Consider the following 72,089-nt stretch of genomic DNA (forward strand, 5'->3'; position numbering starts at 1 on the left):
AGATTTCATTTATCCAGGTTAAGAGAAACAGACTTTCTTACATTTAAACTAGTAAACAAACATAAGCCTTTATATCAATATGAAAAGTGGTTCAATATATTAAAGTTTGTTTTTTGTTTGCTTGTCTTATATGTAAAAAATATATATATATGAAATATTTTTAGAATTTTCAAGTAAAAGTGTTTTTCCATTATACTCAAATTCACTTCATTCTATCTCAAATTTAGTGTGGTTAATTTCAGATATGCATGATTGTATTTGATTCTGAAATAATAAAGTGGATTCTATTTCTAACATTAGTTATTTTCACTGGTTTCTTGTGTAGATTAAAAGTACACCACAAAAATGTAATTTAAGTTCTACTGCCAATTACCCTTCATACTCTCACAGACCCAAATTATTTTTTTCAATTTTAAGTCTTGTTTTGAAAATCACATTTCTCAAATGATAATTTAGTTATTGAAAAAGTTATACATTATGATGCCAGGAATACATGTTGGTTCCTCCTTTCTGCTTTTCGGATACTTTCCACTTATGAGCAGATAAACAGGGGCACATGAGGACATGGGACCCTTGAATGTGTTGGGTTCCTCCCCATACCTTGTGGGAGAAAAACTTATAGATTGTATACTTGAGAATTCTATGATGCCAGAAATCCCCTTCCAACACCTCCAAAAATTCTTGTATTGTGTTACCTGCCTGGCTTATCTATGTCTAGCCATTATTTTTCTTTCTAAAGCTCTGGATAGGGAAGGGGATGGGGAAGATTGTAGAGAGAACAGGGAAAGCATGTCTTTACATCTATGTAATTATTTTTTCTATGTAAGGGGAAAACATCATTTAAAATGTTTATCTGTAGAGCCATGGCTTATATAGTCTCTTAATACTATCCTCATTTTTGTATATTTTAGTTTCCTATGATAGGAAATTACTTAAAATCAGTTTGATTATGACTTTTTAAAATGAGAATTTCAGAGGAAGGAATGCAGAAATAAGGCGGTAGGCGGGGAGAGAGGGAGAATGGAGACACTGGACCAATAAAAAAAACAAAAACAAAAACTTTAATGCACACATCTCATGTCCAAGCCTCTGAAATCAATGTAAGAGGGAAGATTCTATGAGTTAGCAAAGGCAGGGAGGGAGGGCCTGAGAAGACAGGGAAATAATCAGTTTCCCTGGTTATCCTGTGGCCATTATAGACCTGAGGCCATCAGAGAGTATAGGAATCTGGGTGACAGCAAATGGTTTCAGCAGTGATTTAAGGAGGCCAGGGTTGAAGAGACATATTCTCAACCTGACAAAGGCTTCCTTTGCTACCAATTTGCATTTTTCTCTCATTTTGCAATAATTCCTTTTCTGTTTGTCAAGAGCCGAGGTTATCCTGTTTTCAGGAATGGGTTGAGGGGCTGGAAAAGATGAATTGGAGAATAGCTGTATTAGTCAATGAACTTCAGGTTAACTAAAACTCTTGAGCAAAATTGGGAATTGAAATAAAGCTCAAGGGGGAAATGATCAAAAGGTGTAGGGTGCAGAGGGGATGGGCAGAGAAACCCTGAGGGAGATGGATCTGCACCTGAAGCTCTACCCTGGGTAATGGTTTGACAGGTGGGACTGAGGCCAGGTTCCAGGTCGCAGCCTGCAAGTCATATTCGATCCACTCCCCAAGCACCCTAGGACCAGAGTGGTGCAGCCCCCAAATGGTGCATTCCATGAATTTTACAAGATCATGACTGCTTAGGGCTTTCAACGTTCTAAGGAGGCCTTAGCAGATTGCTCAACATTTTAATCTGTACAACAGATTTGCAAGTTACACACTATTGTGCACATTTAATGCAAATTTAATGGTCCCAAAGAAGTCCATTATGAGCCATGATCGATATGAGTCCATGGCTGACACTTTACCCACCCTGTATAGCAGCTGAACAATGCTGCTGGTGCATCTAAAGCTGGAGGCAAGGACTCTTTGACGCATTTTTATCTTAAAAAGGAATTCATGGGATCCCTGGGTGGCGCAGCGGTTTAGCGCCTGCCTTTGGCCCAGGGCGCGATCCTGGAGACCCGGGAGGGAATCCCACATCAGGCTCCCGGTGCATGGAGCCTGCTTCTCCCTCTCCCTGTGTCTCTGCCTCTCTCTCTCTCTCTCTCTGTGTGTGTGTGTGACTATCATAAAAAAAAAAAAAAAGAATTCATTTTTAATGAGAAAGACATTCTGTGAACATACTTATTCACCTTATGTCAATTCTATAAAATGCATATATACACTGATTTATAAAAAAATACAAGCTACTCACCCCTACACACTACTTTATTACAGCAGTTGATGTAACTATACAGAAACATATATAATTAAATAAAAAGTGGAAAATTCATGCCAGATACAAGCTAATACTAAATGTCAAGTAGAAGATACAATATTGGCATAAATATACATGCTATTTTGAGGTAGTTTTTTATATTGAAAGAGGTTTGTGTGTGTATAATAAGTAAAATTGCAGCAGATACTGGGGCATGGGTAGATGTCCTTGATAATTGAGAAAAAACTTAAGAATAGGTAACTACATCTATAGTGTTCAAAATATGATAAAAGTGATCATCACATTCAATACCTTAAACATCTTATCATGTTATTTGTCAATTATACCTTAATAAAGCTGAAAACTGTAGCAAAATTAAAGTGACATGAAATGTGAAGAAAATAGGTTTTAGCAAAATAAAAAACAGTCAGTAAAGTAAAAAACCTTTACCCTAGCTCAGTGACTGACATAAAAGGACACACAGTACGTGTTTAATAAGTATGTGATTGATTGATATGAACTAAATGATTTAGATTTATCAACATAAAGTTGAGGATAGGTTATGTCAAACTTCCACTAACTCCAAATACATGATCAGAGACAAAAGATGGCTATCAGATAGAAGAGAATATCATTAGTCACTGCTTTATCAATATATTCAATGATGCCCAAGACATATTTGAAGTTTTAGAACATCTGAAATATCAGAGAATGTAGGAAGATACTTATACATAAATACATGTTTACAAAAGACAATTGGAATAGGAAGTTTTTATACCATTAAGTATTTAAACTAGTCAAAACAGTAAGATTAATGTTAGAAAGAACACTTTAGTGAAGGTTAATATGGAGAAAAATGGTTAATGGCATTTTTACCTTTTTTGAACCAAATACGAAAAAAAGAAAAATTATTTTTTCCACAGAGTAATTTTTAAATTTTTTTTTATTATTTATGTTTAAAGATGTTATTTATTTATCCATGAGAGACCCAGAAAGAGAGGCAGAGACATAGGCAGAGGGAGAAGAAGGCTCCCCATGGGAAGCCCGATGTGGGACTCAATCCTAGGACTCCCGGATCATGCCCCACATCAGGGTCCTTGCAGGAAGGAGGACTAGGACTCGATCCTAGGACCCTGGGATCACGCCTTGAGCTGAAGGCAGATGATCAACCACTGAGCCACTCAGGTCTCGGGTAATTTTTTTAAAGCTAAAAAGTAGTTTCAGACTTTATCAGTATTGTCATCATGTTCCCTTGCAAATTCAGAGCTGTTAGCTGGGCAAATTCTTAGTGGCCTCAGGGACCTCTCTCAAACATGGATGCTAATCCTCCAACTTCAGATGGCATTAACTTTCAGCTAAGACTTTATTTCCTATGGAATAGTTCTCCCACTGTTGTGGTAAAAAAAAAAAAAGAAATGTGCAACACCAAGAAAAGCTGCTGAGGGCATTGCTTGGCTTGCTGCTCCCTGATGTTTTCTCAGTCTATTACTGTCTGATTCTTTCTTTCTTTCTTTCTTTCTTTCTTTCTTTCTTTCTTTCTTTCTTTCTTTCTTTCTTTCTTCTTTCTTTCTTTCTTTCTTTCTTCTTCTTCTTTCTTTCTTTCTTTTTCTCTTTCTTTCTCTCTCTCTTTCTTTCTTTCTTTCTTTCTCTTTCTTTCTTTCTTTCTTTCTTTCTTTTTCTTTTTCTTTCTTTCTTCTTCTTTCTAGATTTTATTATTGGATAGAGAGAGAGAGCAGGAGCAGACAGGAGGGACAGAGGGAGAAGGAGAAGCAGGCTTCCTGCTCAACCTGGGGCTCAATCCCAGGGGCTCAATTTCAGGTCATGAGATCATAACCTAAGCTGAAGTCAGAGGCTTAACCAATTGAGCGACCCAGGTGCCCTGATGCTTCCCTTTTAGTGGAAAAAGAATGTCAGTGTAAAACATAAAGCCAACAAATTGTCTAACTTTCTTTTATAGTGTCTGGGAAAGCAAGCAATACTGTGTTCCATATCTGTAGATTTGCAGGACCCTGATGGTCTGAAGGCCTTAAACATTCCTTGACTTGTGGCCCCACAGGGCGGTCAATCTATCAATACACTTTTTTGCAACCCTAGGGAGATTATTTGGCTTTACTAGTGAAAATAACAATTTCTTTCCCCTGAGTGCAGGTGGGTGAGGCAATTAGAGAAAAGCCTCACTATAGTTTTCACAAATGAAGGAGCATATGAAAAGGGAACTCCCAGTTCTAGTCACCAATCTTATCACAGGTGGCAGCCTGCTCCCATGAGAGTATGGTAGTTTGGAGGAGGCTTTTGGCAGGAAGAAAGGGATAAATAAAGTAACTTTTGTCCCTGTCTTGCAGTATTATGAAAACAATAAGAGCAATGCCTATTCCTGCTAGATATAGCAGGCATCTTGGAACAATGATAAAGCAGTGCATTCATTGATACCTAGGTTGGTCATTGTCCTCAACTACACATTTCCAAGAATTGGGAGGGTGGAGGCATCTGAGATAGGCATTAGATATTAAGCTGAAGGAGGCAATCTGACAATCTAATATGTTACTGTTACTAGTCTGGCCCATGGAAAGTGGCACAGTTACTAACTGAGTGCATTTTAGACATGCAGAATCATGGTCCCCGTCCTCACACAGGCTTTGGACACACATAATTCCCTCCTGTGTGACTTGTATGCACACTATAGTTCGAGATGCACTAACTCATGTTATTCAAAGGAGCGGGCAAGCTCAGGTGTGGCTTGAGCATTACCTTGTAGAAACATGAGATCCAGTAAGCAGAGTCCAGCAAGGGAAGAGGTGTAAAGGGCGGCAATGATTCTGGAAGTCAGACGGCCATTCTGATTCCACAGCCACATTGGCTGGTAACAGTTGGAAGCCCACATCCTAAGGACTTGTAGGATCAGAGTTGGGGTGAGGTGGAGCAGAAAGAGGAGGCTAGTAAGGACACAACTCAACCCTATTTTCTTAGTAGGTTGTCAAGTTTTTGGCAGAAGGATGGGGTTCTCATGAAGGCTGGATTTCAAGTTAAGGTTCTTTTAGTAAACAGGGACTTACAATGCTAGTTAGAAGAAATGCGGCTTTATTGCAAACCTGTCGATGTCAATACTTGAGCTTTAGATGATTTTGAATTTGAGAATCTTGAAACTCAGAGTTTATTCAAACACCTCAAAAAGCACATCTTTGTTATCACACCTAACCTACTCACTGCAACTCTTCTTCCGCTACTGGTCAAAAGGTGTTGCTGAATCTCCTGATTTCATTTTTTGCTCTAATGAAAACTTCCTCTCCAACCTGAAGGCAGGGGCCATCAGATTTGTGGAGGAAAAGGGAAAAAGAAGCAAGGAGAGCAGGGGTTAATAAATGTTTTCCATTACCCCGTAATCCTTCCAGATGGATTGTAGCCCATCATTTCTCCTGGGATGTACTTGTATCTGTTACCATGAGTCCTGGTTTGTGAGATCTTCTTCGTTATGTTCTTATTTTCTAACAAGGAACATACTGAAGGAACATTCAAATTTAATTCTTGAAGTCAAGGATAAAAGAGTGGGAAAATCCAATTTGATTTAATTTTTTACTACTTAGATTTGTTTATTGTCAGAAAACTATATACATAATATGTTTGGTTAAAAACACATATAGACACACAGCTCAAAAACAAAGGACATTTCATGCCCTAAAATTTGGCCATGGAACCTAAATACAAGTGAATATGCATAACTGTATCTGTTTATACCTCTGGGACAATTTATTTTGTTTAATACTATAAGACAGGGCAATTCCTCATTCCTTGTGTATTTATTTGTTTGTTTTATAATCTCTCTTAAATGATTCCACTGAGAAAATTCCAATTCCATGGGAACATGACCAAAGAAAATTATTCTTCATTCTAGGTCAGAGATGGGGTTCTGAATTCAATTTGCTCTAAAGGGTATTTCATTTCAAAAGTTACTAAAAAATAAACAAATAAATAAATAAAACATTTCCAATTGCTATTTTAAATGTTGCAATTGACTCTTTGAAAAACATATTTTCTTTTGGGACTACATTCTAGTAAATGATATGTCTTATAAACCTCAGAAGTTAGAACTTAGAACCTATAATATGCTGGCTCATACAAAGGAAGAAGTTTTAAAGACAGTTTTAAATGAGAACATTTGAATTTTGGATGATAGAGTCATTGGATATAGTTGGCAGAAATCTGCACAACCTCTAACACTCAGTAGATACCTACTGAAGACACACACATACACATAAACACATACACCAGCTTTTCATTTCCCTTGACAAACTTCTATTATTATAAATAATATTTAGATTCAAGTAATGGACTTGGTTCTTGCCTATATATGTATTGGAGGATGTCACAAAAAAGGCAAAGGACAGGAATGTGTTGTAGACCAAGATACCCTTTGTGTTCATATGAGCCAATGATTTTGGAAGATGACTTTGCTTTCTAGAAACATACTTCTCACTTGTTCACCTGTCTTAGTGGCCATATTAGTGTGTCTTTTTTTTTTTTTTTTTTTTTTTTAGATTTTATTAATTCATAAGAGACACAGAGAGAGAGAGGCAGAGACATAGGCAGAGGTAGAAGCCTGATATGGGACTCCATGCAGGAAGCCTGATGTGCAACTAGATCCCAGGACTCCAGGATCACACCCTGAGCCAAAGACAGACACTCAAATGCTGAGTCACCCAGACATCCCAATTAGTGTGTCTTTTAGATTTTGCCAATCAGTTATGTTTTTCAAATTAAAAAAAAAATCAGTTACTAAATCTCAGTGGTACTATCAATGTGGACAAGAACAAAATGTCTTAACTATTATATTGAAAGGGAATATTAAGCCCAACTCCTTTATTAGTGTGGAACATGAATTTGAAAAATGTATCACTAGCATAATGAAGACAATTCAGTATATTAAGTGCATTAACTCCAGAATCAGACTAGTGAGGTTTGGTTCTACTTCTGCTTTTCCCATTATGTGTGTGTCCTTTGTAATTTCTTAGTTTCTGTCAACATTAATTCCCTCAAAAAAAAAAAAAAAACATTAATTCTTTCATCTACGAAATAGAGGTAATAATAGTGCCTATCTCACAGGTACATAGTAAAGATTAAACAAAATAACACATGTAAAGTATCTAACACAGCAAATATACTGGAAATGTTTGCTATTATCATATAAAGTACATTATGTTTAAGACTTACTACTTAGGTCACATATGCTCTATGTGGCTTTTATATTTATAAAAAGTAAACATTTATTTGGTAAGTAGGGATTGATTGGTAAAATATGGGTATTTTTAATATATTAAAGTTTAGTACAGAGGAATGATGAAGAAAATTTTATTAACAATCATTGAAAATTATCTTTCAGTATTTCTGTAATTGAAGTGTTTCCTTGCTTAAATTATCAGTAAAACTGTTTTTTTCTTGAACAAATGAAACTTCCATGATGTAAAGAAGCCTATCATACATGTTATTATCATGCACAGTTTAATCTAAAATTTATTGTGGACTTACTTTCCAAGAGATTTATACATGATTCCTTCCTCTTTATTTCAAATAGTATCGGTTACACCATATGTGATATGTCAAAACTGTTTCTCAAAAGAGGCAACTCAATCAACACCAAAATGTTCAACTTTTAAAAACTGAACATGCTTATTTTCCAATTCCCTAAGAAAGACAATGTTTTCTAGCATACTCGTGTATACTGTTCATACGACGTATGTACTTTAGAAAATTTATCCTCCACTCATAGTCCTGGAAATATCGTTGATAGGACATGATGTTTTAAAATAAATCTTGGGATCGAAATAAAATGACTGCCATTTAAAGCCTCATTTGAGGCTTCATCACTTATTTATGTGTGATTAAATGAGCCACACTGCCCCTACCACCGTAGTTCCCAACCTGGCTGAGTTGCAGCTGAGTATAATCCACTTAAATAGAGCTTTTACCAAAGATCAGAAATCATTTCGCATATTAATTAGAATACAAGTGGCTTATTTGAAGACAGTGTCAAGACTGTCTCCAGAACGGATAATTAATGATTCTTTAAGACCAGAGTATATGTCACTTGAACAGTAATGTTAAGAATCATCCGTGTGATTCGCTGCCTTATTGTACTGGCTGGAAGAGACACTTCGAATAAAATGTTCAGTTTAAAGTGAGAAGAAGGAGGTTAATCATAGTAGAGTTTACCAATTCCTATTCACTGCATTAAGAAGCAAGGGTCAGAGAAAGCTAATGTAAAGAAAATAGAAAGGAGTTAAAGAGATGTTAATTAACATCCTTCTTGTCCCATGATATTCTTCTTATTATTACATTTTTAAAATCCTTTTAAAAAAGGAATGATTTGCTGAAGTTTTTCTATTTCTCTTTGTTGATCAAGTAAACTTACTGAATACGTTCAGTTGACTAGTCATCTTTTACCAAATTAGCACATCAGTTTGTTTACCTCTTAATGCCTCTCAAACCCATATGTTATGTCTACTCACACTACCATTTCCCTAGATTTATTACCTCCAACCCACACTTTAGTGTAGCTCTACACTAATTTATCTTACAGACTTGATATCACTTTCATTCAATAGTTATTATTCTGTTTTCAACATCTTTCACCAGTGGTCTAGTGTTTATGGTATAAGTTCAATAGCCCCTATAGATTGATGTCTACAATTTATGCTCCAGTCCCTGGCACTGTATCATATGCCAGACCATTCTTCTAGTTGTTCTTGAACAAACATTATGTATCCTCATTCTTTCTACTAATTTGATTGTCCTCAAAGATTTAACTGTTTGTTCATTATTTGAATATAGTCAACACACAATGTTACATTAATTTCAAGTGTGCAATATAGTGATTCAACAAGTTTATATCTTATGCTATGTTCATCACTAGTGTAACTGCCATCTGTCCCCATACATCACTATTACAAAATCATTGATTATATTCCTATGCTATGCCTTTTATTCCCATGACTTATTCATTCCATACCTGGAAGCCTGTACCTTCTACTGTCCTTCATCCTTTTGCCCAACCTCTCTCTTCCTCCCCTCTAGTAATCATGGGTTTGTTCTCTGTAGTTATAGGTCTGATTCTGCATTTTGATTGTTTATTCATTTGTAGGTTTGTTTCTTGTTTTTTGTTTGCTTTATTTTTCAAATATTTTTTAATTTATTTATTTGAGAGAGAGAACATAAGCAGAGGGACAGAGGCAGAGGGAGTCAGATAAGCAGACTCCATGCTGAGCAGGGAGCCCAATGCAGGACTCGATCCTAGGACCCCAGGATAATGACCTGAGCCAAAGGCAGATGCTTAACTGATTGAGCCATCCAGGCACCCCTTGTTTTGTTTTAGATTCCACTTATGAGTGAAATAATATGGCACCTGTCAAAACCAATACCATATGATTTCACTCATAAAGATCTACCAGTTTCTTTTTTTTTAAAAAAAAATTTATTTATTTATTCATGAGAGACACAAAGAGAGAGGAAGAGATAGTCAGAGGGAGAAGCAGGCTCCCCCAGGGAGCGTGATGTGGGACTGATCGATCCCAGGATTCCAGAATCATGCCCTGAGCTGAAGGCAGATGCTCAACTGCTGAGCCACCCAGGCGTCCCTACCACTTTAATTCTTATGTAGCCCATAAGGGTCAGGTTACATTTCATGTCTTCAGTAAGGTGTAACCGACCATAATAACCCTATGTAATTGGCACTACAGTCACAAAACATCTGGGATCTTATACCTCTATAGCATACATATCTCAGTTCTCTAAATAGATTCAAAATTTCTTGAGGACAGGTATTTCTTTTGACATTCTATGAATAACAGAAGCAAATATCATGGGACTAATGGATAACTGTGTGGTGCCATTATCATTTTCTTTATTTATTAGCTTATTTGTCTATAAATCCCTTAATAGTTCCCACAGTAGCAGGAGTATTGTTCAAAAAGTAGACTCCAAAAACAGTTCAAAAAAAGGAAAAGTAATGAATCTTTCATCACAGGAGGTACTACTTCAAAACTGAACCTAAACACAAATTTATCGGAAATCCCTTACTGGTGTTTAGATCAGATCTCAAAGTTTCCTTTTAGATAAAAAAAAATCTTATCCTGAAGAATTAGAAAAGGGGAGGGTCTTTTTTTCTCATAAAAGTTTTCACAGTAGCCTTGGTTATCAGAAATTTAAAGCAGAAGCCAAAGAAAACACACTTAGCATACTTTAATGTTAAGTTCAATGTAAGTATGACTAGGCATTTCTTATTCCTTCATCTTTGCATATTTTTTCTCATATCTTAGATCCAGAAGAAATACTCTGGAGAACAATACAAAAGTAAACCCCTTTTGGTGTGGAAGAGGGATTAAAGAGATCATTGAAAAATTCATAGATAGGTAAAGTGGAAGTAGGCCAATATTCCCTTTAAATCTTAGACTCCGGGCATCTTTAGACATGTCAACAACTATGGAAACCTAAATGCTGACAAAAGCATGGAAATCAATATGTAATTCAAAAGAGCAATACTCTAAGTTCTATAAGGCAGGGACTTTGTCCATCTTGCTCAGCAGTTTAAACTCAATATCTAAGACAGTTTCTGACACATAATAGACATTCTAGGGCATTTGGTGAGGGAATGAATGGATTTTACTTCTTTGGCTGCAATTATTTTTATATTTTATTAAAATTTATCAAGGGTCTCTGGGTGACTCAGTTGGTTAAGCATCCAACTCTTGGTTTCACCTTAGCTCATGATCTCAGTGTCCTGTAATAGAGCCCTGTGTTGGGCTTCACATTCAGTGGAGAGTTTGCTTGAGGATCCTCTCTCTCTCTCTCCCCTCCCCCCACCCCTCCTCCCATTCTTTCTTTCTCAAAGAGATTTATTTATTTAAATAAATCTTTAAAAAAAACTATCAAGATTTCAGTGATATGTGTGATTTTAGTGACATATATAGTACTCTCTTAAATTTTAAAAAAATTCTATAGTTGAAAACTACCATGAGAAAACTTCTATTTTTTTCTTTTCTTCCCCCAATTATACTGAGTGTTTATCAGTCACAGTGAGATGATGCCGGACCTTGAGTATCTTCTGTATGTAACTGTCATATGTTTTCCCCACTTTGGCTTATGTAATTAATAATAATTTTTTCACAAATTCTCCCTTCTTCCTAAAATATATCTATTCTTGCTTGGCAATCATTTTAGAAAATGGATGAAAAGAGAAAAGAGAATACTCCTTTGTTTAAGTCATTAAATTCTTAATACCACCTTAGGTCAACAGTAGGATGGCATATGTTAAGAATTACATAATTGAAAGAAGTGGAACAAAAGCATTAAGAGAAAGGGCTCCATAATGAATTTTCTGGCAGGTTTGAGAGAAAGAAGCAGCTGGGTACTCAATGGCAGTAAAACATAGTGGAACCTACTGGTAAAATATGGTGATGAAGTGTTTTCAATATGTTCAAAAATATGGTCATTCATCAAACATATGTTTCAAAATGTTTGAAGATATTTAACAGGATGATAAAATGATCTGAAAGACTATAATTATGAGTCACCAATAATAGCTATATTTTAATTGCTATCTTTCTAGGATTTAAGAAATGCAACACGACATGAGGAACATCATTTCTTGTAAATTTTGCTGAAATGTGGGGTTTTTTGGGGGGGGAATGACTTTAGGATTTTTTTTAAGTAAAAAACACTTTAGAAGCTTGATACCATTTTACTTAAGGCAAAGGTCTGAATATTTTAACAGTATTATGGAAAATGACCCAAACAAAGTAGGTTTACAAATGTAAATGCCAGAGCTAATGATTGTGACACAATATACTATGGAAACCGCCTGGTGTTGTAACTAAGCAACAGATTAGCAACTGAGGTTTAGAATCTAATTCTGATTTTTTTTTTTCTTCTGAGTGCTAGCTTTGTTTCTCATAAGCAAGCTATATAATATCATGTTAACTTCTCCAGGTAAAGGTCAAAAATGGTGCAAATAAGCGAAAATAGCAAGTAAATTCCTGTTATATTTAATTTTGAAATTGCTTAAATTTTACATTAGAATATGTTTGACTATAGTTGCTATGTTAGAATATCCCAACACCCCACAGATGCATGATGAAATTACATATACCACATTTTGAAAAGCTATGTTTTTTTTTTCTACTACCCTGTTTAACCCATCCTTGCAATGGCATCACCTAAGTGCCAGACCACATGAAGGAAGCTGCATTTTTCTGTGTTGTCTAGCTATTTGGTTCAGATATTCTCAAGTTGAAAGAAATAAAATTTCAAACTGAGAAAAAGATTTCAAACTTTTTATCTTCTCTGTTCTAATCAGAATGAAATGTTGATAAAGGAAGTGAAATCAAGATCTCAAAGAGATACTTTCACTCTTGTGTTCATTGCAGCATTATTCGCATTCGTCAAGATATGGAAACAATTTAAAAGTCCAGGGACAGATGAATGGATCTTTTTTAAATGTGGTATATACATACAATATAATTTCAACCTTACAAAAAGAAGAAAATACTGCCTTTGTGACAACATGAATGAGCCTGGAGACATTATTCTAAATGAAATAAGCCAAACACAGAAAGAAATACTGCATGATCTCACTTGTATCTAGAATATGAAATCATTAAACTCATAGAAGGAGAGAGCAGAATGAGATTGCCAGGGGTTAGGGAAGCAGGTAATGAGGAAGTTATGGTCAAAGGGTACAAAGCTTTAGTCATGCAAAATAAGTTGTGGAGATCTATTATACAGCATAGTGCCTACAGCTAACAATACTGTATTGTATACTTAAATTTTTCTAACAGGGTAGATCTCATGTGCTCTTACCACATAAATAATAAGAAGAAGAAAGATTGAGAAAAAACTTCAACAGGTGATGAATATGTTTATGACCTTGTGGGTGGTGATAGTTTCATGGGTATATACTTATCCCCATACTCATCAACTTGTATACATTAAATATATATAGCTCTTTACATGTCAATATTACCTCAATAAAGGTAGGTATTTTTAATGAAATGATAATGATACCAACAAATACTTATAGCAGAGAATATGATAATGTCATTAAGATGTTAGTACGTTTCCACAGATGAACAGATCTACATTCCTATTTCTTCAACTTCCCCATTTGAAAAATGAAAAAGATAAGTAAGTTAAAAAAACAAAAACCTACCTATAAGCTTATTGTGAAGACTAACTAAGGATGTAGTTATTCAGATGCTAGCAGAAAGCCTCAAAACATTAACTATTCTACTCCACTGCCAACCCTTTATTTCTCTCTAAAAACTAAAATGCAGCATTATATTTGTCAAGCTTTCCAGATGCAACCGTGGTATTTCACAACTTCTACAAATGTCACTATCAGCTCCTGAGAATAGGAGGCACTGAACCATTTGGTGGATCCAGGCATTATTGAGTGTTTAACAATTTTAACTCAACATTAGAAACTGATTTAATATAAACTAATATAAATTAACATCAGTTCAGCATGTATCATATGCTGACATATGAAGTCAACAAGAGTGACTCCTCTGTCAGGCTGTAGATGTAAGGCAGTGCATTACTCTGAGGGATCAAAACAGTGAGGATTCAGAGAATGGTTTTGTTTTCTTTATTAAACCTTATATTTTATTCTTGATTCATTTCAATAAACAAATCTATATTGATGCCAATTGCTGAGTGTAAGCAGAAGATGCCAAGATAAATGAGATGTAGCCACTTTCATTAAGGAGCTCTCAGGGAAATGCAGAGACAGATATTTAAATGAATAAGTACAATATAATAAATTAAACGCTGTAACTGAATTTTTTTTAAGTGTAGTGGAAACAGGGAGGAAGTACATAACTAGACACAGGAAATGGAATAAAGTTCCACCAAGGAGGAGGCGTTTTAAGTCATAAAAGAGTTAGTCCTTAGAACCCAGGATGTAATGTTAGTTGAGGGAAGATAATTCTAGACTATAGGGGCAGTATATGGGAATGGCATGATACTGGGCTTTGAAACTGTTTTAATTTTTGCTTAGTCATAGGAGAAGAAACAGAAAAAGCAATAGAGTCAAGAGATGTGAACTACAAGAGCTAATCTATAAGTTCAGAGAGGGATGAACTTAAGGAAAGATGTTAGCCACACATCTGAGGCTTCCTAGAGATGCTTTGATCAAGCAAACTGCATGTACAGAAATAGCGGATGAAGAGGTAAGAAAACAGCTTAAGACAAAGGTAGAATAATTCAGACATGAATCTCAACAGAATGATTTGATGGAGAAACTTTACCCTGACTCCTAGATGCTTCTAGCTGAATGGTTTTGTAAAATACTTGGTAGATAACGAAGACTGAAGAAAGGATATTCATAGAATAAGAATCTCAAATATCAAGCAACAGAAAAGAATATAAGGAACATTAAGAAAAATGAATCTGTCAAACATGTGTATTCTAAAAGTACATAATTCCAGTGTTACCATTTCTGACAGAACCTAAATTCCTTCAGTTCACACCTTGACATTTAACGTGTTCTTAAATTTTCACCAGGACCCAAGTGATTCAGTCACTAAAGTTCTAATTCTACAGGATTTATAACCTTAATTCTTGGCTATATTCTGGAGCTGCTTTGTTTCACCTGTCTGACCTCCTGTGTCTCAGTTCAACCACATGCTAGCTGGGGGCAAATCTCAGTGCAAGCTCCTAATGTGGCTCAAGACCGGCTGCTGGAGTTCAATAAATATTGATTGATGGTAATAGAGACAGTATCATTCTTCTTAGAAATGTTGTCACTCCGCCTGCAGGAAATCACTGAGAGTTGGTGCTGACAGTTTCCATGACAGCAGAAATTAAACCCTTGCAAACCTGAAGCTCCCAAAAGTCATGGGACAGACTCATTTTGAACTTTCCATCATTCATGACTTTTTGTATTGTCTCAGCACAAAGAACAGACTAAGAATTTTCAATATATTTACACTGTGAACAGTAAAACTTTGTGGTGGCTATGCCATGGCTTTTATGGGATTATAATATGTCAAATCTAAATTATAAATTCTTGGAGTATGGAAAGTGGAGACACATAGTCCTTTGCCATGTTTTAGCCTCAGGCCACAGAAGGGAGAATTTTTCTGGATCTCCTGAGGCCACATTGGAGAAAGTATGTCTAGTCTCCCTCAGCACATTATCTGCACCTTCCCAGGGCTATGGTGGCCAATCTTATTGGTCAGAATCTGACATATTCCTCAGGCTACATCACTAGTGGTTGAGGTACCATTCTCTAAAAGGCATCTCTCATGTTCAGTTTCTTCTAGAACTTTTCATATCTATCATCCTGGATGATCTGTGATTGCATGAGTGCCATGCTTGCTACTATTATTGATGGTACTAAATCTGCTCTGCAAAGGACCAGTTCTCATCTTTTCTCTCTCATCTCTTTATACACTCCTAGGAATATAATGACAAAGACAAATCTATTCCAAGCTTTACTTCATCTTTAAACCTGAGCCAAGATATTTTTAGTCAGCTTTTGCCAGTACTTTCCATCGTTGTGTATGATACTTAAACCAGTAAAATGAGCAGTTTGTGATTCTTGTACATGTTCATTATCAGAACTCTAGAGTGAGAGGCATCAGTAAAGTATCTGGATTTTCCATTTAAAATTAAAATTATTGATCCAATAATATAGTAGCAATAATAACTAACATGCCACGTATTCCTTTCAGTATATTATACTTATCAGCTAATCCACTTATTCAAACAATTGCATGTGGTAAATTACTATTATTATCCATTCTAAATACACAGACATTGAGGCAGAAATGTATAATAACTTGCTCAAGGTTTATAATCACTAAGTGTTGGAGACAGAAGTAGAAGGTCAAGTTAGTCTCAAGAATCTTTTTCGTGTGTCTATTGTGTGTTCTTTGTGTCTACTATGATATCATTGAATGCTACCTCATGAGTAAACTAAAATGTACTGAGATGGTAAAACTTCTATTAAAAAAAAAATCAGAGTATCTACCAACAATTTTGAGCTTTTCCAGTTGCTGATATCTAGGTAAATGGATAGAACAAATAAGGGCTCTATACTGATGATTGAATACATTTAAAAAATACACACAAGAAACATAAAGAGGTTTAGAGAGAAGAAAATAAGCTCTATACTTTTCAAGTGCTATTTACCTTTAAAAAGGGATGTGCTTCATAAAGAGTTCTCTGAACCTATGAAGGTGATAAGAAATACGTTTTAAACTAGTGCCAGTTTCTTGTTTTGGCAAATTACTAAAATAACGTACCTCAGTAATAATACCCATGGTTGGCTTACTGAGAAAATTTTAATCTTAATTAAAGGTTAGTATTCCTATATTAGTATTGGAGGAAACGTAAATTCTCCCTTACTTCTGGAGAATATTAACAGATAAAATGACATTTCAAAAACCTTGAAATTCTCTTTGACCCAGGAATTCTACTTCTACATATTTACTCTAAGAAAATAGAGATATATACATTATTTAAGTACAAAAGTAACTATTGTATCAGTGATGTCTAAAATACTAAATAATTAGAAACTATATAAATCTCCAATAAGAGGAATTTGGTTAAAATATCTAAGTATTAAAAAAACGAAGTATTACATACTTTAACAGGAGACTATGCAACCATTAAACCAGAAACATAAAGAATATTAAATAGCTCTATATAAAGATAGGCAAAAAACATTATACACAAAATGATCTCAACTTTTAGAATGAAAATTTGCTTAAAAATAAGAAACATATGAAACAAAAAAATCATTAATACTCTAGGCTTTTCTTCATATGGGATATTATTATTCCTTCTTAAATGTTTACTCCAATTCTTTAAATTTGTTTCAATGTACATGTGTTTTCCTCAGAAAAAATAAAAATTTATATAATTTGGTTATGAGCTGCCTCTAAACATAACATTAGAATATATTTCAAAGCAAAAAATATGGCTATAATATTTGTTACATACTATTTGCTATTTTAGCTATTCATAAACTCTGACATAAGCCATTTGAAATGTGAATTAAAATGGTGTGTTATTATGGATATAATGCTAAAAAATAAGTCAAGAATAATAGATAAAGTAGCAAGACTGTGAGACAATAATAATCCTTAAACATTCTAAAACATAACATTCTTCAAAAGTAGAAGAATATAGTATGTATTAAAACTCAATCTTTAGGGAAAGACAAGAACGAGAGAGAAAGAGAGAGGGAGAGAAAGGTTATAGTGATACAGAAAGGGTAAAGGATTCTCATTGAATTGAATTAGTTGTTTTTTTCCCAAGATATGCATCTGTAAAATCTTGTCTATGAATAAATGCAAGGGTCATCAAAAATTAAGAAGCAAAATTTCTATTTTCAACAATCTGGAGAGCACAAATCCAGACATCCCTTTTTCCAACAAAAAACGGGGAAAAACAGTACATGTGTGCAATACTAGAGAAATATTTGTAAAAGAAAAACTCTTGCATGCATTTGTGAGCTGAATAAAACCTAAAGGAACTTAAACTAAGAACAAGTATATAATAGTGGGAACCAAGAACTAAGGGTTGTAATAGAGTCGATGTATGCTTGAAGCCATTTGTTGAACCAAATAAAGTCAAGTTTATTTTTTCCTCATCTTGAGGGTCTTGAAAGTACAGAAGACTAAACAGACATCCTACATTTAGGAAATTTTAATAGAAACGATTCCTTTCTCCTGGCCCCTCCTCCATCTTAGATGTATGTTTGTAGGGGAGAGGGAAGAAAGCACCTCCCACCATCTAGGGGAACTCAAGTCTTGGTGTTGATTACAGGGTGAAAGAAAATCTCTGAGAATTGAAATCTTCATTAGATCTCACATGGATTTGCCACCAAACTTTAAATTTGAATTTTCTGAAGAATCTCAGATCAAAAATTAAGTTTAAAGTGGCCTCAAAATATGCAAGTAACATTGCTCTCAAGTAACATTGATCTCAAGGATTGGAGAATTTCCATGGTCCCTTTGTACCATTTGAATTTTGAAATATCTGCATTATAATTTCTTTCAAAGATTATTTACTTATCTGCGAGAGAAAGAGAACAGGAGTGGGGAGAGAGGCAAACAAAGGGAGAGGGAGAGGGACCTGCAGATTCCCTACTGAGTGGAGAGCCTAATGTGGGGCTCAATTCCAGGATGCCAAGATCATGATCTGAGCTGAAGTCAGATGCTTAACCAACTGAGCCAGTCAGATGATGCTATAATTTTTTTAATCTAAAAAAATAAAGTTATCTTAGACCGAGAATGTCTCTAGTATGTTCCTTGTTAAGGACTGCTTATGGAAATATTCCTAGAATCTATGGATTTATAAAGAATGGCTCTTTGGAAATTATCACACAAACTAGAATATAAAATGGAGATGTCCCATAAACTAAATGCTCCCTACTTCCTGAAATAATCACACAAAACCTCACTTAAAGATCTCATCTATGGGACACCTGGGTAGCTCAGTGGTTGAGCACCTGACTTCAGCTCAGGGCATGATCCTGGAGTCCCAGGATTGAGTCCTGCATCAGGCTCCCTGCATGGTGCTTGCTTCTCCTCCCTCTGCCTATGTCTCTGCCTCTCTCTTTGTGTCTCTCATGAATAAATAAATAAAATATTTTAAAAAAACTCATCTATTCTGAATCAGAATGGCTGTTTTATAATATATATAGTGATACAACTTTTTTCTGAAGTTATTCTTAATTTCTTTGGTATCTGAAAGATATCTTGGAATTAGAACTTAGAGCACCTAGGTGGCTCAGTCCATTGAGTGGCCAACACTTAGTTTTGGCTCAGGTCATGTTTTCAGGGTCCTGAGATCCAGGAGTAGGTTCCATGCTCAGTGGGGAGTTTGCTTGTGGATTCTCTCTGTGCTCTCCCCCTGTTCCTCCCTCAGCTCGCATGCACTTTCTCTCTAAAAGGATACATAAATAAATCTTTAAAAAAATGTCTCTCAAATTAGGAATAAATAACCTAAACTGATTCAGTGGCACGTCTTTATTTCTTTGTTTAAAAACTTGTTAGTTGCAAAAGAAAGCCTCCCCCCACCTCCCAAAAAAACCCAAACAACTAAGAATGGAAAGAAAACTTTCCACAAAAATTGATAATGTTTCTAGTTGCAAGAAGGATGTTGATACTTTTGCTCCAACTTTAAAAGAAAATCACATAGAGGATACCTTATAATAATGAAATTTAATTTCAAGCTATTTTAATGGCTTTACACACACGCACACACACACAAATAACTGATTCACAGAAAGTGTCAGAATATATATAAGACAGAAGACAGTATTTAAGACTATAAATTCTGAGTGAGGGTTCTTAGGTCACTGGACACAGAAGAAATCAGGATATATGAAGCAAAGTGTCTAAAAAGAAAAAGAGAACATTCCTATGGGATGTCCTAGATAGAAGCCTAAAATCCTTGCTAATGTAAAGAGCAATAATAGACTGGGACTCTGTGTCCAGTCTTCTGTCACTCTGTAAATTATATTTATTACCAGAATCCCTGAGTAAAAAGCTTCTTAAACATTTTTAATGACTATTTTGTTTGTCCTTGCTTTGGGTAATAGAGATCAAGTTGATATCTGAAATTTCTAGGAAAATATCACCCACACTACCCCAATACATACACATATGTGAGGTTATCAGAAGACTCAGAAACACTTTTCTGGAAAAAAAAAAAAAGGAAACACTTTTCTGGTGGACACTATGTCAGGAGGGGTTGCACCCATATATGACTCTCAGCTATAGGAATAGCTCCTTCCCCAGAAGATGGCCAGAGGCATACGGTGTAAAGAGGAACAGGGAAAACAGACCTACTTACGTAACACACAGACACATATTAACTGATATATTATCTTCTTCCAGTTGTATGGTTCAATTACCATATTTCTCAAAGCATAACTAGAAAACAAGTGTAGGGAGAAATAGAAAACTAATATTAATAGGATGCATATTGCTCACTGAATACTATACATATATATCTATTACATTATCACACTCAATAACACAACTGTGTCAGATTTGTACTCTTATCCACATTTTGCACGTAAGGCAAAGTGAAATAGAATGAATTGTCTAAGACTTTTTAAGCTATATATAGAAATGTAGGTGTTGACTCTACGTGAAATACACTATACCAAAGGATAACACCTATCACTCACTGAGAGTGTATCATGTTTCAAGCTTATGGTAAATAAATTACATTTTATCCTTATAAAATTATTATTTTATAAGTGTTATTATTTCCCAATTCACAGAGTTGAAAAACAGTTTAATAGATAAAATAACAACCAAGGGCACATAGTTTTGATGGCTAGAGTCAAAATAGAAATCCATAACTGTGTAACTCCAAACTCTACTTACCACTGCTCTCTTTTGTATTTACAATTCTCTCTCCTTCCTCTGTATTTACAATTCTTACATGGAAAATTTCACTCACACTGGGACTTGCCAGATTATTAGTTTTGACACTTTGAGTTTTAGGCTAACTAAGCAGAATTAGTTTACAACCTCGGTGACATCTTATTGCCCTCAGGATTTCAATACCACGATGGAGTTTATGATAACCTGTCTGGTAATGACTCTGGGGACCAACCTATAGTTAAAAACTTTAGGGTTTATTGTCTTGTTACAATAAAGGAAGACACTATAAAAAACTTGAAATGCCTCTCCCCAAACAAAGAAATAGGTTATTATAGAAATTGGGGATGGCTTGAAGTGAGTAGTTCAAATAATTGTATTAAGTAGTGATGGCTCAGAGAAAAGCTGGTCTATGTATAAAATGGTTAGTATTAGTCTTGGGCTGCAAAGTAGATTTAGAGTTACATCTTCTTGGAAAATACAATGTGAAGGTAAATATGGAATGTTGTATCTGGAAATTCGTTATGTGGAACTCAACAAGACTGCATGTATGCATCAGAGACTCAGATCACTCAAGCATGAGTAGGCTGTTCTGTTTTTAGTGAAATGATATAAAACTGCCATGTACTACATGTCTATAGTTCTAGGAGTTGCAGAAATAAGTTCTGTCCTTTTGTTAATGAACAAATGTGGTTTTCATAGGTTTACAGGGTAGAGTATGCAATTCTTATAGGTTTACTGGGTAGAGTATCCAACTTTTCAAACCTACTTCAAAAAAATAAATAGTTATCAAGACTTAAAATGTCATCTTTCTTCTCCAAACTGCATCAGTTCCCAACACCTCCTTAGTTTAGCACCATTTCCATGTCCCCAGAGTCTGAAATCCCATGACAAGCAAGGAGGCACTCTGCAGGCATGATCAGGAGAGGAGGAGAGGGCAGGAGAATGAGTCACTGCAGGATAATGTCACAGAGGAAGGTGGAGGCTCTCTGGCAGGTGAGTGGGAAACAATGGGCTTGTGTTCCCTGGGAGGTATAGTCATCTGGCAGTACAAAGGAAAGAATGCGAAAAACATGACCATCTTGCCTTTTCTATGAGTCAGTGGGAAGAGGAGGAGCGGTCGTTCTCTGGAAAGTTCTACAAGGGATGTTTTGTTGTCAAGGAATTGTTATCTTCATAAGAGGAGGCAAAAAGCTCTGAAAAGGAATGTAAAAGTTTCCCTCAGAAGCACAGTGGAAAAGACTGGCAGGGGAAATGACAGGAGACTAGTAGTCTTTGGAAAGTAGAATAATAGTAACCATGATTTTTCAGCTGCACAGGGGTTAAGAAGTAAGATGTTGGAGATATAACCAAAGGAATTGATTGAGGGTAAGAGAAAAGAATGCTAAGGTAAATAAATGTTGTATATCAATACGAGGCTTTTTTAAAGTACAACAAAATGTAGTTATTGGGAATGTCTGAACTTATGGAATTTATAGAATTTATCATTCCCAAGTAACAAACTCGAATTATACCCTAGATGCAGCAGAAACTATTAGATGGCAGTTAACACATGCTTTCCACTCACCCTTTCTCTCCTATAATAGAAGCTCCAGTTCCAGCTGGGAACATGACTGTGTAGATAAATACCACATTGCCAGTCTCCCTTGCTCTGGATGTGTCTCTGTGATTAATCTATGACCAGGAATACATAAGAAGAAGTGAAGTTAAAGCTTTCAGGAAATGCCCTATATTGTTCTTATTTTTCAATTTTTTGGCCTATGATGGCTAGAACTTGACCAACATCCTGGATCACAACATAAAAGTCACATGCTGAGGAAGACTGACCAACAACTTACAAGGCTCCCTGATGATCTTGTGAAGCCATGATACCGTAGCTGAACTGCCAACCTCCAGTCAACTTCTTCATGAATGAGAGCAACCGATTTGTTTAATCCACTGTTATTTGTGATTTTGTCACTCATAGTCACACACAAACACAGATGAAACATAGGTCCTTTGCTTTAATAACAAAGCCCCTGTAGTGGAGATTGACTTTACTACATTGTGCCTCCCACTAATGCAAAGTAGGGTGGTACAAAACTGTGCATTGGTTTAGAGACAAGTTAAGATTAACATATAATAAAAATAATATTGTTAGAAAAAAACATGGCACCATATTTGAACCACATGAAAATTGAAAATAACACTCATGAGGGTAATTTTAAAAACTGGAAGCAATACTATATCATGGTCAAGAGTATGTATTCTAGAGGGGCGCCTGGGTGGGGCAGTTGGTTAAATGTTTGATTCTTAGTTTCAGCTGAGGTTGTGATCTCAGGATTGTGGTATCAGGGTAGTGAGATCAAGCCTCGCATTTGGCTCCACACTCAGCATTGAGTCTGCTTAAGTTTTTCTCTCCTTCACCCTCTGCCCCTCCCAAATATATAAATCTTTTTTTGTTGTTGTTTTTAAAAGAGTACATATTCTGGAAATCAAATATTTTCTCTGCCACCTACTGTGTAAATTTGGTCAAATTATTTTGCTTCTCTTTGCTTCAATCTCCACATCTGTAAAAGGAGAATAATTACGGAATCTATTCTCTAGGATTGTGAGGAGCAAATGAGTTAATATATGTGAAAAAAAGCCTAGCACAATCCCTGGCAAACAGCAAGTGCTATTAACCAACTTATCTAATAAACATTTAATTTCCAAAAATAGCTTAATTTAAGGTTAAACAACAGAATGAACTCTTAGACTATGAAAACAAAGTTAATAGGACATGGCTTTTGATGTTACTCCATATGGTACTGGAAAGAGAATTTATCACCCATAAGTTACCTTTCCCATGGATCATTTCAAATGTGTAGGCAGAACTGACATAATTCAGTTTTAGGGTCCGCAAATGTCACTACTACTGTCAATGAAATGGAAAACTCTAAAATATATTTAAAGAAATAACCTGAAGTATCTTTTTCCATTAAATTGGTTGCTCCTTAATGTTAACTGCTCTAGTTAATAATGAATAACTTTAGTAATTACCTGATATATTTTCCTATCTGTTTTATTGATATACAACTAGGTCATAAAAATAAGTCTGGAAGTAAAAGACTAAATATTTTTAAAAAGTTCTTCACACATTATTTTTAAATTTCCTGCAAGAGGAAAAATTATAATTTTCTGAAGAACTTTCCAGATAATGTTAAAGATATGGAAACTTTTTAGCAGTTCTTTTAACCTATAGACTTTGGTATAAACCAACCAGGGATATGAGAATATCTTTTTAGTAACGTGAATAGGTTATAACTTTGTGACTGGCAGTACCACAGTCAAGGATACTCCTTTCCCTTCATGTTCCCTTATTGTCAGGTTTTATTTTTTGTTGTTGTTGATATGTTACCTCAGTCTTTAAATGGCTTCTCTCCACATTGAGTGAAAATATGCTGGCCAATTGGAGTCTTTGTCACCAGTCAGTATACTGAAGATACATTTATAAATAGGAAGCTTGAAATGTCTAGCTGGGAAAATACAAAAGCTCAAGGAGGAATCATGCAGGATGAGCAGCTGGCCTTTCTCCTTCCTGTAGAATTGCAGTTTATAAACTTCCTCTCTCCGTGAGGCTTCTGCACCACACTGGGAAACTTCCAAATATAACTCCATTACAGAACCATCTAAAGAAGCTAAGAAACATCCATGCTGATCCACAGTATAAAATGTATGATGTTCAATATTTGTCAAAACATTTCACCTTTGCAGCTGCTGAACCTATAATGACAAGGACTAAGAACTGGTTGACAACAAGAACGCAATTAGTAACTATTGCAGAAAGTTGAAGGGAAGTTTGAGATGAATCTTTACAGTGGAAGATGTATTTCTAAAAAACAAAACAAAACAGTGCCTTTTGGATACTTAAAATATATTACAATAGTTTCTCAGTATTAAATGCTTTAAGTATTCTAAAGTTTTGATTTTTTTTCCTTCAGTCCACAGATCTTGACAGTAACATTTATTAAGTTCCTCGTGTACCTGGAACTTTACTGGGTATCTTGTACTCTATTTTTGCTCAGAGATATATATATTCTATATATTCTAATAGAGAATATTAGAGATATATTCTAACATTTCTAATATAGAATATTAGAGATATAATCTAATACCTTTAATAGAGGTATGTTCTATATATTCAAATAAAATATGTTCTATATTTTCTACCAGAGATATATTCTGTAAGTTCTGCCCATTCCAAGCCCATAAAAACAGACTTGTAGATGCTGAATCACACCATAGCTTCCAGTCTGGGCAGGCAAGACTATTGGAAAGATTTAATATTATGCCATTCAAGCTTCACAATAAGTATGGGAGCAATTAACTGAAGGAATCCTTTAAAAAATCAAATGGGGTAACTCAGTTAGAAGCATGATCAAGACACACCTGAACTTTTTTTCTCCATTTGCCTTAGAAATTTTATTGAGTGAGATTTTGTTTTTAAATTCTGCTCCCATCTGTTCTAGTCAGAGTTCTGTTTAAGTTACTTAACTAAAGAATACCAGAAATCCGTCAGACTCAATGCAAAGGCTGAAGAAGCAATTCTGAAAATGGACCAAAAGCAGTGGAAGTCAAGTAACTGAAACTTCAGCTGAAAGCATGCCATCAGATGAATCTAGTGAAAATGCCTCTACCATTACAATTGGAACAGCTGTCACTAATGACACTGGGTACCACCACTGCTACCAGGGTGACCACCAATGTGTGTGTAAGACATGAAGCTCACCACTGCCAACATTTCCATTATACTTCCTATGCCACCATCAGTGAAACACTGATGTTAGTATATATCAAGTGGTACTGTTAGTATTCCTTCCTCTATACACAACATGTTACACCAACTCAGACAGAATTCTGAGCTCTTTTTTTTTTATTCCTCTGGACAGCAAGATTATAGGTATGTGGATGTGACTGGCTTAAATTAATAACTCAAGTGTTACCTGAAAGAAAATTTGGAGAGGAAAAATACACTTCCTGTTCATCCCAGCTAGCTTGGAATTTTCATAAATGCCAATTGCAACTACTAAAAAAAATGTTTCTAAATAAAGATAATTCCTATACTAAGAAATGAGATTAAAAGGAATCATACAGGGATCCCTGGGTGGCGCAGCGGTTTGGCGCCTGCCTTTGGCCCAGGGCGCGATCCTGGAAACCCGGGATCGAATCCCGCGTCGGGCTCCCTGCATGGAGCCTGCTTCTCCCTCTGCCTGTGTCTCTGCCTCTCTCTCTCTCTGTGACTATCATAAATAAATAAAAATTAAAAAAAATAAATAAAAGGAATCATACAGTACTCAATATGAGAAAGCAAAAGAAAGAGAGAGAGAGAGAGAGACCAAGAATTGTGTCTTGAATTGGGAATCTCAATATTAAGATGCTGATCCTTCTCAAGTTGTTCTATAGATTCAACACAATCCCAATCAAAATCCTAGCAGCCAATTTTGTGGATATCGATGAACTGGTTCTACACTTTATATGTAAAAGCAAAATACCTAGAATAGCTATCAAAACACTGAAAAAGAAGAGCAAAGTTGTAGGACTCACACTGTCCTATTTCAGATTTTACTATAAAGCTACAGTAATCAAGTCAGTATGGTACTGGCTAAAGAAAAGATATATAGACCAATGGAACAAAATTGAGAGGCCAGAAATAGAATCAACTGACCTTTGAAAAAGGAGCAAAGGAGATTCAAGGGACCAAGTATTATCAGCAAATGGTTGCTGGAACAATTGGATTTCCATATGCAAAAATTGAATCTAGATTGAGGCTTTACAGCTTTTACAAAAACCAAGTCAAGATACATCACAGAATTTAATGTAAAATGCAAAAATAATAAAACATCTAGAGGAAAGTTTTCCAGGGGCTCAGCATTAGGGTGAGAGTTATTTGTATAAAGCACAGCAAATTTTTAAAAACATTGAAACCACTCTGCAGAAAAATATAATGGTAGATATATGAAACTGCATTTGTCAAAATCCATGGAACTCTACACTACATATAATGAACCTTAGTGAATGCAAATTTTAAAAGTAATTTAGGAGTCTGAGGAATCTCACAATAGAATGTAGAATGTGATGAAATAATTTAACTGTTTTATAAATGTATAAAACAACCTGACTGATAGGTTTGAGGGAGAAAGTGCTGACCTAACATAACTTTGGGATTCAGCTCAATCTGTAAGTATAAAGCCAAAAGAATTTGTACCCTACTTGATAAAATGTTTCCCATGGGAATATAGATTAACAATTCTGATATGGTTTTACAGGTATACTGGAATTGAATAATTTAGTAAGTTGATGGCAGATGATGGTAGCCAAGTTTCTTGCTTTTTTGAGTTGGAACTTAGAAGTAAGCAATGGGGGAAGGCTTGAATGACAGTCTAGAATAATCTACGTAGTAATGGATTACAGTTGTACATGTTAGCATGAACTCATATTAGGTTAATATACACACAGATGGCTATATATAGTAATATTTTACAGATTTGTGCAAACACATAGGCTAGTATATATATTTTCCCTTGCTCTAATCTGTGGAGGGGTTAGAAGCAATAATATCCCAGTAACACTGAGAATATCCAATGCCCGGATCTTGGTTTCTAATTCCATTTCCCAATAAAAGGAACCAGAGGTTCTTGGAGAAATGGCTGAATCTAGGATCAGGGCAAGAAATATAAATGACAAGCCTAAAGCATCTTGTAGTACCAAAGATGTAGGAAAATGCTTTAAATTATTCACAAAATGGAATATATCAAAGGGTCCCAGATGTCAACTAAAAGGCCTCTGAATGGCCAACATCGGAAAAATTTCAGCAACAAAATAAAGTATTATTGGATTATGACCCAAAGTATAAAATAAAATATTCATGAGTCCATAGTGTTTTAAATAAATGATAGAATAAATAAATAAATGGAGGGAAAGAAACAAATCTCCAGTGCAGAAGAATTTCAAATAATGTATGCTGATACTTTGCCCTCAAGTATACATTCTCCTTTCTTAAGTGTAGGGGGCACATAGCAATCTCCTTCCAGGAGTACAGAATGGAAAGGGGGAGAGTAAAAAATAACTTTATTTTTTTTTTAAGATTTTATTTATTTATTCATGAAAGACAGAGAGAGAGAGAGAGAGAGGCAGAGACATAGGTAGAGGGAGAAGCAGGCTCCATGCAGAGAACCCCATGTGGGACTCCATCCCAGGACTCCAGGGTCACACTCTGAGCCAAAGGCAGACACTTAACTGCTGAGTCACCCAAGCGTCCCTCAAAAATAACTTTAAAGTGAGGAAATTAGACAAACACTATCAGTCTGGTGATCAAAATTAACTTCAATAGCAAAGTCATGTTGTTAAGTATGTACACTTGATATGATGAGATGAAAAGGGGACTTCAACTCTGTGGTCTTCCTCACAAACACGAATGACTCTATTATAATCATACAAAAAACATTAGACAAGTTCCAAATTAAGGACAGCCTAAAGAAAATCTGACCAGTACTCTTCAAAACTTTCAAGATCATCTAAAACTGGGCAACTGTCACATTGAAAAGAAAACTAGGTAGACACGACAACTAAATATAATGAGGCGTCCTGGAAAGGACATTATGTAAAAACTGAGGAAATCTGCATGAAGTTTGGACTTTAGTTAATAATAATATATTGAGGGTAGCCTGGGTGGCTCAGCGGTTTAGCACCACCTCCAGCCCAGAGCCTGATCCTGAAGACCCAGGATCCAGTCCCACATGGGGCTCCCTGCGTGGAGTCTGCTTCTCTCTCTGCCTATGTCTCTGCCTCTCTGTCTCTCTGTTTCTCATGAATAAATAAATAAAATCTTTAAAAAATAATATATTGATATATTGGTTTAATAATTATACTAAATTTACCACACTCATGCAAAATGTTAATAACTGAATATGAGATATATGAGAATTACCTAGAATCTGTGAGTTATCTTGTAATTTTTCTCTAAATATAAAAATGTGTTAAAATACACCCTGAGATTTGGAGTAGTTAATATGTTGTCAATAATCTTCCTACTTTAGAGAGCTAAATACTGAAAGCAATAAGACAGAACAAATTCATAATACCAAATATAGCTACAATAAATAATGATGAAGAAAACAGCCAGTAAAAAAAAATAAAATAAATAAAAAATAAAAAAAATAAAAAAGAAATAAAAAAGAAAACAGCCAGTAGCAGGAGCAGAGGTAAAAGATGAACTGAAAGAGTTCAGAGCATACAATGAAAGACCAGAGATGACTTTAGTCAATCCAGCTGCCACATTGCCATGCAACATATAAATCACGTAGCAAAAGAGATTCCCCAAACATGAAAAGGATGAAAATGAAGTTCTAAAATTTCTGCAAAGATAAAGTTCCCAGGTTACCTGTGTTTAAGTTTTAACCATGCTTCTCTCAATTTATAGAACTAACAGATTGGCAGGAATTCAGATAGACCTAAGGTTAAATTCCGAATTTACCACTTAGGAGTTATGTGACTTTTACACAGTTACACAAAATCCATTTTCAGTTTCTTAATCTACAATTGAATACAATTCCTTTTTTGGAGAATTCTTATTTAAAGATTAAAAGAGTAAATGAAAGTTAAGTGCCTGACATAAGTCCTGTAAAATAGCAACTCTTTCATTTCATAGTTATGAGGCAAAAATTATCCTAAAATACATTCTTATCTGTTCCAGAAACAAAGAATGAAGCTCATCTAAAAGAAGCTAAAGCCAACTTGAAAGAGCTCCCAGTGGCAAAAGCTAGAACAATTTCAGCAACACATTATTTTAATGTATTGGCTCTCCATCCCAAATTATAAATATATGTTAGTTGACATTGATATTAACAAAAGATGATTAAATAAAATTATTATTATTATTTTAAATCACAGTGGTTTTTTAAATATTTTATTTATTCATGAGAGACAGAGAAAGAGAGAGGCAGAGACACAGGCAGAGGAAGAAGCAGGCTCCATGCAGAGAGCCCGATGTGGGACTTGATCCTGGTACCCCAGGATCACACCCTGAGCCGAAGGCAGACGCTCAACTGCTGAGCCACCCAGGCATCCCTAAATAAAAGTATTAAAAAAATAAAAATAAAAAAATAAAAGTATTAAATAAATGAATGGGAGAGAAGAGATAGTCATCATTATAGAAAATTTTCAAATATTATGTAGATACTACCCCCCTTCAGGAGGTGATGCGTAAGTCTTTTCTCCTGAACTGTGGCCTAGACCTAGTGACTCATTTCCAAAGGAAAAGTATGATTTCAACTATATGGCATTATGGAAAAGGCAAAATAATGGAGACAGTAAAAAGAGTAGTGGTTGCCAGGGGCTGGGATTGCGAGTGTAAGCGGGAGAAAGCAGGGATCAATAGGCAGAGCAGAGGAATTTTAACTCAGCGAAAATATTCTATGATAACATAATGGTACATACATGTCATTATACATTTGTGCAAACCCATAGAACATACACCACCAAAAGTGAACCCTAATATAAAGTATGGACTCTAGATGATAACCCTGAACCAATAAAAGTTCATCGATGGTAACAAATGTACCACACTGGTGTGGCATGTTGATAATAGAGGAGGCTGTTCATGTGTGGGAGTTTATGGGAAAATCTCTGTACCTTCTGCTCAATACTGCTGTTGGTCATCCAACTTACGGAACACATATTTCTTATAAATCATAGTATCACAGTGGCTATCTGCTGTTTCACTTTCTCGGTGTGACTTCACTTTTTCTCTGATAACAAAAGATTTTTTTGTAACCTGGAAATGCTCTTCTCCCATTTTGTGAGACTGTCAATTATATGCTGGCTTTTCATGCCTTATAAAACCAACGAGGCAGGTTCATGTGATATCCCACACGATATCCAGCGATGGTCAATACCCCAGAGCAAAAGTCCTGTTTTCAGGCACAATATAGAATCTGGAAAGAATCTCTTTCTGAGATCATGGGTTGCCAGGAATCATTAGCCAGGCAGTAGTTATACACTCATAATTTATCTCATAATCACAATGACAAGTGAGTTCCTGTTCACAGATGAGAAGACTGAAACTCAAAGAGATTAACCCCATCTTCAAAGTCAATCAGGAATTAAGCAGAATTTTGGGAACTCTCAAAAGGTATCATTAACTTTATTATTAAGAAAATGACAAAAAATTCTTTATTTTCATTTCTTTGACCTACTGTTAACTTTTGAGGAACTTACACTACACAATAAATTATCATAGAAAGGATAGAGAGGTAACTATTCCTCCAAAGTCAGTTAATCTTGCTTAGACTCACTTCTATAACTAGAAAAAAACTAGTGAGAACATGAAATAATACCCAATTATCATATATAATCTTGAGTAAGCTCAAGGATGTGTATGCCTTAGATTTAAATAGTGCTTCTCGGGATTCATGGGTGGCGCAGCGGTTTAGCGGCTGCCTTTGGCCCAGGGCGCGATCCTGGAGACCCGGAATCGAATCCCACGTCGGGCTCCCGGTGTATGGAGCCTGCTTCTCCCTCTGCCTGTGTCTCTGCCTCTCTCTCTCTCTCTGTGACTATCATAAATAAATAAAAATAATTTAAAAAAAATAAATAGTGCTTCTCTATTAACCACATTGTCTCACACTTTCCAAAAGAAAACAGATGTCTTCATTTCAAGCCTGTCAGAGATCTTGCTTGCACAGTGTTGTTACTACTGCCGGGCACTCTGTCACAGCAAATGTCAGCAGCTGAGTAGTTACCTAAGTAATATCTGCCCTTGAATGTGAGCAAGAGTATTGGAAAATCCCTCAACTGCTTTTGCCTTGATTGACTCTGCCAATTTATTCTGTGTTCACTATCCAGGTAGGGATGATATATGAAAATGTATCCTCTGACCATACCTTACGCAGTCCATGTCAATGGTATGCCAGCCCCCAAATAAGCTGAGTTCAGATCTGAATTCAGAGAATTCAGATTCTTTGCCCAGGCCAACAATATTAGCCATGAAAACAAAGCTGTCTTCAGCAGCCCACCTGGCATTAAAATGTATGTGACAGACTCTTACTGATTTAGCACCTGTCAATGAATCATTTGGCAGGGAATTTTCTCCAATGTTATAATTTAATTTTCACATACGCCCACAACACCTAGGCTAAAAGCAAAACAAAGATCTGTATTAAGAACTGATATGTTCCAGAAATATTCATTAAAATGACCCCCCAAAGGCAAAGTTTGGGAAACTTTATTGCTGTCTTTCCATATTGCAGGGATCATCATGTGAGCTAAGTACTAACTTTATTCAGTGTGACCTGCGACTAAAAAAGCTAGACATTTAACAGAGGGAGATTTTTATTCAATGTGAATAAAAAACTTTCCTACATTTGGAAATTTCCCAACATTGAATGGGCTGGTTTATAACACAGTGCGTTCTTTTTCATTGCACCCCCAGGAGTGTTCAGAGATTGAGCAATCACCTGCTAGGTCATCACAGAAGAGTTTATTACTTGAGAAGCAGGAGGAAAAGATGAGCTCTAAGGTCTAATATGTTGTGAGAGCCTGTAAATTTTCATAGTCCTACAGACATTGCATATTTTTTCCTTCAACTTATTTTGTATATTAGCAAAAAAAAAAAAAAAAAAGATGTATTAGGATATATGTCATATATCTCTAAGAAATAGTTGTGGTACACAAAGAGTTTTACCCTGGGCTCATAAGGCTTGGATTTGATTCCCTGCTCTGACCTTGGGTCAATTTACTGCCTCTGAATAGTTTCTTATTTGAAAATGAGGAAATTGATAGGGGATTAACGCTGCATCTTTAAATGACTCCCCATGACATGGTTTTCAGACACACTTCTCTGGCACCCATAAAGGAACATAATACACCAGCTGTAGTCTGACTAATATAATGGGGCAGGGGGTAATTTCTCACAAATTGTTCTAGATGCTATATTTCTGTTTATATAGGCTAAAATTAAGTTCACTGTTTTTCTATATGTCAATCTTGCTACACTGTTGACTTGTTTATAAGTCTGGACTCAATTAAAACCCCTGATCTCATATAAATAGCTAATAACTCAGAGCAGTGCATGACAGTTAATATTTAAATTAAGACATGGGAGTTAACAATTATCCTGTTTAAATTATCTATTGTTAGTTTTAGTACTAGCTGAGCATTTTTTAAAGATTATGATTCTTTAAAATCATAATCCTTAATAATAACTAAGGGATACATTTTAATGAGTCTACAATTTCTCAGGCTTTATAAGTCTTATCTAATAAGTGCTCATGAAAGCCCTACAAATTAGGTATTATTCCTTTTTAACATAGGAGGAAAGCTAGAGTCAGTTAGATTAAGGTCCCACAAAGCAAGTATATGTTGTAATGGGATTTAAATCTAGGTGTATGTCTGATTCTAAAATCTTAGTTCTTTTCAGTATTGTACAGTCTTTTATAGCTTTATGTCACTCCACAATTTAACATATTTGTCTTCTATGACTTTATTCATTAATGATAAAATATGAAACAAAAAAATCAGAATAAAATGCAAGTAAAAACCCTCTATAAGGCTGAAAAAAATGCAGAAACTAAAATCTTCACAAGATGGACAATTGAATCAGCTATGAATCCACTTAGCATTATTATTTTGTTCAACTTTCTCAGTCTAACTTGTAAAGATATAATAGTATAAGGCCAAATGCCTTATAGAATCTCAATTTATTTTTACTTATTTTGTAGCTCTGTGAAACTATTAATCTTATTTATAAAGTAAAAGTCATTATTCATTATTCTGATTTATTTTAATAGTCATGTTGTATTTTTTAATTTTTTAAATTAAATTTTTTTTTCAGATTTTATTTATTCATGAGACACAGAGGAGACAAAGAGAAGGGGGGGGGGGCAGAGACACCAGCAGAGGGAGAAGCAGGCTTCCTGTGGGAAGCCTGATATGGGACTTGATCCTGAGACCCTGGGATCATGACCTGAGCTGAAGGCAGATGCTCAACCAATGAGCCACCCAGGAGTCCCTATTTTTTAGTTTTATTATTATTATTTTTTATTTATTTGAGAGAGAAAGAGAGAGAGAGAGACAGTCAGACAAACTCCCCACTGAGCAGGTCTCCAATATGGGGCTCAACCCCAGGATTCTCAGTTCATAACTTGAGCTGAAGGCAGATTCTTAAGTGACTGATCCACCCAGGTGCCCTAGTCATGTTATATTTTACTTATTATTATTTCTAAATAATATTTACATGTATTTAAATATTGTATTTAATAACATGTATTTAATACCTGCTCTAAAACTTTGCTATATTCGATATTAAAGATGTTGATTTATATTTCCAGCATTCAGTTCATTTGCTTATATTTGTTTGTTCATTCTTTCTTCCTTCCATACATAAAAAGCACTTTAAATACTTACTGTATTCTGGTAAATATGGCTGGCACTTAAAAAAAATCAGGGCTTAAGAGATTAGTGTAAGAGATACATGTTACCCAGTAAGCATAGCAGTTCAGCATACATCGTAAAAAAATATGTACAATATATTATGAGAATTTAAAGAAGAGATGCATAATCTAGTATGGAGGTCATGAGGTTTATATTTGAGTAACGACTTTGAATTTAAGGAGATACTTTCTAGGTAGACACAGGGGTAGGACAACTCAGCAGCAACAAGAGAAGTAAAATTACAGAAGTGAGGCTCAGTGAGTCATCACCTAAAGATAAGATGTGATAGCCACTGGTACATTTTGAAGCATCTTGCAATCTATATTAAATACCTGGTATTTTGGGGGCACCTGGGTGGTTCAGTTTGTTAAGTTTTCAACTTACTTTCAGCTCAAGTCATGATCCCAGGTTACTGGGACAGGGCTGAGTGGTGCTCTGAGCTCTGCTGGGAGTCTGCTTGGAATTCTCTTCCTCTCCCTCTGCCCCTCTCCAACATGCAAGCACATTCTCTTTCTCTCTCAAATGAATAAATAAATATTTATATATATATATGTAATATATATATATATATTACATATATATATATATAGTACTTTGTTATGGATCACAGGAAGCCATTGAAAATTTTTAATGAAATCATATTTATCTTCTTGAAAGATAACTCTGTCAGCCATTTGGAGAATACATTTGAGGGAGATGAAACTAGAGTTAAGACAACCAATTAGAAGGATACTGGATTAGATCAGATAAGAAATAATAAAAATTTAGTCAATGAAATTGGCCAAGAGGGATTTGTAAACTGTAGCGTGCCATGGGTGTCATGCTTAACAGGAGTTATACATTCACTTACTAGACACATAATCTTGGATAAACTAATGCTTTTCTGTCTCATTGTGCTCATCAGAAAATGGAGCTAAAAGTGATAATGTATATTAATAATTTAGAATAGTCTTCAAGAGATCTGAGTCATTAATATTAGTAATATTATTTTTAAGAAGAAGGATCAGTTTTGAGTCTCAGATGCAAGAAAATGAATTCACAGAGTGGATTTGAAAAGTTTACAGAATCTTCACTGGAGTGCCCTGGAAGGCTGGATACATTTAAGTCTCAAGAAGGTGCAGAGTTCTATATCTGTGATTCTCAATGCCATCAGGGTAGAAGAGATAATCCAATAAAGATTAAGAGGAGAATAAAGTTAAGATTGGCCCTTGGAGGAACACTTGCAGATGCAAGAAAAATCTGCTCAGGAGACTTACACAGAGAAGTGGGAGAAGAAACTGGGACAAACACTCTGTAGATTCAAGGGAGTAGAAAGGTTGTAGCATAGGGGTTAAATGTAGCTCAGTGGGTTAAATGTCTGCCTTCAGCTCAGGTCATGATCCCAGGTTCCTGGGATCAAGCCCCACATTGGGCTCCTTGCTTAGGGCAAGGCTGCTTCTCCCTATCCCTCTGCCTGCCACTCCTCCTGCTTGTGTTCTCTCTGTCAAATAAATAAATAAAATCTTAAAAAAAAAGAAAGAAAAAGAAGATTGTAGCATAAAGAATTGCTCAATAAGATCAAAGGGAAGAAAGGCAATAGATGAAATGAACACTGACAGGGATGGTGTGGGTAGACTGGTGTTAGCAGACTGCAGAATATATTGGGTTAAATAATCAATGGGCTGAAGGAACTGAAGAAAGTAGACATTGGTGATGCTTTTAGGAAGCATGGCCATGAAATCAGTGATGGCCAGCAGAAGAGTACTCTTTTTTTTAAGTAGGCTCCACACCCAGAATGGAGCCCAAGGTGGGGCTTGAACAAATGACTCTGGGATCAAGACCCAAGCTGAGATCAAGAGTCAGATACTTAAACGACTCAGTACTCAGGTGCCCCAGGATAATTCTCTTAAAATATAAAAATGAAAGAAGACAGTGTAGAAGAGGTTAATGGCTTAGGAAAGAGATCATTTTAAGTTGTATAGGAACTTACAGGGGTGAGGATATAAGACACGAGAAGAAGAAAAGCCAGCGTATCCATTGAAAAGGAAGGAAATGATGTAAGGACAAATAATACTGTAATTTGGTAATGTGGATAGACCCTCTATTTTCTCCATGAAAGAGAAGGCATAATCACCTCCTGAGAGAAAGAAGAGTAGGGGTAGTGTTGGGACCATGTAAAGGATTGTTACATATTAGGACTTGCCTATGTGGGAAAAACAAAGCAAGTGAAATAGAAATCTATAAAAGATTGCCATGTTTCCCTGAGGACCAGAATGACATTAAAAACCATAAATTTGTACACGTTTGTACTATTGTATAATTTTCTTAGGCAAGAGTTGTTTACCAGAGTACAGTAACATGTGCTATGCATTTAAATTTTCTCTAAGATGCTTAGAAATGTGTTCAGCATGTATTTGTTCATTTTATTTAAGTTGTGGTCTTAGATGACTCTACAGCCTTCATGCTTAGATACCTAGTATCAAAAACAGAATCTAATAGAACTTGTTTCTCTAAATCCTGGCTCTTAGATATGCCTTAAATACCCCATAAGATTTTAATTTTTTGCATACTTGTAAATATTTTTGTTACCACCCAAAGAAACAAATATTGTATTTCTTTTTACTCAGATATTATTTACTTATTTGAGGGAGAGAGAGAGAGAAAGAGAGAGAAAACACAAGCTGGGGGAGAGGCAGAGGGAGAAGCAGACTCCCCGTTGAGCAGGGAGCCAGACTTGGGGTTTGATCCCAGGACCCCGAGATCCTGACTTGAACTGAAGGCAGACACTTAACTGACTAAGCTACCCAGTCACCCCACAAATATTCTATTTCTAATAGTGTACTTATTACTAGCTTTGCTGTGTCTATTCTTTGTTCTGTTCACACATGTAATTAGGAGTCTAAGAGTAATTGGGAGCCTTCTATTTTTTCAGTCAGGATATCTTACTCTTTTTGTCCATCAGGGATTAAGTGTTGACTATTTTTTTCTCCAAAGGGAGGAAGTTTTGCCAAGTCAATTTTATAATATATGAATATTTTCTTTTTATCATGGATGTAAACTTCAGCCTGCAATCTTTCTATGACTTGAAGTAAACATAAAGTCAATAAGACTGCTTCTCTTTGGAAAGAATGGGAGATAACCTGTAACGAGTGTTTCCTTCATGGTTAGGTGCTCAATACATCTGAATGAGTGATTAAAACCTTCATCATAAAACAATATGCAATCATGAAAAGATTAAATACTTAAGATACTTTCCATAAGAAAAAGAAAATTATAGTTGGGATAAAAATTTACCTACAATTTAATATGCAAGCCTGTATTTACAACTCAATATATTACCCAGTTGCAATTCAAAGCTCTTTCTCTCTCTCTCTTTTTTTACGATTACTCTGATTTTTCTAGATTAAGAGAAAACATAAAAGTGGTTCATTCAATAAGTAGATAAGGCATCCTTTTAAACTAAAACTTTCTTTCTTTCTTTCTTTCTTTCTTTCTTTCTTTCTTTCTTTCTTTCTTTCTTCTAAAATATTTTATTAAATAAATCCATAAGCATAGAAGGGAATTTTGACACAGATTTCTCAGTAACTGATAAAAAGACACAAAATTTTTAAACATGAAATGATTTATATTTAAAACATAGAATCTAACAACTACACAGTACATATTATTACTATCAAGTACACATGGAACATTTGCTAAAATTGTCCATATACTAAGACAAAAAGCAAGTATCAATAAATTTCAAAGTGGAACAAAAGTGATATCTCAGAAGTCATCGGATTTAAACTAGAAATTAATAACAGAAAGAGAACTAGAACACCCACAAATGTATGCAAATTATGTAATATATTCAAAATAACCCAAGGGTCAGTGAAAAAATCAGAACAAAATTTAAAATGTTTGAACTTACAGATAATTCATATATAACAAGTCAAAATCTGTGGAATGAAGCTAAAGTTGTCTTCAGAGAAAAGTTTATAGTATTAAATAAGAAAAACTGAAAATCAATTATATGAAGATTAATTTCGAGGGGCTAGAAAGAGAATGAAAAGTTCTATCCAAGGAAAGTTTTGAAAGAAAATAAATCAATAAAATGAAAATCAACAAAAAATAAATCAGCAGAGCCAATAGTTGACTTCTTGATAAACCCCTTACATAGCTGGTCAAGGGAAAAAAATGAGAAGTCACTAATAACACAAAAGTTTAAAAAGGGACTACCACTAAAGACTGGACAGCCATTTTAAAGAATTGTGTGTGTGTGTGTATAATATATATATAATTATATATATTATGTCAATTTTAAAATTTAGATAAAATATGAAAAATCCTAGTAAAACACATTTTCAACTGACTCTAGGTAAAAATAAAAGAGTATTATATCTAATAAAGAATCTGTAATCAATCTTTTCTTTTTTAAAGATTTTATTTATTTATTCATGAGAGACAGAGAGGGGAGAAAGAGAGAGAGAGACAGAGACAGAGACAGAGACCTAGGCAGAGGGAGAAACAGGTTCCATGCAAGGAGCCTGATGTGGGACTCAATCCCAGATCCTGGGATCAGGCCCTGAGCCAAAGGCAGATGTTCAACTGCTGAGCCACCCAGTTGTCCCAGTAATCATCCTTTTCAAAGGAAAACTTCAGGACTAGACACTGGCAAATTCTCCCAAATATATAGAGATGAAAAAACACAATCTAATACAAGATCTCTTGGGCTACAGAAGTAGGGAGAATATCTCCTAGCTCGTGTTATGAAGCTAGTATTATCTTGATGCTGAACATTCGACAAGGGCGTTACAAGAAAGTAAAGGTACATGCCAAACTCTCTCATAAACATGGAATCAAAAACCTCTACATAAAATATTAGCAAGCCAAATATAGTTAAGTATATAAAAATGTTAACACATCATGAGCAACTTTGGTTTTAATTTGTATTTGTTCCTTGTTTATCTTCTTGGCCAGGTCTGAAAACTTCCTTAACATTTAGAAACCATTGTGACACATTCCATTAACAAAATAAAAGATAAATATCTATGAAAATCTCAAATGCACGTAGAAAACATGTCACAAAATTTGATACCCGCTGATGATGGATCTTTTTTAGAGATGTTTTTAAATCTCTTCCCAAACTAGGAATAGAAGAACACATTCCTAATCTGATAGTAAATGTCTTCCAAAAACCCTATGGAAAACATATTTACTGATGAAATACTGCAACTATTCCCTTGTGAGACCTGTAGGACGTCTGTAAAACCATTGGATGTCTGCTACCATGTCTTCTATTCAAACTGTTTGAATTAATGAATAAATTTAGGAAGATGCTTGGAATTAGTTCAGCATACAAAAATAAACAGAACTCTAACAGCCACAAAGAAGTAGAAAAATAAATATTAAAATTATACCAATTACAATTAACCCAAAAAGTAAAATACCTTGGAATAAATCAAACAAAATACATATATTACTCTAAACAGAAAACTATATGTTACAAAAAAAAATAGGTTAATGGATAAATATACTTTGTTCATGAATTATAAAGATATTAATTCTCTCCAAATTGTTCTGTAGATTAATGCAGTCAAAACCAATACCCCTAGAGGCTTTTTTAAAATGGAAATTTATCATCTGATTCAAGAAGTTACTTTAATTAAAAGAATCAAAGACTTAAATAAAATTTGTGGTCTTTTGCAGAAAAAACAGAACTACTGAATTTGTGCTATCTAGAGTTACTTTTTAATTTTTTTATTTATATACTTTTAAAGATTTTATTTATTTAATCATCACACACACACACACACACACACACATAGAGGCAGAGACACAGCAGAGGGAGAAGCAGGCCTCATGCAGTGAGCCCGATGTGGGACTCAATCCCAGGTCTCCAGGATCACACCCTGGGCTGAAGCCAGTGCTAAACCATTGAGCCACCCGGGCTGCCCTAGAGTTACTTTTTAAAAAAGATTTTATTTGTTGTATTTAGAAAGTACGAGTATGAATGGAGGAAGGGGCAGAGGGAGAGGGTGAGAGAGAATCTCAAGCAGACTTTGTGCTGAGTATGGAGCCCAACACAGGGATTGATCTCATGTCCCTGAGACAAAATCAAGAATCAGACACTCAACCAACTGAACCACTGAGGTACCATCAGGGTTGTTTTTATAAAACATTTCTTGTTACTATTATGTTTATAAAGCATACCAAAACAGTAAAACAGATTCAAGGTTTACTCTTTAACTTTTAATATGACTTTTAAAATGCTATTTAAAAGTTTTGACACAAAATTTTTCTAAATGAAAAATGCTATATATCAGCAATGCAACAAAAGACATCCCAAATATACATAAATTAGAAAAATGGAGCAAAATTATTTCCTAACTATTTAGAAGATTTATGTGCACATAACCTAGAATCTATAAAGGTTATTTTCTGGCTAGTATAGACAAATATGTTTCAACTTTTAAAGAGATTTAAATTGAAAAAAATTCAAGCTACAAAAAGCTATTTTTGTTGTACTTTTAATATCTTAGCATTGTAATATTTTAAAGAATAAAAACTTAACTTTTTATTTTAAACTTTGTGACTATTATTTTAATAAATAGTAAAAATTACCACATAAGTCTAAAAATTTATATAATAAAATTAAAATAATGTGAAGTAATTTCTTTGGTTATGATATTTTTTACCCTGTCACAGTGTTTTGAATGTGACATGAAAAATAAAAGCTTATTTCCAAATATAAATATTGCCTCAGGATTCTTATTGTCAATTCCAATTGCTAATTTCTTAGTAGATCAAAGTTCCTGCAAATTGAAATTAATGGAAAATTATCTAAGAATAATAACTTCAAGAAGATTGCATAGCATGCAATGTCCATCAATAGACTACAAACTGTATGAAACTTTTTTATCTTGACTCTGTAAGTCATGGTTTTACTGAAATATAGTCAAAGAAACACACTTCAGAAAATTAATGTATAATAATTCATGAGTTATGTATGCCTTTATTTTATTACTCATCCCATATCACTTTTCTGTAGAGATAACTTTCAGGCATGGGCAAGAATAAACATACTCACTGGTTTTTTATATTTTACTGATTTTTAATCATATTATAACCATGGATTTTCACAAATATTTTTATGAATTCATAATGAAGGTATATTTGTCAACTTATGAGAATAGAACATATTTTATTTAGCAGTTTGCTAATATGATTGATATTTTTGAAGTTATAAATACCAGAAATGTGGGCCTCTATTTGTACTTTTAACTTGATGGGCTCAAAAACGTTAGCAGTGATTCTGACTCAGTTTCAAACTAGAGCTCTCCACAAAGGGGTCCAGCCACTTTCCATCCTTGAACATTAGTACTGCTGGGAGCCTACTTTGCACTTGTTTACAATGATTTAAAAACCTTTGATATTCTGAGAATATAAATACGAAAAACTTCTAGATAATAAATAAACTAAGATGATACAGTAAACATTTTGAAAAGCAAAACAATTATTTAAATACAATATAATCCAGCATTCCCTGTTCCTGGGCTAGGTTGTACAAATTAAGAATTTCTCAAGTTCCCACTTTGTTTATTACATATAATACTTTGTAGTAATCATTCCTCTCAATCAGCCAGTGATCTTACTCAACATACCAGCATATTTACTTTGCTTAGCACTATGTACACAGAAGACTGTTAACAAGTTTGCTTAACAAGAAAACTTAAAAAAAATATTTTTAACTCACATTGGCAAAAAAACGGTAACTGGTGAGCATAGCATAATGATAGGTTTGTTAAATCACTATGTTGTACACTAGAATCTAATGTAATATTGTCAATTATACTGAAATTTTAAAAAGATTGTCAGTGGTTGATAGAAGCAGCAGACAATTGTCCTATGCTTAGTTTCATTGCCACCACATTTCCAGCTGTCAATATCAGTTCCTCACCTGGCAAGTGGAGGGTTGTGCTTGAATTCTTCTGCCATGGCTTCTCCAAGCTGTGCATGTGAGCTGTTCTTTACCTTATTTTCTGCCTTCCCACAATCTGTAAGCATCAAAGTTGCTTTAAGATTTTTATTTAAATGCCAGGATCCCTGCAGAACACTTATTCAAATCATAAGAAGTCATTATTTAATATTTCTTTGGCTCTCACCATACTTGCTCTGTTGATTCTTTTTATTTTTGAGTTGTTTTTTAATCCCCCAAACCATCACTAACTGTGTTCCAAACCAGTCCTCTGATTTTAAGCTCTATCATAATAATAATCACATTTTTAAATAAACTACAGATAAAGCCAATAGGCTAGATTATAATGTCTTGATATTTTCTTTGAATCATATTTTCTTTGAACCATATTTACTTTGATGCAGAAACATTTCAACACCTACCATGTGCAACATATTACAGTAGACATAGTGAAAGATATGAAGAAGTATGAATTACTCTTAAAATCCTCCTCTCTTCTTGCCTCCCTTCCTTTTCTCTTTCCTTCCTCTCTTCTTTTCTAAGACAGCACACTTTTAGTAACTCAGGCCTCTGCTTCATATTAATAAGTTACTTCATTTAAGATGACTGAGTAAGAGAGATAGACATTTTAGTCCTAAGTAGTGCCTTTTACAGTATATTTTTCTCTATATTTAATTTATTTAATAATCCTTTAAAACATTAATCTGGAAAAATGATTCCATCAACAATGTTCTGTCAAATGCATGTAAATGAATTACCAACAAAACTAAAACAATATCAGGAAACAACTTTTCTTTAGGATCAATTCTGTTTTTCTCCTTAATTATCTTCAGTTGTGATCTTAGAACAACAGCTACTCAGCATTCATGATACCTACAAAAACCCAATGGGATTTTATTGTTTTTGATAGTTATTTATTTTTCCAAGCAAACACCATTAAAAATTTCTATATGCATCATTAAATTATTTTATTACCAACAGTAAATGTCTTCTGACATATGTGGATATAGATAGATACAAAGTAATTGAATTTCGCAATTACATTCTGTTAGGGCACAGGCCTAGTAAATCTAATGTGTGAGTCAGTCTGAAAACCATTTTCATCCACTTTGGAATGTAAATGTTTTTATTAAAATATTCATTAAGTGTTTTCACAGTAATTGTAACTTGCTTCTTTGAGTTAAATGTTAATGCTGAAAAATTGTGAATACTGCTAATTATTCAGATATGAAAAGTAATAAGCTAAAACATTTTAAAAATTTTTTATATTCAAGCCCAGGAATTGGGTTTCTCAAAACACTTTTTCTCTTTTTATTGAGAACATAATTCAAAATATACATTGGCTCATGTTCATCAATAATAGAAGACTGCTACACTAAGAAAATTTATACTATGTTGGTCCTATCTTTTTTGTGATCTTGTCTAGCCAGGACAGTTTGTAGGAAAGTAAATGTTTCATTTAACCACCTGTGATAGCCAGGGTTGCCAGTTGAGTCCTGCAACTCTCCTATCCTGCCGATATTGACTTTTGAGAGGTGCGTCCCCAAGTCTTCTAGGACTATAGTGCCCCATGGAGTTAGATGGTGACTTCTAGGACTATAGTGCCCCATGGAGTTAGATGGTGACTTTTCTACCTGTTCACAATGTATATCCATTCTTGGATATTGAGGAAATAAGTTAGAAACTTGATCAATGTGTTTTACATATTACAAAACTACTCATAGAATAATAAGTTACATAAAAGGTTACATGAATACATCTTGAGGACCTTCAAATCATCTAGCTCAGTGGCTCATGAGATAGAAACTATCTTTACAACAATAATAAGACTTTGTTTGCTTCTTCCCTGGGTCAACATTTGCAATAGTAGGGACCACCAACAGGCTGCCCCAAGATGGACCATTTTGGCATGAAGATTAATTTGAGTTAAAAAGTGATCAAAATCCAGCAGATTCAGGAAATGCTCTTTACCTCCCCTGTAACTGCATAAAAATAATTTAGAGGATATGCTCTAGGAAAAGAGCTATCCCCATAGATCACTACAGTATGATATGAACTAAGTATGGTAGACAAGTAAGAACCAAGCAAGGACACTTTGGTCAAAGCTGTCTCTTTCTCCTATTGTGCCTTTATTCTTTTTTTTTTTTTTTTTTTTTTGTGCCTTTATTCTTAAAGATTTTCTTTATTTATCTGACAGAGAGAGATAAAGCACAAAGAGAGGGAGCAGAGAGGGAGAGGGAGAAACAGACTCCCTGTTAAACAGGGAATCAGACTAGGGGCCTAATCCCAGGACCCTAGGATCCTGACCTAAACTGAAGGCAGATGCTTAACTAATTGAGCCACTCAGGCACCCTTGTCCTATTGTTTCTGAGTGGCCCAGTAAACATTTATTTATCAAACACTTACTGTTCTTCATTTTCCTGTAAATGATACTCTTTTCCTCTGAAGTCCCAGATCCTACCACCTTTTCCTTAGTTCAGGATGACATATATACTGCATTTTGCTTGACTGTCTTTGGAATTCCTATATCTGTTGTGGGTTTCCTGTACGTATGCTATTAAATTTTATTTTCTCTTGTTATTCTGTCTTATGTCAATTTGATTCTCAGTCTGTCTAGAAGGACCTTGAAAGGGACAGGAAATCCTACTTCCTGACATACTAGTGATGAAAAAAACAATGGTGGGTAAAACTACTGGCTAGGGCATATCAAAGTTCCAAACTGTACTCATGAATATATATATATATATTCACTTAAGAATGTCCTTGATGAAACAGTGAAAACCATTAATTTTATCAAATGTCTACACCAAAATCCATGTATTTTTAATCTTCAGTGTGAGGAAATGGGAGATACATATAAAGCCCTTCTAGAGCATGTCAAAGTACAAAGGCTATCTGGTGGAAAATGAATTGCACCACTGTTCAAATTGAGAACCAACATAGCTTTTCTTTTCTTCCCCATGAAACAGCATTTTTACTGTTGGAAATCAATTTGAACAAACAAATGATAGGCAAAATTTGATTTTTCAGACTTGGGAATTTAAGTTACTTTCTCAAAAATGAACAAAGTAAGTTTGTCACTTTAAGACTTTAAGACCAACAATTGATGTTACTTTTGATATCAATAAAATTTAAACTTTCAAGCAAAGATTAGAACTTTGGAAAACTTACATCTGCAACCATGAGTTTTAATAACCTATTTCCAAATGTGATGTTTTGATATTAAGTAGTGAACTGTGTAAATGTTTGGAACATCTGCATAAGTCAGTGAATCAATCAATATTCTCCAAATGACCAAAAAAGCATCATGACACAAAATCTTGCAATGAGTAAGAGAGTCATTCAACATATAAATACATCGAGATTTTAATGTAACAGAGGGAACAAAATGTCATTGGTAAGGTTTCAAATTCCATAGTGCACAAAGATGAGTTTTTGGATAAAATCAAAGAATATCCACACCCTTTCAAAAAAGGGATTAAAATACTCTTCACTTTTCCAACTCAAAATATATGTGAGTCTGGATTTTCCTTGTATACTTAAATGATAACAGCATATTGTTAATGGTCAAATGCAGAAACAGATGTAAGAACCCAACACTATTTAAGAGCCCAGCTACACTATAAGCTCGACAATTAAGACATTTACAAAAATGTAAAAGAATGTTACTCTTCTAAGTTTGGTTCATTAAAGTATAGTTGTCATAAGAATGTGTAAAAATACTCTTTTTACATGAGTTTATTTTAAAATAATTCAGAAATAAATATTTTATAGAATTCCTAAGTTTAATTTTCAATATAACTAAATACACATCCATATAGCCACAGAAACACAAGCTTTTTGGGTTTCTCAATATTTTTTAATATAAAGGAGTACCTATATTACAAAATAAAAACAGAAATGCTCATTTGGTACATTCTTTCACTTTTTTAAGCTAAGGAAACCAAGACACAAAGATGTTGATCAGCATTGCCCATCATAGAGTTAATAGAAATGATAGTTCAAAAGTCAAGGTTTTTTGAATTCTGGTTTTATTAGTTTTCCCAAGGCTGCCTTAACAAAGTGCTGCAAACTGGTGGCTTAAACAACAGAAATTTATTGTCTCACAATTCTGGAGGCTGAAAGTCAGAGATCAAGGTGTCAGCAGGATTGGTTCCTTCTGAGGGCTATAGGGAGAATCTGTTCGTGCCTCTTACCTAGCTTCTGGGATTTGAACAGGAATCTTTGACATTCCTTAGCTTCTACATGTGTCATCTTCATCCCTGCCTTCATGGTTATGTAGTGTTCTCCCTGTGAGTATATCTGTGTCCAAATTTCCCCCTCTTATAAAAGGACACTAGTCATACCTTACTCTGGTCTAATTACATATCCTCTGGGACCCCATGTCCAAATAACATTACATTCTAGGGTAGTGGAGTTAGGACTTTAGGATATGACTTTCAGGAGACACAGTTCAAACCATAAAACTAGTCCAATGTATTCTTCCTTCATCATCATATGTATCCTCTTTTCTAATTTCCTTTCTTTTCTCTCTGCTGTGTTTCACTCCCATATTTTCTCTACTTATGACAGAAGTACTCTCACAAAATTCATATAGGGAAAACTGATTCCTCAGGAAAGTAATTGTAATGGAAACAGAGGTTCAAAGCAAAGTTTGGCTACAAAGAGGAAGTACAATTTAAGATTTGTCTCAGATGATTTTAATAAACACAAGGGGAGACAAGTAACATTTCAGGAAATTAAAGTGATGTCTCAGAAAATGAACACATTTGCAAACGAAGATCAGAAAATGTTATCTCATATATTTACAAAATGTATTTTGTACATGCAAGGAAAATGTGGTCTGTCAAAAATTCTGAAAACTCCAGTTTGGGAAATTATTTTCTCGATTAAGTTGCCATAATGAAGTTTGATTTCTAATCATGTGAGCTTTTTTCCATTGACTATGACTTTGGGTATTGTTGAATAACAGTTTTTACCCAAAGTGTTGCGTATACTGTTGGAAAATGGGAAATGTTCTATTCCCAATTTTGATAGCACTTGGTCCTTATCTGTATGACATTGTGTAAGCCTGGATCTCCTCCTTTCCTAACTGCCTTCTCTTTTCCCCCAAATTCCCAAAAGCAGTTCCACTGTGAAATGAAGGAATCAGAGCACTCTCTTAAAGACTGGAAATTACTAAGAATATACCAAAGTCAGTTGGCCAAAACAAAACAACAACAACAACAGACACCTTTTTGGAATTGAAATCACTGTAAGATACTGTATTAGTCCAGGTTCTCCAGAGAAACAGTGCCAATAGAAATAAGAGATTTTACATATTTTTACTTACATCTGATATTTCTTATAAGGAATTGACTTACACGATTATGGACATTGAGAGTCCAAATATCTGCAGTTAGCAAGCTGGAGACCCAGGAGAACCAATGATACAGATTCAATCTGAGTACAAGGGCTGGAGATGACCGATGTGCCAACTCCAAGACAGTTAAGCAGAGAGAGAATAAATTCTCTCTTACTCGGTCTTTTTGTTCTATTCAGGCCTTCAATTAATAGTATAAGGTGCACCATAGTGAAGAGGGCAATTTGCTTTATTCAGTCTACTGAATCAAATGTTAATCTCATCCAGAAACACCCAGAATAATGTTTAATCAAATATCTCGGTACTTTCTGGCCCAGTCAAGTTGACACATAAGATTAATAATCATAGACACATCATATTCAACAATCTTCTGTGCCCAAACAAAAGAGAGAGAAAGATAGAAAAGAAAAGGCAGAAAAGAGATATATTAAAATACTAATGCTGCAATTACAAATGATTTTTAGCCTGAATAGTTATTTAAAATCTCAATTTATGTTTTCCTCTCTTCATATGGCTCTCTTTGCCAACACACACACATGTACACACATACAGGCACACACACATTTTGAAAGATCTGCACTCAGCAATATTTTGGACAGATAACGAAAACACTTTGAAATAATTTTTGGCTCTCTTTCCTCCATAAAACACTAGACACACTGAAGAGACTATATTAGCTGGCCCATGATTTGAGGAGAGAGGAACAAGCAAAACGGAGCAAGAGGAAAGACTGCCCTAAGCCAGAAGCAGCAGCAAGAAGAGCAGAAAAGTATGAGGCAGGAGTGGAATGGCATAGAGATAAGCCCACTCACGGTAAACTGCTAGTAAACAGGATAAGATATATCTTCTTATATAAAAATGAATATATAATATAAAATAAAAATAAAAAAATAAAATATAAAACCCAACTGTTTTTAGATATTTTACCACAGGTAACACAGGATTGTATTCCCTAAGAGCTATTGTATAGCTGAGCCAACAATAGCTTTCAGTTTTGAGACATTTTCCAGCAAGGAGCATAAGGACAGCCAGCCCAAGCAGAAGTGGCTGTCGCCATGAGCTGCAGAAAGAGAGGTCAGTCACTGTTAGCAGAGGCTGAAGCAGTCAGGTTTGCATAACAACACACCAGAGAGGAGGCAGCTGCACCAGAAGAAAGCTCTAGAAATCTTGACAGGGATACTTATTGTATGCTGTGCTTACATCACTCAAGCTACTCCAGAAATGCTTCCACAAGCTAAAAAGCAAGCCTGAAGACTTGAAGAAAGTGACAAAAAAATCAAAATAGATTTGAGGCTAAAAATAAAAAATAAAATACTAATTATCAGCATGACTTCTCTTCTTTTAAAGATCTTATTTATTTATTCCTGAAAGACACAGAGAGAGGCAGAGACATAGGCAAAAGGAGAAGCAGGCTCCCTGTGAAGAGCCTGATGAACGACTCAATTCCAGGACCCCAGGATCAACCAGTGAGCCACCCAGGTGCCCATGACTTCTTCGATCAGCTATTTAAATGCCTATTTATATAGATTTCCAAACATATAGGCTTTTTTGTTATCTTTGCATTATTGATTTATAACTTAATTTCATTGTGTTGAGATAAGATGGTCTGTGTGGTATTCAATTAAATATGTGGAAATATGTGGAATATGAAATATTGAAATTGAAATTGTGGAAACTTGTCCTATGGCTTAATAAGTTACAAATCTTGGCAACTGATTAATGTGTGTTTGGGAAGAATGTAGACTCTCTAATTAGAGTTTGTTAAACTCTACATTTGCCAGTATTCTCAAACTTAATTACATTGTCCAAGTCATAGATATCCTTACTAATTTTTTGTATGATTCATTACCAATTATAGAAAAAGATATCCTAAATTCTCTCAGGTTTTGGAGGTGGATATTTGTTCTCAAAATCTGTCAATTTAAGTTTTGCATACTTGAATATACTTTATTGCTAATGTACAAGTGTTGATTTTGAATAAATGCCTGCTGAATTTTTCTAATTTTCATTTGTTACATCCATCCTTATATATGCTTTTTTGCCTCAAAATCTATATTTTGAATAATTTTCTTTACACTTGAAACTAATATAACACTGTATATTAACCATATTGGAATCAAAATAAAATTTTAAAAATTGAATCAATTTCAATAAAATTTTGACTGTTACGAGTAGTAGCGAATAATAACATAGATAAGGAAACCTTCAAGAAGGAGTTAGAACTTAATCTAAATATTAAGACTATGAAGAATATATGTAAATAGAGGGTAAAAGATGCTCAGGAAGACTGAGAAAATGTCTGAACATTTGAGAAAAATTAGTAAGCCATTTTTTAGCTCTGTCCACTGAGGCAGCACAAAAACAATGATACCCCTTTAGCAAAGAGTGTATCTAGCTCTCTATTCAATATTTTTAATAACATTCTCTAATAAAAGAAACCAAAGGTCTTTGGAGATATGACTGATTCTAGGAATGGGCAGAGCATCCTATAGTTTCAGAAAGTAAGGAAGTATATATATTTACATGTATATATGAGATCATAGATAGATGCCAAAAAAATCCAGAGGCTTTCCTGAAAGAGCTCCCAATGGCCAAAGCTGTAGCAATTTGAATAACTAAATAAATAACATACTATTGTATTATAACCCAAAGCATAAAATGAATATCCGTAAGCCCATGCTAGTATAAATAAAGATTTCATTAAAAAATAATAGTAGAATGTTTCCCACATAGAAGAAATAAAAATAATTTATTTATATACTCCCCCCCCCCAAAGTTATGGAATTGGAAACTTCCCCTACTTCCAGAAATATTAGCTACAGTTGGTGAGCCACTTCCAAAGAGTAGAGCTTAGAAAGGAAGAAAAAGAAACTTTACAGTGGTAAACCTGGCAAGCACCACTTTTGTCAGGTGATCAAGATTAATATTGCCAGTGATGTCATGTTGCTAGCATGTAACTTGATATGATATCATGAGAATTTCACTTCATCTCTGTGATCTTCTTCCCCTAAATCTATAACGTCTATGTAGCAAGAAGAAAAATATCAAATAATCTCCCTACAAGGGTATCCTACGAAATACTCAATTGGTATTCTTCAAATGTGTCCAAGTCATCAAAAGTAAGGAACATCTAAGAAACTATCATAAGCCAGAGGAGGCTAAGAAAATGAGATGGCTAAATGTAATATAAATGGGATCTTAAATAGGAAAGGACTATTCTTAAATAGGAAAAAGGACATTTGAGAAAAACTAGTGAAATATGAATAAAGTATAGAAAAATAGTAGATATGGTCAGTGTACAGTGAGGAAAGACTTCTATGGTACAGAATATGTACTAGGCAACACCATTAGGTTGAGCAAAATGGAGTAAAATTGCAGAGAATCTTGAGAAAAGAACTGTATGGTTTTCAGGTAAAATTTAATTTTAATTAGAAACTAAATTCACTTGAGGTCAATATAATCACAAACTTTTCTGAGTAATGTCAATAATTTTTCTGAGTATGGAGGATAAGAGTCTTCCCCTCCTTGTAGGATATGAAGTTATCCTGCCATGGTTCTGTGGATGCTAGTAGAAGACAGAAGATTCCTGGTCAGAGATGAAGGAATTTTATTACTTATACTTTGCTACTGCAGTAGCAGTAGCAAAAGCATCATCATTTTTTCCACCAGTTTTGCAAGTCAGTTTCTTCAAGATGACACGAAGGAGAATAAATGACATCTGAATACACAGTGGGTGTCACTATAAGAAAGGAATTCTGAGCTAAGGAAAACCACATTTTTATATCGGTCAGTAAGAGGAAAACAATCATTAAATTTATTACAGTATACAGTAAGTAAGCATGCCTGCTCTTTGCTCCTGAGGGAGACACCATCTCTCTTCTAAGGCTTTTTGCTAACCAAATATTGTTGAATAAATAATCCAGAATAAAAGGCAGCTAGTGTCTTGCTTACAAAATGATTAGAAATATGTAAGACCCATGGAGAATTATCTTCCACAAATATTTAGCGTCTTTTAGTTTATAAAATTTTACCCTGTGACAAAATACTAACAAAATAAAGCTACAAAATTTTTTAAACAAAGTGTTTTCAGGCTGATTTTTAAAGTCATCAAGATGTATAAGGTTTGAGAAAAAAGTAGCTTGCTTCGTACATGATGGGATTATTTCCAAATAATGCCAGTTCTTTTGTCAAGCCCATCAGTCAACAAAACAGAACAATATGGAAATATTTACTCATGAGTCAATTCAGTTGAAGTTAAGGAGGAGATCTCCTATGTAATAGATGACATGTTCTCTGAAAGAAATTACCATTCAAATCATGAAAACAGTAGTTGGGGGCTGAAAAGAGCAATCAAATTCCTAATTGATCCTAAAATCATAGACCATATTTTCCTATAAAAATAATCAATCTTTGATCTTTCAACTTTTCCAACAGAACAGGGAGTATATTGCATATTTTCAGTAGCACTGAAGTATTAAGAGAAAGGGCTATACAAATTCACGATGAAAGGCCAAAATTAGAGTTCTTTATAAAAAAATCATTCATTTAGAGTTTATTTTTAGTGTTAGCTACATACCTTAAATAGAAGAAAACTAACTGGAATTGGAAGAATAAGATAATCGATTAAATGGACAAACATTAAACTTTGTTTTTAAAAAACCGGAAAAGTTGCTCAGTTTTTCTATTTTATACAAAAGTATGTCTTTAAAATGTGGATCCTCATTAGCAAGCAATAAAACTGTCTTGCCAAGTGGTTTTAAAGGTCTAGTTCATTAATAATAGATGAAGAATCTGCATTAACTAGAAGACACTGGTACTTTAAATAAATACATGATCCTATAATTTGGGGTTTTATAGTTTTAATTGAATGTTTGCACCACTTATAATGTCACAGTCTTTAAGATTTAACTTAACGATTGCCAACTGAAACTTCTCACGTTATCCTGTAAGTCTTAACAAGGTTTTTGTGTGTGTGTGTTTTCACTAGGTTTCCTTTTTAAGTAAAAAGATTAGGCTTTTAGAAAGGCACAACAGAACACTCTATTCTGGTTTTAATTTTTCTGCAATGACACTAATTATTTATTCCACATTCACTGAGCACTGGATACATAGGACACATCATGTTTGTCATCACATACTAAAATAAATATGTCACAATCTTGGACTGGTGAAATTTACAAGCTAGTGAGGCGTACAGATAGGCAAACAAATAATATTTTCCTAAGAATAATCTTTCCTAGATTGATATAAATAGCTTTGAAATTCATTTTTTATCAGATGATTTTAGTTTCTAGAGATAAATGAACCTTTGAAAGTCATTTCGTATAAGTTCTTCAGCTTTTAAATAAGGATAATGAGGCCCAAGGAGATTATTTGTCCAAGTGTTCTAATAACCTTGGAACTAGAAATAAATCTCTAAATTCAAGCCTAAAGCCTTTTCTGTCGGTAAAAATCAGGCATACGCTATTTGTAGTAGATCACCAAACATTGAAATATCTTTGTTAACTAGTAAGACATCTCATTAGAATGATTTTCTCATTTTATATAAAATATGATTATAAGCAAACATGAATAAAATTGATAATAAAGAATTTTGAATTTTTAATAAAAATTTTTAAAAATTATCATTTGCTAAACTATTTTAAAATTTAATTAATTTATGTTTTATAGGTTTCAACTTAAATACTCATATTTATACTTAATTTATACACATATATACGCTTACATATTAGTAGACCTTTATACCTTTTCTCTATTTTGTACCCACCTAAAATGCTACAAAAGGATGCATATTCAGAAATTACTTCATATATTTAGGTTATGGGTAAAAAAGTAGTGAATCTCAAATGTGCTTACATTTGTATCAATAATCACAAAAATATTTAACTTAATGCATACAAGCAAAGGGTATATAACCTGTCTGAAAGACATAAGAACTTTTAAAAGGGTCAATATCATGTTTTATACACATTTTTTTTTGGCTTTCTATATTAAATACTGCTATTACAGAACAGCTCTTTTGTTTCTATGGTCCTTATGAATAAAACTTGTGTAGTGAGGGTTTTCTATTTTTGTTTCACCTATAGATCTTTTTTTTAAAAAAAAGATTTTATGTATTTATTCATGAGAGACACAGAGAGAGGCAGAGACATAGGCAGAGGGAGAAGCAGGCTCTGTACAGGGAGCTGGATGAGGGACTCAATCCCAGGACACAGGGATTGAGCCAAAGGCAGACACTCAACCACTGAGCCGCCAAAGTGTCTCTATCATTTTTAAGGGGCACAAAATATATCTCCACAGTGCTGAGGGAAATGTCAAGAGCCAAAATATACTTGATCAGTATAAAATGGCTATAAAAGAGCAACAAAGAAATATTTACATCTAGGCCCCAAGAGAAATCAGAGAATACTTGAATTTAGCTTCCCAAGGAGTGGTTAAATCATTCTTTTGTTGCAAAGTACAGTCCAGTACGAATTATAGGAAAAATTCTTTCTAGAATATGTATATCCATCAGGTGATTAAGAATTTTGGACTAATGGTGTTTTTTCTATCTCCTAAGCTGAATAATGTTATTAAAACAACACAAAGCAGTAATGATTCAGATGAGGGCATTTCCTAGTGTTGGACAGCAACAGGATGGCATCTGATTGATTCCACAGGAAATACTTTCTGTTATAGGCAACAATAGTATCATAGATTGAACGTTTAAAAAAAGCTTACGTTCTCTATTCAGCCAGCAACTACTGTGGACCTATCTAAGTGCCAGGGACATTTCATGTTACTTCATTATTTACCTAATTCTGACCATGAGGAAATTGACATCAACCCCAGAGTGGTTAAGTGAATTGCTTAAGGAAACAGAACAAATGACAAAAAAAATTCATTCCAACAAGTGACAAAATAATTTCCAACTGTAAAATCTAATGTCTTTCCCTATGTCTGCCCTGGCGATTTGAGGTAGTACCACATTCCCTTGTTGTATGACTTCTGTCATAGCCATAGACTATGCCACGATTTCAGACTATATTTTATGAATCTTTGCAAGGGAAAAAAATATTGCCATTTAACTAAACTGTGACCAAGGCACTTTCTTTCCTGTGATATAAATATCTTGACTGGTAGCAATGCTATATGGAATGCCACAGTATTGCCTAGGGTAGTCTGTGAGTGTAGAGATAGTGGTGCTGGCAGAAACATATGGCAGAGAAGGCAAAAATGCAATTGCAGAATATTGTCTGTCCCAGTGAGGATGGGACATTTTACCTCCTTTACAGTGGAAGAAGTCAATGTAATCAATAACCTACGAGGTGACTGGCTCGTTTCCCTAAGGAATGGTGCCGTATTAGAGGCTCAGGGGTATTTACTATTGGTAGAATAGACACTCATCAGTAGCAGCAATCAAGTCAGATAAAAGGAAGTCCATGTTGTAGGTCTCATCCATAGTCTTCATCACTGCCATTGTGACATTTCATTTCTGGGCCTATTGTGCACACACTGGGATGATTGATGAAAGACATCATCAGAATGCTTCATCTTGTCCTTCTAATTATTAATATCCCCATTAAAAACATGCCCTTTTTGGTATTCACGTAAGACACACAAAATCTTCTCAGTGTGCTAACTCCAAGTGCTCCTCTCCCCTAGACTTCCTTGTCACCTATCTTACAATCCTGTTTCTTCCAAATTCCTGACCATCCAAACTGTTAGCAACTGCCTTCAAAACATTATAGATATATACTTTTGTCAATTAACTCCAGGTAAACTAAACAAATTTTGTCCACTGACAAAATTTTCCTTCACTGCTTGTCCTTCAGAGTCACATCTGAGTTGAATGATACCAGCATTTCTTGCAGAGCTACTGATTGTAAGCTATACTTGAATTTTTTATTTTTTAAAAGGATTGATGTATTTATCATAGGGAGAGACAGAAAGAAAAAAGGGAGAGCATGTGAGGGAAGAGCAGAGGGAGAAGGAGAGAGAAACTCCAAGCAGACTACACTGAGTGCAGAGCCTAACATGGGGCTGGATCTCATGAGCCTGAGATCATGATCTGACTGAAAACGAGTTGGATGCTTAACCAACTACACCACACACACACCCCTGGAGTTTTTTCTTCTGTCACCTGGTCATAAGATACTCCCTATGATGAGTTGAGAGAGAGGAGGCAATGTAATAGGAGCTGGTGCTACAGGTCTGAGATGCCCACGCATACAACTTTGTTGTAACTTCTATACCTGCCTAAGCTCATTGTTTTTCACAGCCTTTCCAATAGATGATAAATTCCTTCTGATACCTACATATATGGCTTACTGAGTAAGGTGACATCAGGTTATGATAGGAAATAGGCTGTATGGTCAACTGGTGTTCCATGATTCAACACTAACACTCTAGCAACGTCCAACAGCTTGTATCAACCCCATTAGCAAATATGTAAAACAGTATATTAAATATGTTTGATGATTTAAAGGATTAGATGTGAAAAAGAAAGCATAACAAATAAGTTCCACTCTTGTACTAGTTTCCCAAATTGATCTATAGATGGAATATAATTCCAATAAAAATATCAAGAGGGTTTTTTGGGGGGAGGGGGGATTTATTTATTTATTTATTTATTTATTTATTTATTTGAGAGACAGATGCAGAGGAAGAGGGAAAGATAGTCCCAAGCAGGCTCCATTCTGAGCACGGAGCCTAATACAGGGCTCAATCTCACCACCCTGAGATTATAACTAGAACCAAAGCCAAGAGATCGATGCTCAACCAACTGTGTCACCCAGGTGCCCCAAGATGCTTTTATACAGATTCACAAATTAATTCTAAAATTTAATTTGAAATGCAAAAGACATAAAATAGCTGAATCAATTTGGAAAAATTGGAACATTGAAAAATTGGAATTTTGAAAAAGAAGGATAAAGTTTGACCCTGATATCAAAATTTAATTTAAAATTATACTAATAAATACTGTACAGTATTGCTATAAGATTAAATATATAAATCAGTGAAATATTATAATGAGACTAGACTATACCCAGACATAATTATGGGTGATTGGTTTTCAACAGTTGTCAACACTACTCAACAATGGGAAATGATGATCTTTTTAACACATAGTCCAGAATAACTGATTATCCATATAGAAAAAATAATACCTTGACCCTTATCTTACACCATACACAAAAATTTAGTCACAATGTATCATAGATCTAAACACAAAAGCTACAACTCCAAAACTTTTAGAAGAAGAACTAAGAAAAAATATTTCAATCTTGGAGTAAAAAAGATTTATTAACTAAGTAAAAAGAAACAAAAGCCTTCAAAATAACTGGTAATATGATCTGAATCTAATTCTTAAAAATCTGCTCTTAAAAAGTATATCAGTAGGGAAATGAAAATGCAAGCAAAGATGTAAATGTCTTGTGTATCCTACAGTCACTAGATTAACAGAAAATAAACATGGTATAAATAAAATTACCAAAGACAAATTTGACTTTATAAAATCACTAAAGAAATTGACAAATCTTCAGCGGGTCTTGAGGGAGAAATAAAAAGAAAGGAAAAAAGAGAAACAGAGAAAGAAGAGAGAAAGAATGAGGAGGAGGAACTGAAGAGGCAGAGAAAACAAATGTTACTAAGAAATAAAAGAAATAGAACTCAAATATAAATAAATTGGTAACAGAGTAGAATTTTGTGAACATTTTTACAATAAAATTGAAAACTTGGATAAAATGGACACATTCTTAAAAATACATTACTTCAGGGCACCCCTGGTGGCTTAGCAATTTGGCGCCGCCTTCACCCCAGGAGACCCAGGATAGAGTCCCATGTTGGGCTCCCTGCATGGAGCCTGCTTCTTCCTCTGTCTGCCTCTCTGCCTCTCTGCCTCTCTCTCTCATGAATGAATAAATAAAGTCTTAAAAAAAAAAGTTTAAAAAAAATACATTACTTCAAAATCACTGACAGTATCTAAAAGAAAACCTGAATAATTCTAATCTTACACAAATTATCCCAGGGTATAGAAAAAAAGGAAACACCATATCATTTTTGAGTCTAGATAACCTTCAATATCAAAATCAGGTAGATACATTAAAAGAAAAAAATTGCTTGCCAATCTCATTCATAAAAATAGATAAAAGATCCTAAATGACTGTAAATTAGCAGTCAAATAAAACAATGTGAAACAGATAGAATCTCTTAACCAAAGAATATACAGAAAAATCAACATCAGAAACTCTATTAATATAATTCATTAGCATACTTCAAAAAGAACATGATGTGATATTCTTTTTCTTAAAAAGATTTTATTTATTTATTTGAGAGAAAGAAAGAGAGTACAAGTGGGAGTGAGTGAGGGGCAGATGGAGAAGCAGACTCATCACTGTGGCTCTCTACTTTTTAAGACTGAAGAGTCCAACACAGGGCTCAACCCTAGGGTCCAGGGATCATGACCTGAGCTGAAGGCAGACACTTAACTGACTGAGCTATCCAGGCACCCTAATGTGGCATTCTTTTAAGTAAAAATTGTTAACAAAGCATCACAGTAAGGTAACAACCTTAAGCTGATAAGGAATATCTATACAAAACCTACAATATACATTTCACTTAAAAGATCCAAAGTTCAAAACAGTTCCTTAAATACAGGAAACAAAACAAGGGTATAAACTATCACTAGTCCTAATACATGTTATACTGGAATCCCAGTCAGAACACTAAGGCCAGAATGAATGAAACAAATGAAAAGTTATATGATTAGGAAAAAAGAAACAATACTATCATTATCTACAAAAAAATCTGGGGCACCTGGGTGGCTCAGTCAGTGAAGGGTCTGCCTTTGGCTCAGATCATCATCTCTGTGTCCTGGGATCAAGCCCCACATCAGCTCCCTGTTCAGTGGGTAGCCTGTTTCTCTCTCTCCCTCTGCTGTTCCCCCTGCTTGTGCTCTCTTTATCTCAAATAAATAAATACCTTTTTAAAAAAATTCTATAGGAGTTATTAGAATTATTTGCTTATTGGGATCCCTGGGTGGCGCGGCGGTTTGGCGCCTGCCTTTGGCCCAGGGCGCGATCCTGGAGACCCGGGATCAAATCCCACATCGGGCTCCCGGTGCATGGAGCCTGCTTCTCCCTCTGCCTGTGTCTCTGCCTCTCTCTCTCTCTCTCTCTCTGTGTGTGACGGTCATAAAAAAAAAAAATAAATAAATAGAATTATTTGCTTATCAAATTTTCTGGATCACTAATATTCAAAAATTAATTATGCATTTATCTGCAAGAAACAAAGAATTTTAAAATAAAATTTAAAAAATACTAGTTACCATAGCATCAAAGACCGTAATCAAACAGAAGATTTCTAGAGACAATCTAGGTTATACAGAGAAAGCTATAAAACTTTATTGGTAGGCATTTAAGAGAACTAAATTAATGGAGAGATATACCGTGTTTATGGATTGATAGTCTCAGTGCATTGGTCAATTCTCTCCAAAATTAATCTGTAGTTTCATTGCCATTCCAGCAAAGTTCCAACCATCCTCAATAAATTGCATATGAAGCTTGAAAAGCTGATGCCTTGGTTTGTAAGTCCAAGTCAGTGCCTGGTAGAACCAGGACAATCTTTGATAAACCAAAGGATATATCAAGGCACAACTGGGCTTGGAATAAAAACTCCATTATGAGATTTGAAGAGAAATTTAAATAAATGTAACAGTGTTAGAGATGTCTACATAATGGGACTTAAACTAAGCAGGTATTTTTCATAGCTATTCAAATACAGCTGGGTGATATTGATTAACTACTGCTCTAAGTGACATTGAATTGATGAACCAAGAGTAAATTACCTTTGAACATCAAAGTCCAGTTGTATGAAGCCTTAAAAACTGTTGTTTGGATTTTTCTCTTGACAGTTCTTTTCATTTTTATATGGGAAGAATGAGCATTCTTTGCAGGTGGCCAGCCAGTTATATCTGACTCAGATGATTCTTGCCTTTTGCTACACTTGGTTAAGTTGCTCGATGCATCACTATAGTGTCATACCAAAGCTCTAGTTGGATCTCTGAGTTTAGTTTTGCCATTAATATCCCGCTTTGTCTCTGTTAAGTTTCTGAGCCTCATCTCATCATTCACAGCTACCATCTGAGATACATTTTCTTCTCTCCTGCCATGTACCATACACAGGTGATGATTCACACTCATAGGTATATTATACAGTGGCAGTTTGAAGCATAGTTTTTAGAGTCATATCTTACTTTAAATTCTAGCTCTACTTCTTACCATCTATCTGTAATTTAACCTTTGTTTCTTTATCTGGAATTCAGGGATTATAGCTCATACATTTATATATTAAATGGAATAATGTATATAAGCTATTGCTTAGTACCATTCCTGATATACAACATATACTCAAATAACATAAACTCTTAATATTATCAAGATTATCATTATTTTTATTTATTTATTTAATAGGCATTTATTAAGCATTTCTTATTTCCTGGCATTGTACTAGTCATGCAAAAGTGAACAAAAACAAGTCTGATTCCTGTCCTTGTGGAATTTATACTCAATCACCCTAAAAATGTGATTTCTCTTTTGATCTAGCTGCTTCTCAAAAGGAGGAGTTTGTAATTTGGAGGAATAAAATCATTTCATTATCTTTTGCCCTGAAAAATCTATTGATCCCTGGCAAAGCTATCATACAACACTCAGATGAATAGATAAGGAGAAGAGGAAACTCCATGTCAATTTGACATATCTGAGCTTTTTCTGACTGACCACCAAACTCCTCTTTCTTTCTTCACATACTAGTCCAATCCTCTCTCTTACCTCTGTGGGTAGTGACACTTACCTTACCCTTGCTGTAATCATAAACTTTCTTTCAATAAACCTTACAACTGAGGTATTTGTATTTGCCACAAGAGCAAACTCATTATTACTAGAATTCAATTTCAATCCAGCTGTCTTTGTCTTTGTCACTTTGTCTTTGTCTTTGTCTTGTCAAAGTGAAGCATTCACCCTGTCCTTGGCCTTGTCCGTGTGGTTGGCCCACAAATACTTTCCTTCACTGACTCACAAAGCAATGATGGAGATACCCTCACCTTTCAATGAACTGATAAGAACTGGGAAGTGGCAGGAACTTAACACCCAAAAGGACTTAGTGATTGCACCTCTTACCAATCCAGTTACTCTAGAAACAAATTATAAGTTGACTTGAGCCCTGCCTACCTCGATTGGTGAAAAATATGCCCCAAACTTTTCTCTCCTATTCTCAGCAGGATCATGTATATAAGAATTGACAGCAGGAGCGTGAGGGACACTTGATCACGCAAAGCTCCCCAGTGCTGCCCAAGTAACCTGAGTAAAGTTCCACCTGTTGATCCATTATTTCTCCTTAGTCCTAACTGGCTTCATCAATTGTGACTCCTTGAGTTTTTATGAAGCTTGGTTTTTTGTTTGTTTGTTTTTGTTTTTAGTAAGTCATAGCTGCAACAAGATGAATACAAGTTAATACAATTATTCACTGTAGTTATTTCCTGTACGGTCACCACAAGCATTCAATTAGCAAACACTGAACCAATGCTCCAAGAGAAAATACAGGACTAGGTTCCTGGAAGCTTCTGGTCACATTTCATGAATCAATCAATACATAACCTGGCTCTATGTGTTTCTACTGAAAGGCAATTTATTTAACATATATTGTTGGTATATTAACATTGAATTCACAGATAACAGCACTATAATTCATGCCTGAATGAAGCTTATCAAACAAGTATTTTCTACATAAGGCACAGCACAGTCTTTTTGCACTTAGGAACACTAGACAGCATGATATTACTATGTTTGGGAGCCAGTTTAACAGAAAAATCATCAACAAAGAGCACCAAAATATGAAAACTGTGACCCTAAATAGACTACAGAAAGGATACATTTGAATTATGAAAACTGAAAAAACAAGGCAGAGATTGCTTTGCTGCATGTGGCAACTCAAACTTTCAATATACTGTTCATGTCCATAAATGACTGTGAAGGTGCCACTATTGATTTGGAGCTATAAATAATAAATTTTAGCAAGTAAGTAAATTCCCAAATATGGAATTCATGGAGTCTTTCCACAAATAACAATTATTGACTGTATATACTAATTATCTTCAAGATTCATCTGCCTATGTCCTTTGTTGGTCCTGATAATAGTTATCCACACATGCTAAAAATAAATGGCATTCTTCAAATACAATATTTAAAAATTGGAGAATTTAATATTTTTAAATGCTGGATTTTAGCTGCTCTTTAAAATTGGCAATAGTTAGGCCCTAGCTCCAGTATGGCTGCAATAATCCACTAGAACCTGAAGAGTAGCTGAAACCTTCGGTAGGGCAGGGCCTGTGTTCTCCAGTTCTATATCTTGAAACATCCACTAGCTGCATTAACTTATATATGAGCAATGTCAGCACTGAGTTTGAGATTCCTACCTTAAAAGTCTTTGGAACAGTCTTATTTTCCTCCAATAACAAACAATTCATACCAGCAATTCCAAATTCTTCTTGGCTTAAATGCTCTCAAGAGTTGCCAGTTCCTGAAGATTCATGAGCTGGTGGTTGAGCAAGTAAAACTCTTTAACTGAAACACTCTCCAAGGAAGACTTAATATCCTACGAAATTTTGCATCTAAGATTACTGGATTAAAAAAAAAAAACACTTTTCAATATACAACTTCATAAAGAAGCTTCATAGACTCCCTTAATTTAGTGAGCTGATACAATACTGGATAAATTTAGTTCTGCATCTAGTACAACCAAATCTTGAAAAAAAATTTTATCCAGTATTATAATTCTAATCCCAGAGAGTCTATGCCATTTCCATTGATTTGGGTAATTTCAAAAACTAACTATACCTCTTATCCTTTTAATATCTAATCTCTTGCACTCTAATTTCAACATTTGAGTGGTCATTGTAAAAGTATGCTTCTAGCTCATTTCCAGAGTAATGATTTTATTCAAAATGCCACTTTTTGCCTTTCAAATCTAATACGGTGTTCACTAAAATATGTATCAATTAAAGCTAAGTCTAAAGTGAACAATCTGAGTAAACACTCAAAGGAAGTACACATCCAACACAATAATCCTTACAGAATAAATATTTATTGTAGGTTTATTGTTTTGAGAGGAAGCATCATGAAGAAAACTTTCTTAAAATCCTCTCTAGATAGCTCTCCATTTTACTAGAGGATCATACAATGTGCCACTTTTAAATACTGTTACTTTCTTTCTTCAAGCTTTCTTTTCAATGTGATGTGGCTGTCTTGTTTACAGCTGTCCTTTTACAAGTAGTAGACAGAAATTACTTCAAAGTTCCACTAGTCAATATGCAACATCCCTCTTAGTCTCACTCTTCTGAGTCTCATGACAAAAATTAAAAATGTTTAAAAATGTTCTATGATTAAATGCTTATCTATTTCATCCACTATATTGGGAATTATTTTAAGGTAAAGATTATGTTTTTAGTACCACCTGTATCCCTAGGGACAAGGTGATGGCAGGCACTCAACCTATATTAAAACTGAATGTCCGCTTGAACCAGATTATTTTCAATGAAACATATCTATGTTCTTAGTCTAGAGACTTTTTAACACATGTTGCTTTAGTTTATTAGGCAATGACACAGAATATTTGGAGTAAGTGGTGTCAACTTGAAGACTTGGATTGAAGAGGCTTAATACTTTTGCTGGCCAGGTAGTTAATCTTAAAGATTGATGGAATCTTATTTTTTAGATTTAAAAAATAGGCAGTTGCTTTAATAGTTATTAATGGCAGCTGTCAGGCGTACACCTATTGACTGGAAATGAGTCAAACTGGCCATAATAAAAAACATTTGAATCCTAAACATAAATGGAAGGTCCTGTCATTGTTTATGAGCTCACCAAAGAAAATCTGCTAATTAAATATTGGAGTATTTACCTGCAACAGCCTCTATGGGAAGCTAATGAACTTGTTCAAAAGATGCAAACAAGTTATCACCTGCTCAGTCAGTCAATAATACTGGAAAGAAGCAATTTCCATCACTGTAGGGACCTGCAGGTTAATTCAAGAGCCACCAGACTTTAATGAGCTTCAAACCCTACATACTGGGTGGTAAAGTTTAGCCATCTACCTTTTTGACAGATAAAAATCATTTTTAAAATATAAGATATGGAATAAAATTGTACAAGTCTCTACATCGTTCATTCTATCTAAAAAAGGATAGGAACAAAGGAGAGAAAAAAGAAAGAGGAAGATGGTCTACTTTACTAGGGACATATTGTACTCAACAAAGAGCAGAAGGAACTTCTGTAAAATGAAAGATTTAATAAAAATATCATTGTTTATGGTGTATCTAATATACAGTATAATACACAGTGTATCAAAAAACAAAAACAAAAACAAACCTAACCATGGCCCAGTAATGAGAACACAGTGAGCAAAGGAGATCCCACTATCCTTTGATGTATTAGTACTCTGAAATATATGGCTGTTTCCATAAGAATATATTAAGTTTTAGGATAGAAAACTATAAAACTATATTTAAGACAAGCATATGAATTATATAAATAGTTGTGATTACTCTAAAATGAAATGATATAGAACAATTAATTTATAGCTGATTATTATTATATTAGTGAGGTGAATAAATGTATTATTTATTGTTATAGGGAGGAAAGACAACATATCTAACAATGCAATTGGGAAAGAAAACCTGGAGGCTGTATTATTCGTCTTGGAATCAAAAACAAAGAAATTGATTCTTAAGTAAATTTATTTCCCAAATTTTATTCAAGGCAAAGAAACTGGTTCTTGAATAAATTTTCTTCCCATGCACTCAAAATGTACTAATAAGACCATCTACAAAACAGTTATAAAATCATGAATAAGATTCCTCAACATTAGATTGAGTTTCCATTTCAGAAAGATTATTTTTTATGTATGAGGGAACACTTGAATTATATCTAGTCTTTGGTTATTAAAAATAAAACTACTATGAACATTTGTATATAAAATTTTTTAAATATCTTTTAAAAAAGATTTTATTTATTTATTCATGAAAGACAGAGAGAGAGAGACTCAGAGACATAGGCAGAGGGAGAAGCAGGCTCCATGCAGGGAACCCAATGTGGGACTCAATTCCAGGACTCCAGGATCACGCCCTGAGCCAAAGACAGGTGCTCAACGCTGAGCCACCCAGGCATCCCTATCTTTTTAAAATCATTCATTGTTACTACATAGAAACACAGCTGATTTTTGAATATTGATTTTGTATCCTGCAAAGTTGCTTAATTTATTTATTAATTTTACAGGGTGTGTGTGTGTGTGTGTGTGTGTGTGTGTGTGTGTGTGTGTGTGGAATTTTCTACCTATGTGATTATCTCATCTGTGAACAGATGGACTCTCTCCAATCTGAGTGTCCTTTGTTCCTTTGTCTTGCCTAATAGCTCTAGCTAGAATTTTCAATTCTGTGTTGAAAGTAAGTTGTAGAAGTGGGCATGCTTGTCTTGTTCCTGATCTTCGGGAAAAAGTTTCAGTCTTTCACCACTAAGTATGATGTTAGCTGTGAGATTTTTCTTTATGACTTTTATTATAAAAGGAAAGCTGCCTCGTGCTGCCACAACGCTAATATCACTCTTATAGCCTTTATCATGTTAAGAAAACTTCCTTCTATTCCAAGTTGAGAGTTTTAATCATGACTATTTTTATCATTTAAAATTTCTCAAGTACTTTTTCTGCATCAATTGAAAAGTTCATGTGTTTTCTTTATGATATATTTTTAATTCATATTTGTAATGTGATCTAAGGCATTGGTCAAAGTTCATCTATTTGCATATGGATAGTCAATTATTCCAATATTATTTGTTGAAAAAAGTATTCTTTCTCTATAATTGCCCTTTTAAACTATTTCAAAACTCATCTGCCCATATGTATGATCTATTACTAGATATTTCTATTTTGTTTTATTTATTTATTTATTTATTTATTTATTTATTTATCTATTTTTTATACCACTACTACACTGTCTTGATTACTGTAGCTTTTAAATAAGTCTTGAGGGGCACCTGGATTGCTCAGTCCATTAAGTATCCAACTCTTGATCTCAGCTCAGGACAGGATTTCAGGGTCCTAAGATTCAGCTCTACATCAGGCTCCATACTGAGCTTGTAATCAGCTTAAGGTTCTCTCTCTCTCTAGAAAAATAATAAAAATAAATAAAGAAGCTTTGATATCATGTAATTTTAGTTCTTTTTCAAAATTTTTTTGGTTATTCCCAAGCCTTTTTATTTTTATATGGATTTTAGAATAATTTCTATCTAAAAAAAAAAAAGCTTCCAACATTTTGGATTAGATTACATTGATTCTTTAGATCAACTAGGGAATACTGACATTTAAAAAATGTTGAGGCTCCTACCCAGGTAATGTTATATCTTTCCTTTTATCTAGGTCTTTGAATTCTTTCAGCAATGCTTTGCAGTTTTTAGTGTATAGGTATTACACATCATTTAATGGTAAAATTGTATTTTTTGTTTTAAGTTTTGATTGTTGCTTGTGTATTAAAAATACAATAAAATTTTTGTATAGTGATCTTTTATCCTGCAACATTGCTAGACTCACTTATGAGCCAAAGTAATTGTGGAGGTGTTTGTTTGTTTGTTTGTTTGTTTGTTTGTTTAGTTTTGCTTTGTTTGTAGATTCCACTGGCTTTTCTGCATAGTTGATCATGTCATCTGGGAATAAAGAGTTTTACTTCTTGCTTTCCAATCTGAATTTTTTAATTTCATTTCTATTATTTTTTTGTACTAGTTAGAACCTACAATAAAATATCTTTACTTTCTAATTTTAGGGAGAAAGCATACAGTATTTCATCATTAAGTATGATGTTAGGTGTGGGTTTCACAAATGTTCTTTATCAAGTTGAAAAAGTTCCCTTCTATTCTTAGTTTCCTGTGGGTTTTTAATGATAGTAGATGTTAGGTTTTGATAAGTTATTTTGTTAAACAATGTGAAATAATCATATAGATTTTTCTTTTGTACCTTCTTAGTGTACTGAGTTACATTGATTTATTTTCAAATGTTAAACTAACCTTATAATCCTGGGTAAAACCCATTTGGTCATGACATGTTATGCATATAATGTTGAATTTGATTTGCCAAATTTTTGTTAGGAAATTTTGCATCATGTTCATGAGTAAAATTGCTCTACATTGTTCCTGGATAGCTCTTTCTGGTTTAAATATCAGGGTAATTCTGGCCTCTTGGAATGAATTGGGAAGTATTCCATCTTCTCTAATTTTCTCTAATTCTTCTCTGATTTTGGGTAGAATTAATATTATTTCCATTTAAATATTTTGTTTTCCAGTGAATTCTTCTGAGCCTAGTTATTTTTTTCTTTTCTCCTTTGCAGAATTTTAACTACAAACTTAATTTTATGAATTGACATAAGACAATTCAGATCATTCTTTTTTTCATGAGTTGATTCTGGTAGCTTGTATATTTCATCTAAGTCATTTAATTAAATTTATTGACAAACAATTGTTCATAATATTCTTATTATCCTTTTAATATTTGTAGAATCTGCACTGATGTCACCTCTCTCCTTCCTGATTTTGGCAATTTGTTTCCTCCCCTCTTTCCCTGCCTCTCTCATTCTTTCCCTCCTCCCTTCCCTTTTCCTGTCTCCCCTTCTTTCTCTTTCCCTCTTATTTCCCTCTATTGCTATCTTTATCTTCACCATCTTTTTACCTTCTTTATCTTTTTTTTTTTCCCTGATAGGTCTTTGTAGAGGTTAATCAATTTGATTGAACTTCTCAAAGAACCAGCTGTTGGTTTCATTGATAATTCTCTTTTGTTTTTTGGATTTCCCCCCATTTTATATTTCATTGATTCCTTCATTGATCTTTGTTATTTCTTTTTACTTGCTTTGATTTTAATTGACTCATTTTTTTTCATATAGAAGCTAAAGTCCTTGATATATTCTTTTCTTGTTTTACCTGAAGTTCTATGGGTTTAATGTACTAATTTCACCTTGTTTTAGATGCATATACCTACTTTATTAAATATTTTGAACATCAAAACTGACTTTAAAGAAGAATGCAGCCTTCCTACTTAACCCAGAAATAACTTAAACCCCTTTTTTTCCAGTTTTGATTTTCTGATAACATTTATGTAAATGTTGAAATTTGGAAGCTAAAAAATTAACAAGAAAATAAAACCTACCTTAGAACTAACAAAGGATAACATTTTATTACAGTCTTTCCTAATCTTTTTTGCCACCCCTATACCATTATACATTATTGAAATAATACATGATATTTCTATTGTGCTCCTATTTGTAGCATTTCCAAGTATTTTTCAGCTAACTGATATATAATTAAAATCTTTCTCTTATCATTGAGAGCCTCATAACAGACACTCTCTTAAGCTGTTAAAGAACTTACATTCTAGTGATGCTAGAACTTACATTCTTAACAAAAAACAAATAAATAAGAAAATACAGAAGTAATGATTGCTATAAAACTAAACAGGGTGCTGGGACCAGAATTGGCTGCTTTGGCTGGGCAGTCAGGAAACCTATTGCTCATGAGATGCTATAGAATGTAAGCCGAATGACAAGGAGCCAGACATGAAAAATCTAAGATAAGAGCATCTTTGGAAGAGAAGACAGCAGATGGAAATCCCCTGAAGGCATCAATAAACTTGGTTGGTTGCAGAAGCAGAAAGAAGGTCATTATGGCTAGCACATGCTGAGCAAGAAGAGAAGATGCTGTGTGGTTGGAAAGTCAGGAAGAGCCAAGACCACACAGGACCTTGGATACATCATGGTAAAGAGACCTGGGATTTTAGCACAAGTGTCATAGGAGGCCTCAAAGAATTTTGAACAAGGATTTGATACAACTTTATTTATTTTTTAAAACATATTACTCTGGCTACTGTGAGAAGAATGAATTATAGGAGGTCCACTGAAGAAGGCAGGAGACTAGTTTGAAGACTGTGATAGTAGCCTAGTCAAAAGCCACTGAGTGTTGGAAATACAGCTAAAGGGATTTAGAAAAAGTAGTTACACTTCAAATACAGTTGGGACAATTGACAATACTCTCCTATGCATTGGATTTGGGGGGTGCAGGAGGGAAGCAAATATGAACTTAATGACTATGAGAACTAGGTTATCTATAGCATATCTCATTTCCAAATCATTTATCTGTGCCTAATATATTTCATTTTTTGTAGAGTTCCGTGGTCAATAAAGTTATATATTTGTATGTCATGTATCTTTAAGGTTCACATACTATCATTATTGTTATTTTTAAATGAATTCACCTTATTGCTCTACTGAGTAAGCCAAGAAAGTTAATGGCTTACAGATGAATAGGCTGTCAATGCAGAGGTTCACTAGTAACATAATATTAAAATATTTTTTAAGAGAAAGAGCTCAGACTTGGTAAAATGTGACAAATTACAAGCTACTAAAGTAGTGATATTTAGATTTTAGTGTCATGTGGAAAAAAGTCAATAATATTTATCATTTATTATATAACGACCTTGGATATTTTTACCTTTTTCTAGTAATTGAAGGTTCACAACCATTAAGCAAGGTTGTAGCTTGATCTAAAGAGACATGGTTTTGAACAAGGGCACAGGGTCCTAAGCTCTGTTCACCTGTAATTTATGCAAAATTTTCTTTCCAATGTGAATTCTCTTATCTGAAGATCTACAACTTAGGAAAGAAGCTCAGAAATCACTTTGATCTATGAATAATTAGCACTCTTTCTCACCATTCCCAAGTAAACTGCAATGGTTCAACACCTGTTGTTAGTTCTTAGGTGTTTATACAATTACTAATGAATCATAATAAAAAAGGCAACCATTATGCATCTAATAGCAAGTGGCAGTGCAAACAGATTATAATTTTTTTTGGCTTTCTCAGCAGCAGAGACAAAGAAAGGACTGTAAATCAGGAAGTAAAATGTTGATTTAAAGATTGCTTGGACTCTAATATAAACTTTCTCTAAATAGTTATTTAACTTTGCATTTCCACTTAAATTTTTTAGTATATTAATCTATCCCCACACATGACATTCTATAATTAAGTAAGATATGATGAGGTAAAGAGCTGCAGTATAATCATATATATAGCTTTATCTTGACTTGCAAAATTCAAGTGAAAATAGAGATGGTAATCAATGGTATCTAAGAAATGTAGTAAAGTTGGGTGTGAATCCTAGCTCTGCTAGGAATAACACTGTGAACTCAATATTGTCAATAACCTTGTTTTTTCCCTTCCAAATTAAGATAATGATGGAATCATCTTCACATACATATTAAAGAATAAATTTAAACTACATTTCAGGTGCTTAGGCATGGTACTATACATTCCGCTTTCTTTTGTAGTTGGCACAACTGTCAGGCACCAATATTTGCCTCATGGTGGCAAAATGTCTGCCAGCAGGTTATGTTTTATGTCCTAGCCTTTAAGAATCCCATTGAAAAGTAAGAATGACTTTTTTTCCAATGATCAAAGGCCCTGAACAAGGATGAAGCCATTCAGAATCACCGATCCTGTATTCTGATTGAGCAGAAGAGGACAACTTGCCCATCCATGGATTCAGAAAGGAAACATAGATTCTCCCAAATCCATAGACTGAGAGGATGGGAGGAGTAATTTTCCCAGGCAGTCAGATGTCTGCCACAGAATTCACTCTACAATTTTAATTTTATATCCCATAATGATGCATATTACCTTAAAGAAGTTCTAAACTTCTCTGAGTTTCAGGATTCTAAATTATAAGATACCCTACCTTGTAAAGTTGTGAAAAAGTTTTTTAAAGATTTTATTTTTAACTAATTTCCACCCAAACCAATGTGTAGCTCTAATATACAACCCCAAGATCAAGAGTCACATGCTTCTCCAACCAAGTCAGCCAGGCACCCCAAGTTGCTGTGAAATTTTAATAAAAATATATACATATACATGTAATAAGCCACCACAGGCTGGGCATATGGTAGGCACTAAATACATGTTCATTATTTTGTTTCCTTCTTCTCTCAGGAGTGATACAGAATAAATATAGCATGTATTTGAAGACAGCTATAATGTCTTCACTAATTTTTTTTCTATTGCAAGCTCAGATCCATCCATAGTTTTTCTAATATTTCTTGGTTTTGAGCTAGTTCATGATCATCATCTCTAGCCTTTCATCATCACACATCAAGTGCAGTGGACAGATCAGAACATATTTATTCTAGGTATGATCTGTCTAGCACGAAGTCGGCTGTAATCTCCTTTGATCTGAAAATACTTTCATTGATGATACCTGAGTTTTTCATGACAGTTGATGAGGCATTTTACTCCCCACAGATATTTGAGCCAACCAAAACCCCAGGCTTTCTCTACAAGTTTTGCTGGTAAGCTATGCCTATTCTGAGCTATGCCTGTGAAGTAGCCTTTTGTAGCATATGCTAAGAACTTTATTCCTTTTCAGTGCTATCCTATTAGATTTTCACAATTATTTATCAGATTTATTTGATTATTGACAGCAACCTTTTGAGTATGGATCAACCACTCATCAAATTTTCACAGCATATACAAATTTGACCTGTATTTCCCAGTGTCTTTATTCACAATGAGAGCAAAATCAGGGCCCAGCAAGCCAGAGACCTTCAGCACTGCACACATTTTCCTTGACATTGGTAATGGTTTCACCAACAGCACCCCAGTCATCAACCAATCTTGAATCCTAATCCTATTGGTACTTTATCCAACCCACATATATATGTCTTGTTCATAAAGGATTGTGGCAATTAAACACAGAAAGCTCTATCCAATCCCTGCACACATACAATTTTGTTAATTTTGTCATTCAGCCAGTACTGCTTTGTGCCTTTGTTTGTTGCAATTTTCTCATTCGTCCTTCAAAATAGGAGCTTTGTCATGTAATAATTCACAATGTTTAATCAAACCAATTAGCATCTAGCCTGTGGAAACAGAGGCACATCTAAGCAACTAAATATCAGGAAATGAAAGTTATGGTCACTAAGATAGTATATCAAATAGTTTGCAGATGAAATAAATAAAAATCAGATTTAGACCAAAGGGATGAATACCAGACTGAAGAGATTTTGAATTTTGAGAGCTGATGGATGCTAATTGATTCTGTTCCCAATGGAGTAACCTGCTGGTCTCATTGTCAATGGAGAAGAAAAGATCATTTATCAAATCAGTCCTTTTCCCCAAATAGAGCAGGTTGACTCACTTGCTTAGTAAATTGCACTCCAAAGAACTCTGCTGTAAGACTACTCCAGAATGACAGAACCTTTAACTGTTGAAGCTGCTGAGCATAATGACTTGGGACGTGGCCCCAAAGACTCCCACCAGTAATCCAGAGCAGTGAGGGCAATGATTCCTACTCACTCTCAGTACACAGAATCTGCTCTAGAAACTCCCCAGAATACTAGAAACAGAAGTCCTGCTAGGTAGAGTTTAGTCCCTGCAACTGTATAAATTAAAAAGATACCACAAAAACTGAGCATAACTATTAATATGACCTTATTTGTATCTCTTGATTTTGTACCTTTTGGAATACTTGAGGCAGTTTAGAAATATATCTATATGTAATATAACTGAAACACTAATAATAGTTAAGGATATTATTGAG

At 34.5% G+C, this 72,089-nt stretch overlaps 1 long non-coding RNA gene across 1 annotated transcript; it reads left to right on the forward strand.

Moving 5' to 3' along the window:
* The first annotated feature begins 12,172 nt into the window (after positions 1 to 12,172).
* Positions 12,173 to 29,554, forward strand: LOC112648274 (uncharacterized). The gene is made up of 4 exons (XR_003128882.3): positions 12,173 to 12,269; positions 13,118 to 13,185; positions 14,338 to 14,509; positions 29,403 to 29,554. It is a non-coding gene; the product is annotated as an uncharacterized LOC112648274 (long non-coding RNA).
* The last annotated feature ends 42,535 nt before the right edge of the window (positions 29,555 to 72,089 follow it).

Source organism: Canis lupus, chromosome 7 (genome assembly GCF_003254725.2).
Source record: "Canis lupus dingo isolate Sandy chromosome 7, ASM325472v2, whole genome shotgun sequence".
In the NCBI taxonomy this organism is placed as follows: Eukaryota; Metazoa; Chordata; class Mammalia; order Carnivora; family Canidae; genus Canis; species Canis lupus.